The sequence below is a fragment of the Nuphar pumila genome, chromosome 1 (genome assembly GCF_984573655.1).
Source record: "Nuphar pumila chromosome 1, dmNupPumi1.hap1.1, whole genome shotgun sequence".
NCBI classification, from domain to species: domain Eukaryota; kingdom Viridiplantae; phylum Streptophyta; class Magnoliopsida; order Nymphaeales; family Nymphaeaceae; genus Nuphar; species Nuphar pumila.
In genome coordinates, this window is record NC_143249.1 from 64,046,441 (window position 1) to 64,118,529 (window position 72,089).

The window sequence follows — 72,089 nt, forward strand, 5'->3', positions numbered from 1 at the left end:
ACCAAATGCTTCAAGACGAAGCAGTGCTCAGTATCATGCCCCATGGCTTTATGAAATTTGCAGTACTGCTCTCTGTATTTCCCCATGAATACTGGAGGGTCTGCAATTTGGAGCAACTTCACCATCCCATGGGACAGCAGGTATTCCAGCACTTTCTCCAGAGGCTGGTCCAAAGGAGTGAACTTCCTATCCTTGCTCCAATTGATGTGTTTTGGTTTTTCTTGAAAGTCCCTTTTTTGTTGAGGACCGGTTGGGAGAGACTTGTCATTGTTTTTGAAGAACTTCCCCTTTCTGCCTCTGTTCTGCTCGGGCCTCGTGCCACCGCCGCTGTCATTCTTACTGCTACTGCCCTGATGGTCTTCGGGGATATCAGCTGAGTAGGTAAAATGGGCCTTTTCTTTGGGTCTAGGATGTTCTTGGCCGAAGAAACACCTTCATACATCCCATTTTCTACCCCCATTTCGAGTCATTCTGCTCGCTCCGTTAGTTCGATGAAGGATTTGGAGGGATAAGGAAAAAGGAGACTTTTTAGAGGCTGACAAAAATTGTTAAGGATGACCTGGAGGGCATGCTCCTCAGAAATGGGATTCCTCATCTTATTGCAAATGCTCCTCCACTTATGGATGAAATCCCTGGCCTTCTCATTGGGCTCCTGTTTGAGGTTGCATAAGTGGTTCAGGGTAGGCAGAGCCTCTGTGTTGAACAGGAAGCGTTCAACAAACATATTAACAACTTTGTCGAAATCCCTCAATTCGATGGGATTGACGTGTTCAACGTACCACTTCGCTGCTATCCCGTCCAGGCTGCGGGGAAAACAAAGGAAAAGGGCGCAGTTATCTTCACTGAACCGGGCACATTCTGCGAAAAACATTGCAAGATGGGCTTTTGGATCGCCGGTTCCATCAAAATTGATGAATTTCTGGGGGAGGTTCTCCAGATCCTTGTCTCCTTCTAAGCCGAGATAGAAGTCCTGCCTGGTGTATGACCTCTTTCCTTTGTCACGGATTTGCAGGTCCTTGACTATCTTGGTCAAAGCTTGAATTGAATCCTCTGCGGGGGCCCCATACTTGGGCTTGTTTACTGACACTGGCTCTTCCACTGGCCTCTTCGACTACCGCAGGTGCTTCGGAATGTAGATCAACTACTCTTCTTCTTCAGAGACTTCTCCTGCTGACCCGGAATCCTCAGAAGTATTGTCACGTTGTTTCTTCTGCTTGCTGATCCTAACGGGCTTTTTCATGGGCCTTTTTTTAGCTTTACTTTTAGAAGCTGCCTTCTTGGGAGCAGCTTTGGCCTGCTCAGCCATCATCTTAGTCATCATTTTTTGAAAAACCCGGTACATGGCTGGATCAACATCGCTCTCATCCCCCGAGTCATGCCTTTGGGAATTTCTGGGAGAATTCACCTCCTCTGGTTCGCTGTCACTGTGCTGTTGAGCAGCCTGCTTACCAGTCCTTGTCTGAACCATTTTCAGATGCCAAAGTTTTCCTGTAGAAATATGGGAATGGTTAGAGTATGGAGGAGATTTTTCTGAAAATTATAACTTTTTGAAGAAAAAGAATGAAGGATTTCGGTAGACAATTTCAAGAGATTATCCCCATTACCCGGGATTGGGTCATCACACGCTTTGTGATAATTGTGTTACCATTTGGTGATAACAGAGAAATATGCCTTGTTACCTAGGCGAGGTCGTCAACCATGAGAAAATATTTTTGAAGACAAGGTAGGAGGAATGTCCCATTTACCCGGGATGAGGTCGTCACCAAAAATTTGTGACTATTTGTGCTATAAACAAAAATACAAGAAATAAAATTTTGGCCAAAAAGTAATTTTTATTGATTTTAACATTCAAAGACAAAGAGAGGGTGGGCAGACAGTTTGCCACCACTCTCAATATTCAGATGATACATTTGGTCCAGGAAATACAGACAGAGAAATAAAGGAGTCCCAGGTATATTTAGCGACATGATATGCCCCAGACCACTGATCCGACTGCAGGTTGAATTCTGGCACGTTGCCTGTCGGGAAGCGGGTGTTGGCACGAACCTGCCGCTGCGAAAACTGCCTCAGACATCGTTCTGGTTGATAATCAACACAAAAGAAAGGGCCCATCAACTTGTAGCGCTTGTCACGTGCATAAGTGTATCGAGGAACAGTCTCCCTTCTGTCAAAGAAATCCCAAGTAATCTCCTCCTGATGCAGCTTCTCAATCAGGTCTCGGCATTGGATGACTGTCTTTGGCTGCTTACTGTTGAACCTGAAAGAACTGGCCTTCGAGGGAACGTGTCGCAGGAACCACGACTGCAGGGCGTAAGTGCACCCTTCTACCAAAATGGTCTGTCCGAGGGCAAATCGAGTCAAGCCTTTGTAAAGGAAGGCTAATGCGGCCATGGAAACTGAAAGTTGGCGGGTCTGTTTATTTCTCCATCTTCGAAAGAGCTGGGCAACTCTGATATCTATGAAATTTTGACCATCTTGGAAGAAAGCTAACCCCACAGTGCACAGGATCATGGCATGTTGAATTATATCTTTCGCTGCTCGAGACAGAGTGTCAACCTCTTCGTAGGCCCCGTACTTGCAATATAGTTCAAACAGGTCGATAAATTGATTCCCATCAATCTCCATGAGAGGCCAGGATCTGCTTCCTGTTGCTCTGGCCAAGGCTTCTCAAGCATCTACCCCTTTGATGTTGATCAAAAACTACTGCTCGACAGGATCATCTGGCTGACCGGCTGGTTCGGGCAATCCCATAATATCAATGAACTCATCCATCAATAGAGTCATCTCTCCCCAAGGAAACCAGAATGTGCAGGTACGTGGATTCCATCGTTCGGCCATAGCTTGAATCAGAGCTCCGTTGATGGTTCGCTTGCCTACCGCTGATGCCATCTTCAACCCACAATCATCCAAGTGGTCTGGGAACATACGTGAGAAGGTGGTGAACCAAGAATAATACCACCGAGGGAAGAAAGGACGAGACTGGATGACCCGCTGATTCGGGGATCCATCCTGAATCTGATAGAAGACATGATCTCGGGGAAAGACAACATCGAGAGAATCAGACGCCATTGAAATGATACTGGGGTAAAGAAGAAAATAAGGAGAATTAGATAGAATGCAGGACTTATGGATAGACCCTTGAAGAATCAAACCTGGAGATTTTAAAAGTTTGAGAAAATTTTTTTAAAGAAACTTTCCAGGGTTTTGAAGTAAATTTGATCTAAAAGAGAAAAGAAATGTAGGTAGATAGAAATATACACCTGGGGTTTTTGAAAATAAGGGTAAGTTTTGAATAATACACCCAGGGTTTTTGAAAAAAAGGTTTGATACATATATATGAGAGAATAAGAGCATTATCATACAACTAAAGCTGCACAAACAAGGATGCGCATACAGCACTCTCTAAAGGCCGACTCTAAATGCAATATTTGAAATGGCTTGTAGGACCTTAATCCTAACTCTAGGGTTCAAATCATCTAATTCCAATCAAGATATGCCAATATACCCAAGCCGAAGCTCGAAGTACGTGGCATAGAAGTATTTCTCCGGTTCTAAGGTAATGGCTTCCCAACATCCTTGAGCACCTACCGATATACCTCGGACTATGGCCCTTAGTTACGTGGTAGGGGGGCGCGAACCCAAATAAGTGGTCCAGTTGTGAGGCTCTCTCCCGAACTATGGTTTAGTGAGACAGCCCAGCAACATGAAGACCGGGACAATATAGGTAAGGAATTTTTCAAAAAATGCTCAACATGCAAGAAATCAGATGGCTCTAATGCAAGTCCTAAAGAGATAGATTTAAAGTGAAAAGAAGCATACACTTGCATACATTGTTTGCATTCAATCCCTAAAAATTGAGGAGAGTTGTATTTCAAACCTAAGTCTAATGTGAGCATGGAATAATCTCCTCAATATGGTCCTACCAAACCATACTTAAATCCTATATGCAATGATGTCAGCTTTAGGACAAAATCTAGGCTCCTAAGGTTTGCATGGAAATGAAGCTGACATATATAAAAAAAACTTAGAAAATATCAAAGCAAAGGAAAAAGGCATAATTCGACCGGACGGAGACGGGTCCCATCACGGTCGCCAAATCTGTGATCATCGCAAAAATTTTTCCTCTCTCGTAATATTCTCTCTCTTCCTTCTCTTTTCCTTTCTAACCTCTATTTTCCTCCTTTTTGAAGGGAGAAAAATAAAAGAGAGAAAAGAAGGGAGAAGAGAAAAAGAAAGAAGTGAAGAGAAGAGAAATTCTTTTGCGGGTCTCACTTGACCTTAATTTTGAAAATATTTGAAATAACTCGCCTCCGTTTTTGAAATATTTGCGGGAAAACTGGGAGACGGGATCCGCTCGTCGGTACGAGGTTCGACCGTTCCTGGCGCCTTTACCAGGGGTAATCGAACCAAGGGTCAAATTAATGCCTTTTGCTTTGCTAAGAAATTATCTAAGAAATCATTCTAAGTCTAGATGCACAAAGAATCATGCTTGTGCAAATGCAATGATGTATGCTCTTTTTGAAATGTTTTTGAAGAATTCCCAAGTGTTTCTGAGGTGAATCTGATAAAGTGAAGAAATGATTTTAGAACTTAGGATTAAAGTTCTAAGTTTTTAGAATAATCAAGAGCTTGGGAATATGAATCTGGATTTGAAAAATGATCTTTGAAACTTTGAGATAAAAGGAATTTTCAAAGTCATAAATAAACTTTGAATCAGAATAGAAATGAAAATGGAATTGAATCACGAGAAAAGGTGAAATTTGGGAAATTTGAATAAAATTGAGAAATGGAATTGATTTTTAGAAGTTTGGATTTTCAAGATGAAATCTGAATCTAAGATCTGGACTCTGAATAGAGTTCAAAGCTGAATTTTGAATTTAGGATCTAAAATGGAAGCTTGATTTGAAATCTGGAATGAAAATGGAATTTGGCTTTAAGGATTGGAATTAAAGTGGAATTTGGATTTGGAATTTTGAATGGAATCAGATTCAAGATTTGGAATCCAAGATGGAATTGAGATCTAAAGTCGGAGATCCAAAGTAAAGTTGGTTTTTGGATCCTAAGGTGGATTTGGATCTGAAGTCTGAGATCCAAAGTAAAATGGGGATCTAGATCCTAAGTGGAATTTGGACCTGTAATCTGAGATCCAATGTAGAATGGGGGTCTGGATCCTAGAATGGATTTTGGATCTGAAGTCTGAGATCCAAAGTAGAATTTGGGTTCTGGATCCTAGAAAGGATTTGGATCTGAAGCCTGAGATCCAAAGTGAATTGGGTTCTGGATCCTAGAAAGGATTTGGATCTGAAGCCTGAGATCCAAAGTGAATTGGGTTCTGGATCCTAGAAAGGATTTGGATCTGAAGTTTTAGATCCAAAGTAGAATTTGGACTCTGGATCTTAGAATTGACATTTGGATCTGTAATCTGAGTTCCAAAAGTAGAATTATATTTAGAAAACTGGATCCAAGTTGATCTAACTTTGGATTTGGGTCTATATTTGGATTCTGGAAGCCCAAAGGGGGACCTTTAATGATGGATCTGGGTTTTGAAAACCCAGATTGAATTTAAAATTTTTGAGATTCAAATCCAAACCTTGATTGAAGATAAGAGGATCAGAAGATAACTTCAAAGTTAAATTGAACTTTGAAATTGAATTTTTGAATCTTGAAAATGAGATAGAATAAGATTTGAGCTGAGAAATGAAGAAGAAGAATCACTTGGAACTTTGAAAAGGAAATTTTTGAAAATATGATGCAATTCTATCCTATATGATGAATGGATTTGAATAAGTTTGAAATTGGATTTGAAAATTGTATTTCTTTCTTCAAGTGAATTTAAATAAGATTAATGATATAATACACTCCTGACTATGGTCATTGAATGTATTATATAATAGTCATATCTAAATTCAAATGAAGGATAAAATACCCTTTTGGTGCTTTTATAGAATTTAAAATGAAATTAACCCTCAATATACCCTGACTATGGCCATTGGTATATATTTTGAGTCAATTTTAAGTTAAATTCTGATAAAAGAAGAAAATATTTATGGAAAACATGATGAATTTTGAAAATGGATCCAGTGTTATTTTGTAAAAGATAAAATGCTAAATTTTTGTCCACACCCTGACTATGGCCATTGATGTGGATCATCAACTTAGTATTTATTATCTCTTACGAAATGGTGCATGTGCCATTCGTGTTTCACCATTGTGAGAGTTTTGAAAAATAAAGGCAAAATGAAGGAGAATGCATGAAAAACAAGTAATTCAATGATATTTACAATGTTCATTCATTCTACCTAAAGCAGGAAATGTAAATTCTCATTCAAATCTAGCTATTACAACATGTGAAATTAATTTTACAACTTCAAATGATAACTTTATCCACATATTTCCTGCAAAACAACCTGATTAGTAATGAAAAGAGAAAGAAGATCACATATATCATATGGATGTTAATGGTAGAAAGGCTCATATAGCAAGATGTTTATAATGGGAAGAAAAAAATGACATACATATCAACATGCTTACATATATATATGTATATGTTTGGATAATAAAATATGAGATATATGAAAACCTTGCAGCTAAAACACCTAAAATTTCCTAAATCTGGAATTGTAACAACATTTACAAAATTCTGCAGGTAGGATCAAAGCCTCTCCAACATATTCTACATCATTGAGTGGGATAATCTCAACTCCATTATTGCAACTAAAAGGGGCAGTAGGTGTGCCCTATGCATATAATAAGTGAAGTGGTAAATGTATTATTGAGATGGTAACGTACACAAGTGCTGATAGAATGGATAAAGAGGGCAGGAGTAGGCGATTTGAAAAATACCTGCAGCTATGGCTTAACATTCTGCCACTGGATGTCCAGGAATTCCTATAGGGTTCTTTGCCACCTACAGGAACCATATCATACACAAAATTTTGATAGGAAATTGATTTTCAGTGAGAGGGGTCTTAGATGTTGGTGGAGAGGGCTATGAATTACAGTCAGTGAGACAGTTAGACACAGTCACTGTGGGAGGGGAAATGGTTATAGGCAACACTTGCGACAACAGCAAGGCGTATGGAATGTGACATCACAGAACTTTGCAAGCTCTTGTTGACTGGCTTTCTAATTGTCTTCCACCTAGCTGCTGGTGAGCCGGTAATCTTTGATGTAGGTGACAGAGTCACATTAACTAATTTGGATATCAACTCATTGTTTGCTTGTGATGAAGACTGTGAGAGGGGGGGGGGGTGGAGCATTTGGAACAGTGGGTTCCAAGTGGCACATCTTTATGCCTTGATATACCTCCGATTTCTTTATGCAGAATCTTTTGGTGAAAAGGCTGAAGCCACAGTATTGGCAGCTAAAGCAGTGCCGTTATTTTAACTTCTTCCTTGCTGTAAGTAGGTTAATGAGGTTTCCCAACCACCAGGCTTCAGGAGTTGGAACATTCCTCCCTTATTTGCAGAATTTACTACTTTGGATGTTCAAGAAGATAGCACAACAACTTTAGACTCAAAAGGAAAAGACAATTAATTATAATTGGAAGGCCTTTAGATCAATTTGATTAAGACATCATCCATGCCATCAACAATTTTCTCATCCTCCATCGATGAAGACAGGTTCTGTATTGAATCTGATTGATAAGGTCATCATCTAGGGGATGGGTTTAAAAGAGAATTCTGGAGAATATCTACTGGTTATAACCAGGGATAGCTAATGAACTAGACATAACGAGGATATACATGTTAACGAGGGAAACAATGTTTCAGAAATAAACAGCATAGCTAGAAAAAAATGAAATGGTGATAATGTGAAAAATACAGAAAGCTGCTGAAGGCTTAAAACACAGAATGCTCAAAAGCATCTATAGCTAAAAAAAAAAGGTACAGAGGGCTAGGCTTAGTAAGATGTAGTGATGGTCTTAAATGTAGTTTCTAATGGACTAAATGAATGAAACAGAGGTGGGAATTTAAGCAAAACAAGGGTTTAATAAGCCGGATTCACGATGCAAATATAGGAAATAATATGATCAGACGCTATGTACATTTCCCCAAAAGAAATAGAATGGAAAATATCTGAAGAATTAAGGAGTAACCTGACTCTTAATAAACCATTTTTCATTGGCCTGAAATAAAATGATTCCACCACCTCACATGAGTGTGTTGCACTATAGCCACCTGCAGCAGCAGTTGGGGTAGCCTCACGGCACCTAGGCCATAGCGTAAGAAAAGAAAACTAAACCTCTTTACAGAAAAAGTACTCCATCTCCTGCAAAACCTCACTTGCCGTGGTAATGTAACTGTCTTGAAGCAGAGATATTCGAACACCCCACAAATTCCAGCAGAAAATGTACTATTCTTTATCCTTTCCAGATAAGCGTTACACCAACTTGATTGTAATTAGTCATAGAAATAGATACGCTAGACCATATACAATGCCATATATTGGATATCTACACTACTTCTATGCAAGGTGCTTGGCATAAGGTGACCAATGTACACTTTCATAAGAGGAAAAAGAGAAAAAAAAAAAAAAAACGGCTCTAAGGGGGCCTGATAGATTAGTGCTTAACAGTGGATATATCATGCAAACATTGAATAACAGAATTCATAAGATAGTACATAACAGGAATTTGCAAAAAGAGAAGGAAAGCAAGAAAAGGAAAGCAACAGATCATGTGGAAACTTAAAGCAGAGTGCTGGCTTCATAAAGAGGGGAGGAAAGAATATTATGAGAAAAATATAGGCGCTCACAGGATGGGGCTAATGATGGATCACGGTCTGTTGTCATGGCCACTAATCGTTGAACCCATCTTATTATATGAAAATTAGCTGGGTGGGGGTTCAAGTGAAGGGTGATAACAGGAGATCAAAACATAAACATGAAATCCAGCGTAAATAGGCCATTAGAGTAAAAAATCAAGATCGAAGTGAAGGAAGGGGATATTGGAATCCGGAGATTCCTGTCATTATCGCACAATATATGATCCGATCTTGTTGTAAGAAACATCAGGGTCATAGGTGTGCTTTGGTAATAATCAATAAAAGGAATCAAAGTGAATGAAGAACACACAATTTACAACAGGAAATAAGAGGAGCTCTTACCGATTTACTGGAAATTCCTGCACTGAGATATGCCCTCTTCCGTCAGTCAGAGAAAAACCAAAGCAATATGTGCAGAGTGAGGAATGTTTATGAAACGATTGCTGCAGAGGTCCGATAGACTTCCTTCGGTGTGAGGGTGGCTCCACTCCAGAAGGGAAAACTCGATGATTAATGGAAAAATTGGTGGATTGCGATGGATGTCAAGGAGCTCGATGTCTTCCAAAAAAAAACAATGAAACTGATGGATGGTAGGAGAGATGCCGATAAGGGATGCTTGAAGGGAAAAAGCCGATCTCAATGAAAATAATGGGTGAATAGGCGTTCTTGCAGAAAGATCAATCTCCAGGAAAATAAGGGATGCCGAGAAGAAACTAGGAGGCCTCTTCTTAAAGGCGCTGTGGAGGGTTCGCGAATGGAGGTCGTTGTTGATTGAAGGCTGAGAGAGAGGGGAGGCTGTTGGAAGATCAACGGTGGTGCATTAAGAGAGAGCATGCGCGGGAAGGGTTCGTTAGGAATTCTCTGCTTTTTCCAAAAGGAGGCTTCCTTTTTATGGAACTTTTTGAAAAATGGTTATGAAAATGAGGTTTTCAGAAAAATTGTTTTAAAAAGATCTAAAAAAGTTCGAAAGTCAGTCGTTTTCTTGTAACTTTTTCTGATTTTTTTAGGTTTTTGTAAGACCCGCAATTTTTCAGAAAATATCTGAATAAAATTCATGAGGCATTTACCGGTAAAAATAGCATTTCTTCTCAGAATGCAAAACGAATCAATTCCTGCGAGCCAGTTATACTTAGGATATTCGTCGAATCGCGAATATATGCTCAAACACTCGGGAAGCCATAACTTCCTAACTAAACGAAATCAATAGATTCGTACGAGCCAACTTTCTTAGTTACGTCAATACGAAGAAAATGGCGTACTCAGAATTTTTCGGAAAAAATCGCCGGAAACCCGAAATTCTTGCGGGACCCACGGAAATATTGGTGGGACCCACAGAAATATTCCTCAGAAAATATCTGGTGGGACCCACAAAAATATCCCATGGAATATCCAAGTGGGCCCCACACCAAGGAACCTCTTGGAATTAAAAAGAAGCCAAGGGGGTAGTTTGGGCATGGAAAAACCCAAGAGGAGGTGGGCTTGGGCTATAAATAGCCCTCCCCACTCTCTCTCTTCTCATAAAAATCGACCCCCCCTCTCTCTCTTGCCTTCTCTCTCTCTCCTAAACCTCCCCTACCTAGCCTAGCCCACCTGAGCCCACCTGACCTGGTCTGAGCCTGCCTGACTTAGCCTGAGCCTGCCTGACCTGGTCCTAACCCACCTGACCTGGGTCTGAACCCACTTGACCTGGTCCAAACCCAGTTGACTTGACTTGAACCTAGTTGGGTTTAAAGTCAAAGTCAAAGTCCTTTTTAGTCCTAATTCCGGTTTGGGTTTCTGAACCCAGACTTAGCCTACTTGAGCTGAGTTCGAACCTGCTGAACCCAGTTGACTTGGATTGAACCCTGTTAGGTTCAAACCACTTAGGTTGAGTAGCTTGACCTGCTCTACCTCTTTCTCAACTAAGTCAGCTTCATCTGACTTAGTCTGACCTCTCGAAGGAAGGCTCGAAGCCAAAGAAGCAACCCGGAGCCGTTTCTTCCACGATTTGAAGTAAGTTCGCTTCGTTGATCCATCTCTCTCAAGTAGTTGATTGTTTGTATATAGAATATACTTTCTGAAGTAGTATCTTGCTTTAGTTCTTGGTTGAGCCCTCTAGGACGCTTCGGTGTTCACGCGCTCGCCTCGTAACTATCGTCGGATATATATGTTCGAATGCGCAGTATATGCGTTCTTCAAAAATAGTATCTCACCCTAGTTCTTGGTTGAGCCCTCTAGGACACTTCGGTGTTCACTCGCTCGCCTCGTAACTATCGTTGGATACAGATCTAGGTGTATATCTGCTGATTCTGCCGACGCGTCTTATATCGCACAGGCTATGTAATTTACCTTTGCCGTCGCGTCGTATGATGCCAAGGCTCCCTGTTTTCTGCACTTCCGATTACTGCACTTCCGATTATGCATTTACTTACGCCGTCGCGTCGAACGATGCCAAGGCTCCTGCTTTCTGCAATGTCTTTACTTACGCCGTCGCGTCGAACGATGCCAAGGCTTCTGCTTTGTTATATATGTAGAATATTTCGTTCAGTTACACACCCTGAACAATAGTATATGCATTTCTTTACGCCGCCGCTGTATAAAGCACAGGCTTCTGCTTATACTACATATATAGCGCATAAATGAGCGTTCAAATGGAGATCAACTCCAAATCGCCCATGCGATTCCTTGACCGCTCCTCGTTCAAGATTCTGCTTGACGAATGAAGCCCCTATTGGAAAGGCTTCGGTTTTTGGCAAAATGCTCTTTACGTAATGACTAAGTCAATTTCGTATGGCCTGGCTATGGCCAAGGGTTCCTGCAACCTTGATGGATGCAAAGTACGCACAACGGTGCACATCCATTTCCCGAATTAAGCGTGGCGATTTCCTACCAAAGAGGGGAGATGCCGCTGAAATGGATAAAAGAAACGCACGCTTTCTCCGTAAAAGAGAGGAAGTGCTGCTGAAATTTCTGAAGAAGCTATGAATAGCTCAGAAAGAACGTAGCAGGATACTCTGACATATAGCAGAGTGCTACCCAGTTCATGGTTTGCCCTCTACAACGTAGAAGGGTTCGTCGCACCACTGCCGGTAGAGCAGGGGAGGTGCTGACGAAATGGTTGGCAGAAGAGCTGCCGGAACCAATGGAACGGCATAATGATGTCCGTTGATGGAACGATGCCAGATCGGCTCGTATCCTTGTGCCTGCAAGGGCACCTTGCTCGTAAGGGCCGCTGAGCCGGAGTAGAGGTTGCGCCTTGGCTAGGTTGGACTCGTTGCGTAAAAATACGCCGAGTAGCCGATCTATTTAGATCAAGTCATATGCATGCTCATTGAGAACGGTTACACAACCAGACTCGTAAGGGCCGAAGAGCCAGAGTGTGTTGTTTCCACCCAAAGAGGTGTGATGCTCGTGGTGGCCGAAGTGCCAAAGAGCGGTGTTCTGCATGCATATGAATAAGACTTAAGGTCGCACATACCCCGCGGTTGAAAATCGTGTTAGGGGTACCCCCTCAGTAATGACTGTGTTGGGGAAGACTGAATGGGGTCGGGTACATACTCCCGTAGTGCTGAAAGCACGGGCTGCCTAAATTGCATGCAGATTCTGTCCAAGTAATTGTAAGACTGGCAGACCCCTTCAGGAATTATGCCCACTGTGGAATGACAGTGATGGTACAGCCTTGAGTGACATGTATTTTACTTTGGACCTGATAGAGTCCACGATGGCCTCAGTCACTCATGGGTTTTGGGGTCGTGGTTATCCTTAAGATCTAAGGGTTGAACCCAACTACTGCAAGTAGAGGATGCATCCGAATATGGGCCTAGTAGGATTCTCCCAGTTGAAACACACTGCCCTACTATGGATAGGGTCAACAGGCCTCTGGGGTATCTAAAATACATAGAATAATCAACCCCCAGAACGTCGCGTTGATGCCCGGACAATAGCTCTACCTGTGTACCAAAGGCGGGAGCGGTTAATTATCAAACAATGCATTAGTTCTAGGTACAGCGATGCTTTGAATGTATGAGTGGATGACGTGTTGAGTCAGTCCTGCATAACCTTTGTGAAGGTGTCATGTTCGGTATACTACTGGACCGACTGGGCAAAGACCCGTGATGTATCCGCACGACTAAGCGAAGCTCGAGGAGTTGTCCTTAGATGCGTGGGATACGGATGTGCCAAGTATGAAGACTTGAGCTAGACATCACTTTGAGACCCGAAAGAGGTCATGGCTAAGTCGTGGAGACTTATGCGGCTATTCAAATCACAGCCCTGAAAAGGCTTGCTCTAAGTCATGAAGACTCGAGCGGATGTTCAACTCATAGCCCTGAGGAGGCTCTTGCGATATACGCTAAGTCTTGGAGGCTTGAGCGTCGTTATTGCGCATTGCGACCCTGAGTGGTCATTATTGTATTTGAGTTGAATGGATGTATGACTGCATACTTACCAGACCATCAGTGGTTCTGACCCCGTTTTATGGGGATTTCAGGTGTTGGACCTGCGTGGTGATATGCGGAGCAAGGCGGCATCAAGTTCCAGGGTTTCTCTAGACAGAGTTGTACTGCTTCCTTTTTATTGAACCTACACTGCTTTCCTAAGCAGTAGTGTTGTAATAAACATATGTTTTCGATAAAATGGAACACTTTGGTGGTCAACGAGTTGCTTGGCCACATACCTGCAACGTGTTTGGAGTTTTCTAAAACTGACGACTCATTATCGTCTGATTCCGCTGCTAAAAGCTTTTCTAAGTTCCGCTGCAAAGAAAAAAAAAAAAAAAAAGAAATTCATGAAAATTTTAACTTAGCTTTGTTTTGGAAATCCGGGGCGTTACAGAATTGGTATCAGAGCATGAGTCTGAGAAACCTGGTTCAAGATCCGTCATGGTACCGATATCGCACTGTAAGTATATGTTTTTATACTTTTGTTCTGATCTGGGTGCATCTTTGTATAGATGGCAACTCATGACTCGCGTGGATATTGCTATCGTTGCAAGGTCATGCACGATGAGTAGATATGCCCGTATGAAGTCCAAGACTGCCAATATTGTGGCGAAGATGGGCATTCCGCCAACGAATGCCAAAGGAAAAATACCGCCGATATGGGTCGGCGGGCTTCAAAGGGTCTCAGGGATGAGACTTCGCGTGTCAGTGGACCGCATCACTCTAGTGTTGGGAGCAACCATACCCCAACATCTTTTGATGAATTACCAAGGCTGAGGGATTTTGATTTTAACTTCCCTGCGGAGGTCTATCACTCGCCAAGCTACCATCCGGCATCACATACGCCGAGCTTAAATGGCAGGAACAAAAGAGGGGATTCTTTCTGTTCGCCAATCATTATTCCAGACTCCCAGAGTCTTGATCTTGCTGACTGGGAAAGTGGACTGGAGTCTCTCATATATCCCCAGTATTCGCTTGCTAGTGCGGAAGTGCCGCCCAAGCCAAAGCTAGTAGTGCCTGCACCAAGGCCATGTGGCAATAGATGGACCTTTTGGAGTTCGTCTTCATCAAAGAAATCCAAGTCTTAAAGAGACTGGTGATGTTTTGGAGTCAATAGACTCATGTATATAGTTTCTCAACGCCTAAAGTCTGCCAGTGCGGCATGACGTTTTGTTTAAGGCGATGCTTGTGTAAATGTGATGTATATTAAGTAAATAAAGCTTTTACTTCCTCATATACATCGAGAAACTAAAAACAAGTGCTTGTGTGTGCATAGATAAATGGCTCCTACGACGAGGAGAACCATACCAAGCGAGGAGTCTCATACGCAAGGATTCCTGTTGGAGACACTCAACAACCTGGTTACCGCCATCCGTGAAACGAGGCCAGAACCAGTCGCACCACGAAACGAGCACCTGGGAGGAGTGACTTATGAGAAGTTCCTCAAGCTTGACCCGCCAGTTTTCATTGGCAGAGCCGATCCTGAGCTCGCGGAGAGTTGGATCGAAGAGACAGAACGTGCCTTCTCAGTACTGGGAGTACCAGAAGAGAAAAAGACCAACTTTGGCACGTATCGATTAAAAGATAATGCACGGAAGTGGTGGGATACCACTAAACTTATCCACTTCTCACAAGTCGAAGTCATTCCTTGGACTGACTTTCGGAGGACTTTTATGGATAACTACTTCCCGTTGCATTCCAGAAACAAGAAAAAGATGGAGTTTCTGGAGTTGGAACAGGGCGGTATGAGTCTAATGGACTATACCACCAAATTTCAGAATCTAGAGCGCTACTGCTCTCGATTGTTCGAAACAGACCAAGAAAGGGCCGACAAATATGTGAATGGTCTGCGCGAAGGGCTGCGATCTCGAGTGATAACAAGCATGCCTTCGACTTTTCAGGCTGTAGTAGCAGCAGCTTCAAAAATCCAAGAGGACTGGGCACGATCTAAAGTGATCGTAGCAAAGAAGCCCATAGTGAATGGTGGGAATCGTAAAAGGACGTTCCCAAGTGGCCAGGGTTCACGACAACCCTTTCAAAAGAAGAAGTTCCAAGGAGGGAACAACACTCAGCAAGTCATGAGGCCAAGACAGAACCCAACTCCGAATGGTCAGCAATCCAACTTCAGCTGCCCAAGGTGTCGTATGAACCACCCCGGAAAGCCATGTCCTCGTGACATTGGTGGGTGCTTGTATTGTGGCAAGATGGGCCACTTTATAAGGGATTGCGCCATGAAGGTTGCAGATGAACAGAGGGGTAATGCCGGGTCTGCCGGATCCTCTCGACCAGCACCACAACGTTCTCAGTTTCCACGACCTCCACCTAGAATAGAACAAAGGCCTGCTGCAGGTCGTGTATATGCTGTAACGACTGAACAAGTCGAAAATGGCGACCTGATTGAAGGCACCGTACCTGTTAATGGACATGCAGCTTACGTCTTGTTTGATTGTGGTGCTACTCATACGTTTATCTCTGACGATTTCACCGAACAACTCCACGCTTCGGTGCAACCGATTGATAAAATGATCGAAGTATATAACCCGTTGGGTTCACGCACCAAATGTATCCGGTGTGTGAAAAATTTGGATATTGAGATAGCAGGGCAACACTTGCCTACTGACGCCATCCTGATCGATATGATACAGTACGATGTCATTCTGGGAATGAATTGGTTGGCTCAGAATAATGCCAAGATTCTGTGCCGCGAGGGCAGAGTGATTCTATCTCGACCCGGATTGCCTAAGATGGAGTACCGGTTATCCAAACCAGTTCCACAGAAAAGGCTCATATCAGCACTTAAGGTACAAAAATACCTTAGGAAGGGTTGTGTGGCCTTCCTGTTGAGTCTCTCGGTGGAAAAATCCAATGACCAAACCCTTGAGAGTTTGGAAGTGGTGCGGGAGTTTCCCGATGTGTTTCCTGAGGAATTGCCAGGACTTCCGCCACTTCGTGAGGTTGAATTTGGAATTCAATCCTTACCTGGAACAGCGCCGATATCCAAAGCCCCGTATCGAATGGCGCCAGCTGAACTCAGTGAGTTGAAGTGTCAGTTGGAAGAACTGATGGAACAAGGGTTCATCCATCCTAGTGTGTCACCGTGGGGAGCCCCGGTACTGTTTGTAAAGAAGAAGGATGGATCCCTTCGGTTATGCATCGATTATCGGATGCTTAACCAGGCAACTGTTAAAAATAAGTACCCGTTGCCTCGGATTGAGGACTTATTCGATCAACTCAGAACAGCGAGGGTGTTCTCCAAGATCGACCTCAGGTCTGGGTACCATCAGCTCAGAGTAAAGGAAGAGGATATACCCAAGACTGCCTTCAGAACGAGATACGGCCATTATGAGTTCGTAGTAATGCCCTTCGGACTCACTAATGCGCCTGCTGCCTTTATGGATCTAATGAACCGGATATTCAGACCATATTTGGATAGCTTTGTCATCGTCTTTATTGATGACATTCTCGTATATTCTGAGAACAAGGAACAACACGTGGAGCACTTGAAAATCGTCTTGAAAACCCTTCAAGATAACCAACTCTATGCTAAGTTTTCAAAATGTGAATTCTGGCTAGATAAAGTGATGTTCCTTGGTCATGTGATCTCGAAAGATGGAATCGCAGTAGATCCTGCGAAGGTGGAAGCTGTGATGGACTGGAAGCAGCCAGAAAATATCACTGAGGTCCGTAGCTTCCTTGGACTTGCCGGATATTATCGGAAGTTCATACAAGACTTCTCCCGAATCGCCGTACCGATGACGAAATTGCTGAAAAAGGGAGTCAAGTTTGAATGGACTGACCAGTGTAAGGAGTGCTTTGAGGTTCTCAAACAGAGGCTTACCACTGCCCCTGTCCTTACCTTACCTTCTGGTCAGGGAGGCTTCGTGGCATATACCGATGCCTCAGGAACAGGTCTGGGTTGTGTGTTGATGCAGCATGGCAAAGTAATCGCCTATGCATCACGACAGTTGAGGGTCCATGAGAAAAACTATCCAACCCACGACTTGGAGCTTGCCGCGGTAGTGTTCGCGCTTAAAATCTGGCGACACTACCTGTATGGAGAGAAATTTGAGGTCATGTCGGACCATAAAAGCCTAAAATACCTCTTTTCTCAAAAAGAACTCAATATGCGGCAACGGCGATGGCTGGAATTCCTCAAAGACTATGAATTCACGCTTTCCTATCACCCTGGAAAGGCGAATGTTGTAGCAGATGCCCTTAGTCGCAAGACTGTTGGCACTCTGGCCAGCCTAACCGGACAATGGAAGTTGATGGAGGATTTCGTCAAGTGGAAGCCATTTTTGGCTGATTCAGGTAGAATCCAAATGTCATGTTTGACGATCCACATTGAGTTCCTCGATCGCATCGTAGCCGAACAGTTCAAGGATCCCCAGTACTTGGAATTAAAAGCTCGTGCTGAAAAAGATGATACTTTCTTCCATTTGAAAGAAGATAGAGGAATATGGATGGAAGAAAGGATTTGGGTTCCAAATAACCCTGAGCTAAGACAGGAAGTACTCCAGGAGGCCCATAGTAGCAAATATATTATCCACCCTGGGGGTACGAAGATGTTCCGAGATTTGCAGAGAAAGTACTGGTGGAAGGGTATGAAGCGTGATGTGGCTACGTTTGTCTCGAAGTGTTTGATCTGCCAGCAAGTTAAGATCGAACATCAGCGCCCTGGTGGAAAGATGCAACGGATCGAGATTCCAGAATGGAAATGGGAAGGCATTACGATGGATTTCATCGTTGGATTGCCTCGATCCAAGAGACAACATGACTCAATATGGGCGATCGTGGACAGACTCACCAAGTCTGCTCATTTTCTGCCAATCAACACTCGATACTCAACTGAACGATTGGCGGAGATCTACATTCGGGAAATCGTTAGACTCCATGGAGTGCCGATTTCGATCATATCTGATCGTGACCCGAAGTTCACCTCTCACTTTTGGGAGCAGCTTCAGAGAGCCCTGGGGACGAAACTCAAGTTCAGTACAGCATTCCATCCCCAAACAGATGGGCAATCAGAACGAACCATACAGACTCTTGAAGATATGCTCAGAGCCTGTATGCTGGAATGGAAAGGTGATTGGGATTCCCACCTAGCGTTGGCTGAATTTGCTTATAATAATAGCCACCACGCTAGCATTGGGATGGCGCCGTATGAAGCCTTGTATGGACGACCCTGTAGATCACCGATCCATTGGGGTGAAGTGGGTGAGCGAACCTTGGACTCGCCCATTGTGTTGCAGCATTATACTGAGCAAGTCCACATGATCAGAAAGAAGCTACTGACTGCTCAGAGTCGACAGAAGAGCTACGCCGATCAGCGGCGTAGGGAACTCACTTTTGCGGTTGGAGATAAGGTTTTTATCAAGGTCTCTCCAACCAAGAGTGTGTTTCGTTTTGGAAAGAAGGGGAAGCTCAGCCCCAGATTCGTTGGTCCCTTCGAAGTTTTGAGCCGGATCGGAGAGACTGCCTACCGAGTAGCATTGCCACCACAATACGCGCAAATACATGATGTATTTCACGTATCAATGCTTAGAAAGTACGTTCATGATCCTTCTCACGTTATTCAACATGAAGACATTGACATCCGAGAAGATATGACGGTAGAAGAAAGGCCAGTGGAGATCATGGACCGACGGGAGCAAGTGCTAAGAACGAAGGTCATTCCACTTGTTAAAGTGAGGTGGCAGCATCATGGAATCGATGATTGCACTTGGGAGCCCGAATCGGATATGCGGGATAAATATCCTGAACTCTTCACCTTGTACTCTTAGCTGAATTTCGCGGACGAAATTCCTTTAAGGGGGTAATGATGTAAGACCCGCAATTTTTCAGAAAATATCTGAATAAAATTCATGAGGCATTTACCGGTAAAAATAGCATTTCTTCTCAGAATGCAAAACGAATCAATTCCTGCGAGCCAGTTATACTTAGGATATTCGTCGAATCGCGAATATATGCTCAAACACTCGGGAAGCCATAACTTCCTAACTAAACGAAATCAATAGATTCGTACGAGCCAACTTTCTTAGTTACGTCAATACGAAGAAAATGGCGTACTCAGAATTTTTCGGAAAAAATCGCCGGAAACCCGAAATTCTTGCGGGACCCACGGAAATATTGGTGGGACCCACAGAAATATTCCTCAGAAAATATCTGGTGGGACCCACAAAAATATCCCATGGAATATCCAAGTGGGCCCCACACCAAGGAACCTCTTGGAATTAAAAAGAAGCCAAGGGGGTAGTTTGGGCATGGAAAAACCCAAGAGGAGGTGGGCTTGGGCTATAAATAGCCCTCCCCACTCTCTCTCTTCTCATAAAAATCGACCCCCCCTCTCTCTCTTGCCTTCTCTCTCTCTCCTAAACCTCCCCTACCTAGCCTAGCCCACCTGAGCCCACCTGACCTGGTCTGAGCCTGCCTGACTTAGCCTGAGCCTGCCTGACCTGGTCCTAACCCACCTGACCTGGGTCTGAACCCACTTGACCTGGTCCAAACCCAGTTGACTTGACTTGAACCTAGTTGGGTTTAAAGTCAAAGTCAAAGTCCTTTTTAGTCCTAATTCCGGTTTGGGTTTCTGAACCCAGACTTAGCCTACTTGAGCTGAGTTCGAACCTGCTGAACCCAGTTGACTTGGATTGAACCCTGTTAGGTTCAAACCACTTAGGTTGAGTAGCTTGACCTGCTCTACCTCTTTCTCAACTAAGTCAGCTTCATCTGACTTAGTCTGACCTCTCGAAGGAAGGCTCGAAGCCAAAGAAGCAACCCGGAGCCGTTTCTTCCATGATTTGAAGTAAGTTCGCTTCGTTGATCCATCTCTCTCAAGTAGTTGATTGTTTGTATATAGAATATACTTTCTGAAGTAGTATCTTGCTTTAGTTCTTGGTTGAGCCCTCTAGGACGCTTCGGTGTTCACGCGCTCGCCTCGTAACTATCGTCGGATATATATGTTCGAATGCGCAGTATATGCGTTCTTCAAAAATAGTATCTCACCCTAGTTCTTGGTTGAGCCCTCTAGGACACTTCGGTGTTCACTCGCTCGCCTCGTAACTATCGTTGGATACAGATCTAGGTGTATATCTGCTGATTCTGCCGACGCGTCTTATATCGCACAGGCTATGTAATTTACCTTTGCCGTCGCGTCGTATGATGCCAAGGCTCCCTGTTTTCTGCACTTCCGATTACTGCACTTCCGATTATGCATTTACTTACGCCGTCGCGTCGAACGATGCCAAGGCTCCTGCTTTCTGCAATGTCTTTACTTACGCCGTCGCGTCGAACGATGCCAAGGCTTCTGCTTTGTTATATATGTAGAATATTTCGTTCAGTTACACACCCTGAACAATAGTATATGCATTTCTTTACGCCGCCGCTGTATAAAGCACAGGCTTCTGCTTATACTACATATATAGCGCATAAATGAGCGTTCAAATGGAGATCAACTCCAAATCGCCCATGCGATTCCTTGACCGCTCCTCGTTCAAGATTCTGCTTGACGAATGAAGCCCCTATTGGAAAGGCTTCGGTTTTTGGCAAAATGCTCTTTACGTAATGACTAAGTCAATTTCGTATGGCCTGGCTATGGCCAAGGGTTCCTGCAACCTTGATGGATGCAAAGTACGCACAACGGTGCACATCCATTTCCCGAATTAAGCGTGGCGATTTCCTACCAAAGAGGGGAGATGCCGCTGAAATGGATAAAAGAAACGCACGCTTTCTCCGTAAAAGAGAGGAAGTGCTGCTGAAATTTCTGAAGAAGCTATGAATAGCTCAGAAAGAACGTAGCAGGATACTCTGACATATAGCAGAGTGCTACCCAGTTCATGGTTTGCCCTCTACAACGTAGAAGGGTTCGTCGCACCACTGCCGGTAGAGCAGGGGAGGTGCTGACGAAATGGTTGGCAGAAGAGCTGCCGGAACCAATGGAACGGCATAATGATGTCCGTTGATGGAACGATGCCAGATCGGCTCGTATCCTTGTGCCTGCAAGGGCACCTTGCTCGTAAGGGCCGCTGAGCCGGAGTAGAGGTTGCGCCTTGGCTAGGTTGGACTTGTTGCGTAAAAATACGCCGAGTAGCCGATCTATTTAGATCAAGTCATATGCATGCTCATTGAGAACGGTTACACAACCAGACTCGTAAGGGCCGAAGAGCCAGAGTGTGTTGTTTCCACCCAAAGAGGTGTGATGCTCGTGGTGGCCGAAGTGCCAAAGAGCGGTGTTCTGCATGCATATGAATAAGACTTAAGGTCGCACATACCCCGCGGTTGAAAATCGTGTTAGGGGTACCCCCTCAGTAATGACTGTGTTGGGGAAGACTGAATGGGGTCGGGTACATACTCCCGTAGTGCTGAAAGCACGGGCTGCCTAAATGGCATGCAGATTCTGTCCAAGTAATTGTAAGACTGGCAGACCCCTTCAGGAATTATGCTCACTGTGGAATGACAGTGATGGTACAGCCTTGAGTGACATGTATTTTACTTTGGACCTGATAGAGTCCACGATGGCCTCAGTCACTCATGGGTTTTGGGGTCGTGGTTATCCTTAAGATCTAAGGGTTGAACCCAACTACTGCAAGTAGAGGATGCATCCGAATATGGGCCTAGTAGGATTCTCCCAGTTGAAACACACTGCCCTACTATGGATAGGGTCAACAGGCCTCTGGGGTATCTAAAATACATAGAATAATCAACCCCCAGAACGTCGCGTTGATGCCCGGACAATAGCTCTACCTGCGTACCAAAGGCGGGAGCGGTTAATTATCAAACAATGCATTAGTTCTAGGTACAGCGATGCTTTGAATGTATGAGTGGATGACGTGTTGAGTCAGTCCTGCATAACCTTTGTGAAGGTGTCATGTTCGGTATACTACTGGACCGACTGGGCAAAGACCCGTGATGTATCCTCACGACTAAGCGAAGCTCGAGGAGTTGTCCTTAGATGCGTGGGATACGGATGTGCCAAGTATGAAGACTTGAGCTAGACATCACTTTGAGACCCGAAAGAGGTCATGGCTAAGTCGTGGAGACTTATGCGGCTATTCAAATCACAGCCCTGAAAAGGCTTGCTCTAAGTCATGAAGACTCGAGCGGATGTTCAACTCATAGCCCTGAGGAGGCTCTTGCGATATACGCTAAGTCTTGGAGGCTTGAGCGTCGTTATTGCGCATTGCGACCCTGAGTGGTCATTATTGTATTTGAGTTGAATGGATGTATGACTGCATACTTACCAGACCATTAGTGGTTCTGACCCCGTTTTATGGGGATTTCAGGTGTTGGACCTGCGTGGCGATATGCGGAGCAAGGCGGCATCAAGTTCCAGGGTTTCTCTAGACAGAGTTGTACTGCTTCCTTTTTATTGAACCTACACTGCTTTCCTAAGCAGTAGTGTTGTAATAAACATATGTTTTCGATAAAATGGAACACTTTGGTGGTCAACGAGTTGCTTGGCCACATACCTGCAACGTGCTCGGAGTTTTCTAAAACTGACGACTCATTATCGTCTGATTCCGCTGCTAAAAGCTTTTCTAAGTTCCGCTGCAAAGAAAAAAAAAAAGAAATTCATGAAAATTTTAACTTAGCTTTGTTTTGGAAATCCGGGGCGTTACAGTTTTTGTGTTGTTTCTCAAATTTTTTTTTGTATTTTTAGAATAAAATCCTAAAGTTTGTGAGAAAACAAAGGTTAAAACTAATTTTTTTGTGTTTTTGCAAAACTATTTACAAAAAGGATTTTTTTTTCTGAGAATTAAAAACTATTTTGAGAAAATTTCTTCAGAAATGGGTTTGGATCCGGGTTTTGAGGAAATTTGGATTTAAAACGGTGGATTCGGATCCGGAATTGATTTTGAATACATTAATATGGAATTTAATTCAGAAAATCTGAAGAATGACTGAAATTTAGCTTTGAAATTGTTTGATTTTCTCAGAAAATGGAATCAGGGGCAAAAAGGCCATTTTACAAATATTTGAAAATTTTGGGGTGTTCACAGATGCCCCTCTTTGCTACTAAGCCGGTTGAAAGCCGAGCTTAGTGGCAAAGATAACACTCCAAATTTTGAAAATGCCCCAGTCAGCAAATCTGAACTGGGTGTAGAAGAATTATTTTGGAAATATGGCTCTTCAGGCTTAAGACCTTATCCTGAATGGTTTCGGGGAGACGAAATCCTCAAAATGATATGATTGAGTAAAAGATGAGGAAATCGTGATGGGACTTTAGATGAAAATTCTGAAATGGTGGGAAATGAGAATTTTGATCAGGTCTCATGGGTGAGACCAGATACTCTTATCGGAATGATTCAGGTTTAGCCCTTAACCTGGATGGGACGAAAATATATCAAGATGAATTTAGAAATGAGGAAAGGAATACATGAGTACCTTGATGGGACATTTTGGAAAAGGCCTTGTGAAATGAAGCTCGAGTATGATCCTTTCTTGGAGGAATATATGAAGCATGGGTTCCTTGAGGGGAAGAACCATGGTGGGACTGGAAGAAAACATCTCGTAAAAAACGAGGAATCTCATTGGAATGTGACTCAGGTTTAACCCAAACCTGCAAGGAAGATACCTCGCGAAGCGAGGTTCCGGGTTAACTCTTTAATCTGGATAAGAAATCTACCATATGGGTTTCCCAAAAATGGAGAACGCACGATGGGACCTTCGGAATTTGGACAAACAAATCCGAGAAGGGTTTTTGCGAAAGGAGGAAATATAGAGTCCCTAAAGTTTTGAAAAGGGGGAGAAATAAGGCGTCTCATTGTTTAGACTGAAATAGCTTTTAAAATTTAATGATCTTTCGCAAATGGTTCAGGTTTAACCCTTAACCTGAGTGGGAACACCATACGGAATCCTTGACTGAAGAAACCGCGATGGGACAGGAAGAGATACTTCCTTCAGAGGCAGCTCTTTTTGGGAAATATAAACAATGCTAGGTTGCATCAAAAATGGATATTGAATGTTTATTTCATTCTTGGAATATCTAGAAAATTTTGCCAATAAGATAAAATCATAGTAGATTCAAATGCTTGAAAATGTGCACGTATGTGCGAAGATATTCCCTCTTTTACCTAGAGTATTTCCTCTAATGAGGTTAACTCCTCGGTTTTAAGAGTCAAATTCAAAAATTTAGCACTGATGATTTTCTTCAAGGAAGCTATCTATTTCCTTGATATGAGAATAAAAGAAATATTCTTAATTTCATAAAAGCAAGAAATGAAGAGATATTGATAAAAGAATTTTGCATGAGAAAAGATAATTTCTGGCAATTTAGGCAGTTTGATATCTGGGTATTTTTCCCTACGATGATCTTTTTGCACTCTTTCTGAGTCATTTGGCTTCCTCGGTTTTTCACATCATCCTTCATTTGGATGTCCTCACTTTTCTCTCTTTTTCAGGGAAGGGTACGTCACAAACTCCTTCATCTTGGAGATGTTCCGATCCTTCTTTTATCGCAGGGATTCTATATGATATTGGCTCAAAAAGGTTCTTAGATGATAGCTGGAATCAAATATCTTTTAGGGTTTGTCAGTAGGCTCATCACATCTGCCTTCATCTCGACAATGATCCGAACTTTCCCTGGAAGGATCTGTCACAAACTCCGTCATCTTGGAGATGTTTCGAATCTTTTTTGGCCCCGGGGGTCTACTCGCTTAATTCGTCTTCATCTTGACGACAATTGAGATATCCCTTTTGCAGATATTTGATTGCAACTTTTAAACGAAAATGAGAAGACATGGGTCGAGTGGATTCTTTTTATGGCTTAAGATATTTCCACTGCCTGATTGCCAGAAAGTTATTTTAAAACACGCGCCATAGCCAAGATCAATATCAATTCACTTTCGGCTTTTCAACATCATTGAAGATTTCTTTCATTGATCATATCGAGGACATTTCTCACATCCTTTTGGTTGATCAACAGGAAAGTTTTTAAATCTTACCTCTTTTCGCAGAAAGTTTTACCTTTTTGGAAAGAAATACTAGAGGTAATCTGAGAAAATTCTTTTGGTGGAGTAAGAATATTTAGAATCAACAAATTCTTTTAGCAAATTTGGCAAAGTTTTCATGAATTCTTTTGTGAAATAATCACTCGATATAGATTTTGATGCAATCTTTGATTTTGGAAATACATGACCAGCAAAAAGCTGGGACTTTTGAAATACATGACCAGCGAAAGCTGGAACTTTTGAAATACGTGACCAGCGGAAGTTGGAACCTTTTCGAGATACATGACCAGCGAAAGCTGAAACCTTTTGGAATACGTGAAAATAGATGTTGAGATCTTTTTGAAATACCTGTCCAGCGAAAGCTGGAACTTTTGAAATACGCGACCAGCGAGAAGCTGGAACCTTTTGAAATACCTGACCAGTAAAACTGGAACGTTTAAAATACATGACCAACAATAATGCTGGAACATTTTGGAAATACATGACCAACGAGTGTTGGGCCTTTTGGGAAATACACGAATGGTTATGAAAAACTAGGTTTTAATAAAAAGATTGAGAATGATCAAAATTGGGAGATTATAACCCGAGGGTTGAGAAAATGGTGAATTTTTGAAAATATTGTACCCAGAGGTTGGAGAATTGATAATCTTGAGAGATTTGAAGATTAGGAAATGACATATTTGAGAGATTAAAACCTGAAGGTTTGGTAATGAGAGAATGGGGAAATCGCAACCTGAAAGTTTGATTTATGGAAAATAGGTTGATTTGGGAGCTCGAAAATTGTGAGCTGGGACCTTTTGAAATATATGACCAGCGAGAGCTGGGTCTTTTGAAAATACACGACCAAAAGCTGAGTTCTTTTTTTGGGAATACATGACCAGCAAAGCTGGAACGTTTGAAATGCGTGACCAGCGAAAAGCTGGAACGTTTGAAATACCTGACCAGCGAAAAAGCTGGAACGTTTGAAATACATGACCAACGAGTGTTGGATCTTTTTTGGAAATACCTGACCAGTGAAAGCTAGAACGTTTGAAATACCTGACCAGCGAGAAGCTGGAACGTTTGAAATACATGCCCAACGAGTGTTGGATCTTTTGAAATACCTGACCAGCAAAAGCTGGGATGTTTGAAATACCTGACCAACGAGAAGCTGGAACGTTTGAAATACATAACCAACGAGTGTTGGATCTGACCAGCAAAAAGCTGGAACGTTTGAAATACCTGACCAGCAAGAAGCTGGATCGTTTGAAATACATGCCCAACGAGTGTTGGATCTTTTGAAATACCTGACCAGCAAAAGCCAGGACGTTTTAAATACCTGACCAGCGAGAAGCTGAAACGTTTGAAATACATGACCAACGAGTGTTGGATCTTTTGGAAATACCTAACCAGTAAAAAGCTGGAACGTTTGAAATACCTGACCAGCAAGAAGCTGGAACGTTTGAGATACATGTCCAACGAGTGTTGGATCTTTTGAAATACCTAACCAGCAAAAGCTGGGACGTTTGAAATACCTGACCAGCGGGAAGCTGGAACGTTTGAAATATATAACCAACAAGTTGTTGGATCTTTTGCGGAAATGCCTGACCAGTAAAAAATGGGACGTTTGAAATACCTGACCAGTAAAAACTGGGACGTTTGAAATACATCAGCTTTTGGGAGTTTTTAAATCAGAACTTGAATTTTGGTAGAAGAAAGGATTTTGATCAAAAGATTGAAATGCAGAAAGTTATTGGTGCGAGGATCGGGTCCTCCAAAAGAGCTCAATATATGTTTGAATATTTTGGGAAATACCCTAGTGCGAGGACTGGGTTTGTAAAGATGAGCTAAACAAAGTGAATTTTTCAGAGAATAAAGATTCTTTGGTAAAAGTTAATGGACCATCATAGTTTATTTGCATGTGGTCGACTTTTAGGATTTTGTCCCCTTGTCCTGAACGGGGGGAAATAAAGAGAGAATACCTCATTGACAGGAGGCATCAGGTTTATCCCTTAACCTGAAGGGGTAATCTTTAAAGATAAAAGTGGATGAAATTTTAATAAGATTAAAAAATTTGTTGAAACTTGATGTAAATGAGCAATATCTTGACAAAAATTTGATCATAACAAGAAGTGAACCAAATGAAATAAAGATCATGAGATCAAATTGAGAATTAACCAAATTTGAGGAAAAGAGCTTTCGTCTAATCCTGCCTGCATGTAATGAAAGAAGATGATTATAGATCAAAATAAAATGCCCCAGTATCATGGAGAGGAATGTAAGAATTGATGGAAGGTCATTATTTTATTGAAGCGGCTCTTTGAATGAGTACAAAAGGTTTTAGAATGAACATTTCATGTGTAAAACTTCTTCAAATGCAGAGCATTGATGGGATCTGGCATTTCCACTCCATCTGCGTTGATTAAACGATATGAATTGCGAGGCAGTGCTTCCTTAACCACATAAGGGCCTTCCCAATTGGGTGACCACTTGCCCCGTGGTCGATGCTTGAGATGAGCTGTCAATCTGCGTACCAAATCGTTAACTCGAAATTTTCTCTCAATGACAGTCTTGGCATAATGTCGAGCTATCATCTGCCGATAAGCTTGAGCGTGCTCTGCTGCTTTGAGCCTCTTTTCATCTAGTAAATCTAGCTGCACCAATCTCTGCTGCTGATATTGATCAAGTGGCAATTCTATAAAAGAAGCGAATTTGAGAGCGGGCTTCTAGATATGGAGAGGTAACACTACTTCAGTTCCGTAAACAAGTTTTGAAGGAGTGGTATTAGTCGGAGTCCGAATGGTGGTCCGATATGCCCAAAGTGCGTCATGAATTTTCTCATGCCAGTCTCGTCCTGTTTTCACAGTCCTTTCCAAAATACGGATTAAGATTTTATTGGTGGCCTCTGCTTGGCCATTCTCTTGAGGATAATAAGGAGCTGAGAAATGATGGGAAATTCTGAATTTAGAACAGAAGGTTTTCATCCTCTCATTTTTAAAATGGGTTCCATTGTCTGAAACAATGTCATATGGTATGTCGAAGCGGCAAAGAATGTTCTTGTGAATGAAAGAAACCACATGGCGGCCTTCCACTATGCGTAGAGTAACAACTTCGACCCATTTTGTGAAATACTCTGTCGCAGCCAGGAAGTATTTGTGGTTGTTGGAGGCAGAAGGGGTAATCGGGCCGACGACGTCGAATGCCCACATAGAAAATGGCCAAGGAGAAACAACTGATTGTAGATATGTGGCCGGAGCATGAATGTAAGGCGCGTGTAATTGGCACTTGACGCATTTCTTCACAAACCTATGACAGTCCTGCTGCATGGTATTCCAATAGTATCCTGCTCGGATGATCTGCTTGACAAGAGTTTGATAGCCGACATGGCCACCACAAATCCCTTCATGTGCCTCTTGGATAACTTCCATAGCTTCTTCTTTGTCTAAGCATCTTGCATACTCAGAACTGAAACCACGGCGGTAGAGGACATTGGCAAGAATGAAATAACGGGTAGACATACGCTGAATCGCGCGTTGCTCCCTTTTTGGCATTTCTGGTGGAAATTGACCAGTTTCAATGAAATTTTTGATGCTTTGGTACCAAGGCTTCTCCTTCTGATCGACCTGGTTTACTTGCATAATTGAATCGTAAGCAGGTTGCTCAAATCTGCCAACTTCGAAAGAACGACATGATTCACCACCTTTGAAGGATAGAATGGAGCCCAGACTGGCTAAACCATCAGCTATCTGATTATGCTCTCTTCTGATGTGATTGAGCTGAAATTCTTCGAAGCTGTCCACAAGAGCTAGGACGATCTTCTGATATGGAACCAATTTGGAATCTTTCACTTGCCATTCAGTGTTAACTTGACTGACAACAAGTAGGGAATCACCAAAGGCATGCACTCTCTTGACATCGAAACTTTGTAAAATTTTGAGGCCTTGTATTAGAGCTTCATACTCGGCCATGTTATGAGTGCATTAGAAACCAAGCTTAAGAGAATAAGGGATCATTTCTTTTTCGGGAGTGATCAGCAAGACTCCGATCTCTATGCCAGACATATTCTTAGAGCCATCGAAGAACATATTCCAAACTTGGGGCTGTTGGATATTACAGATGTGCTCATCAGGAAAATCATCCTCTGCCTTAATCTCTTCAGTCAGGGGGAAGTCTGCCAACTGATCTGCGATCGCTTGGCCTTTAATCGACTTTTGAGAAACATACTCCAAGTCATATTGCATCAGAAGGACTTGCCATTTCCAAATCCGTCCGGTAAGAAACGGTTGTTCAAGAATATATCTGAGAGGATTAAGCTTTGACAGAAATTTGATTTCAGAAGCCAACAAGTAATGTCTTAGCTTCTGGCACATCCAGACCAAAGCTTGACAGGTTTTCTCCATCTGAGAATACTTCTTTTCATAATCAATGAAAGTTTTGCTCACATAGTAGATGGCGTGTTCTATCAGGCTGCCTTCTTCATATTGCGCGAGAAATCCGCCACAGGCATTCTGATTGACAGAAATATATAGTAGGAGAGGCTTTCCCAACTTAAGCGACTTCAAAACTGGTGGATTAAGGAGATATTGCTTGATGCGCTCAAACGAGAGCTGACATTCTGATCCCCATTCAAATTTAACTCTTTTTCTTAGCAAATGGTTGAAAGGCTCGCATCTCATGGCCAGATTAGAGATGAATCTGCGAATAGACTGAATACGCCCTTGAAGGCTTCGCAGTTCTCTGAGGTTAGTTGGAGGCGGCATATCAATGATGGCTTTTGCCTTGGCCGGATCCACCTCAATTCCTTTCTTGCTGATAATGAAGCCGAGTAATTTGCCCGACTCCACTCCAAAAACACATTTCTGAGGGTTAAGTCTTAATTTGTAAAGAATAAGTCTTTCAAAAACTTGACTAAGAGCATCGAGATGATCCTCTTCTTCTTTAGACTTAACCAAAATGTCATCCACATATGCATCCATATTCTTATGCATTTGATCGTGGAAAATAACGGCCATTGCCCTTTGATAGGTTGCTCCGGCATTTTTGAGCCCAAATGGCATGACTGTATAGCAAAAGGTACCCCATGGTGTAGTAAATGAAGTCTTGGACTGATCACGAACGGCCAGCTTGATCTGATTATAGCCTGAATATCCGTCCATAAAAGAAAACATGGCATGACCTGCAGTGCTATCGATCAATAGGTCAATATTAGGAAGTGGATAATCATCTTTCGGGGTGGCCTTATTGAGATCCCTGAAATCGATGCAAATCCGAACCTTTCCGTTCTTTTTAGGGACAGCCACGATGTTTGCCAACCAATCTGGATAATCAATGGCTCGGATGAAGCCTGCTTTCAATAATTCTTCAAGTCCTTCCTTGACTTGCTGCTCAATTCGAGGGTCTAACTTCCTCAGTTTCTGCTTGCATATCTTCATAAGTCCAGGCAAATACTTCTTGATGCTTCTTAAGGAATTGGATGAGTCTTGCTTTTTCAATTTCGCTTAGACTCGACCCGATTTTGAGAATTTTTGGATCATCTTCCGACCCAATGTTGATATCCTCAGTTGGATCTTGAACCAACAACGAGGGTTCATCTTGCTTCTGAATGTGAGCAAATTCTGGCAATTCCTGAATGGTGGAATCAAATTCGGCTGGCTCTTCAGTCTGTTCTGCTGCCTGACTGACTTCTGCTCTGTCTTTCATCTCAGGAAACCTTGCCAATTTTAGATACTTGGGATTGATAACAAATCTTGTCATTGATTCAGGAGTTAATAGTCCTGAAAATGTAAGAAAGGTTGTTTAAGAGAAAGTACGAGCCAAATCAAATTTTTGTATAAAGAAAAGAACAATGACATAGACAAAGCATAAGAAGGAATGATAAATGCCTGAATATGAGGAAAAAGATTGATCTTTCATTGATTGAAGCACAGTATTTACAAGACATTGACAAAAGATGGGACTGTATTGTCCCTACAAGATGTAAACAAAGAAATGAGAGCAGAAAAGCAGGAAAACTGAGGCATCATCTTTTTATTGGCTTCCTCTAACAAAAATGGTCTTCTTACTGGAATCCTGGCCAGTGAACCCCAACCCTGAACTGTCTGAGTGCTGAACTGGAATGATGGGCTCTATCATGCCGTCTTCATCCTTCCCCATGCCTCGGAATGGCTGATATCCATGTTTGATCAACAGATCAAATCCCTTTCTTGCTTTGGAGAACTGAGGGAATAAAGGATGATCTTTGAAGGAGGCGTAATCAATGCGTCCTCCTAACTTGAAGAAACAAGGTCCCTGCCATTGGACCGTAGCTGCAACATTCTCCTCTTCCATGACATCTTTCAGTTTCAGCATCTCTAGACTGTCACTGAGATTGATCTCATCCGCTTCTCGGATGCTTGGAATATCAGCTGTGAATGTTGGACGAGGAATCATAGGCTGTGGCAGCCTTTCTTCAGGATCTTCACCCAAAATGGTAGTGATCATTCCACCCTTGGACCACTTGATGCACTGGTGGAGAGTTGATGGAACGACATTTGCATTGTGGATCCATGTTCGTCCCAACAACAGATTGTAAGTTGGCGGTACGTTGATGACATGGAATAGCACCGTGTGTACTGAGTAGTTAATAAAAATTTCCAGGAAGATCTTGCCCTTGGCAGTCTGCCCGTGATTATCAAAGCCGTAGATGGTGATGGGATCAGGCACATACTCCTTTTCCTTAAATCCCAAGGCTTTTGCTGTAATTTCTGGGCAAATATTTAAACTGCAGCCCCCGTCAACAAGTACCTGCGGGACAGTCATGCCCCTGGTCCTGACTACGATGTACAATGCATTGTTGTGAAATGAATGAGGCTTAGGCAAATCCTCATCAGAGAAGGTAATAGGCGCGTTGGTCATTGCCGGATTTACTATTTGTGCCAAATCTTCGGGCATGGTGTTCGGCTTTACCTTGATCTTTCTTAATAGATCATCCAACTTTTCCTGATGCTTGGGAGAATCATGAGTTAATTCGAAGATGGAAATATTGGAGAGTGCCGTAATTGGCTTCTGGAAATCATCAGCCTGTTCCTCTGCTGCTTTAGAGGTTTCTGCCTTCTCTGTGCAGGCTTCTTTCTTAAGAAAGCTCTTTGGGAAGATTAGAATTCTTTCATCCTTGACTAGTACACTTACTTGGTCAAGAAGTGAGAAGATATCCATTTTCTGAGAGATAGGCTGATCCTGATGTAGAACCATTACCTGATGCTGGAGTTTTAGCTCTTCACTAGAGCACGGATGTATATGACTCTGTGGAAGGAAAGAGTATTCTGAGATGGTTGATGCTGAATGCTTTGGGAACGGAGCAGATAAAATTTCCATTTTGCCCTCATCTTCATCTTCTACGAGGATGCTTTTGTCGATACAGTCCTGGACCAAATGCTTCAAGACGAAGCAGTGCTCTGTATCATGCCCCATGGCTCTATGAAATTTGCAGTACTGCTCTCTGTATTTCCCCATGAATACTGGAGGGTCTGCAATTTTGGGCAACTTCACCATCCCATGGGACAGCAGGTATTCCAGCACTTTCTCCAGAGGCTGGTCCAAAGGAGTGAACTTCCTATCCTTGCTCTAATTGATGTGTTTTGGTTTTTCTTGAAAGTCCCCTTTTTGTTGAGGACCGGTTGGGAGAGACTTGTCATTGTTTTTGAAGAACTTCCCCTTTCTGCCTCTGTTCTGCTCGGGCCTCGTGCCACCGCCGCTGTCATTCTTACTACTACTGCCCTGATGGTCTTCGGGGATATCAGCTGAGTAGGTAAAATGGGCCTTTTCTTTGGGTCCAGGATGTTCTTGGCCGAAGAAACACCTTCATACATCCCATTTTCTACCCCCATTTCAATCCATTCTGCTCGCTCCGTTAGTTCGATGAAGGATTTGGTGGGATAAGGAAAAAGGAGACTTTTTAGAGGCTGACAAAAATTGTTAAGGATGACCTGGAGGGCATGCTCCTCAGAAATGGGATTCCTCATCTTATTGCAAATGCTCCTCCACTTATGGATGAAATCCCTGGTCTTCTCATTGGGGTCCTGTTTGAGGTTGCATAAGTGGTTCAGGGTAGGCAGAGCCTCTGTGTTGAACAGGAAGCGTTCAACAAACATATTAACAACTTTGTCGAAATCCCTCAATTCGATGGGATTGACGTGTTCAGCGTACCACTTCGCTGCTATCCCGTCCAGGCTGCGGGGAAAACAAAGGAAAAGGGCGCGGTTATCTTCACTGAACCGGGCACATTCTGCGAAAAACATTGCAAGATGGGCTTTTGGATCGCCGGTTCCATCAAACTTGATGAATTTCCGGGGAAGGTTCTCCAGATCCTTGTCTCCTTCTAAGCCGAGATAGAAGTCTTGCCTGGTGTATGACCTCTTTCCTTTGTCACGGATTTGCAGGTCCTTGACTATCTTGGTCAAAGCTTGAATTGAATCCTCTGCGGGGGCCCCATACTTGGGCTTGTTTACTGACACTGGCTCTTCCACTGGCCTCTTCGACTACCGCAGGTGCTTCGGAATGTAAATCAACTGCTCTTCTTCTTCAGAGACTTCTCCTGCTGACCCGGAATCCTCAGAAGTACTGTCACGTTGTTTCTTCTGCTTGCTGATCCTGACGGGCTTTTTCATGGGCCTTTTTTTAGCTTTACTTTTAGAAGCTGCCTTCTTGGGAGCAGCTTTAGCCTGCTCAACCATCATCTTAGTCATCATTTTTTGAAAAACCCGGTACATGGCTGGATCAACATCGCTCTCATCCCCCGAGTCATGCCTTTTGGAATTTCTGGGAGAATTCACCTCCTCTGGTTCGCTGTCACTGTGTTGTTGAGCAGCCTGCTTACCAGCCCTTGTCTGAACCATTTTCAGATGCCAAAGTTTTCCTGTAGAAATATGAGAATGGTTAGAGTATGGAGGAGATTTTTCCGAAAATTATAACTTTTTGAAGAAAAAGAATGAAGGATTTCGGTAAACAATTTCAAGAGATTATCCCCATTACCCGGGATTGGGTCATCACACGCTTTGTGATAATTGTGTTACCATTTGGTGATAACAGAGAAATTTGCCTTGTTACCTAGGCGAGGTCGTCAACCATGAGAAAATATTTTTGAAGACAAGGTAGGAGGAATGTCCCATTTACCTGCGATGAGGTCGTCACCAAAAATTTGTGACTATTTGTGCTATAAACAAAAATACAAGAAATAAAATTTTGGCCAAAAAGTAATTTTTATTGATTTTAACATTCAAAGACAAAGAGAGGGTGGGCAGACAGTTTGCCACCACTCTCGATATTCAGATGATACATTTGGTCCAGGAAATACAGACAGAGAAATAAAGGAGTCCCAGGTATATTTAGCGACATGATATGCCCCAGACCACTGATCCGACTGCAGGTTGAATTCTGGCACGTTGCCTGTCGGGAAGCGGGTGTTGGCACGAACCTGCCGCTGCAAAAACTGCCTCAGACATCGTTCTGGTTGATAATCAACACAAAAGAAAGGGCCCATCAACTTGTAGCGCTTGTCACGTGCATAAGTGTATCGAGGAACAGTCTCCCTTCTGTCAAAGAAATCCCAAGTAATCTCCTTCTGATGCAGCTTCTCAATCAGGGCTCGGCATTGGATGACTGTCTTTGGCTGCTTAATGTTGAACCTGAAAGAACTGGCCTTCGAGGGAACGTGTAGCAGGAACCACGACTGCAGGGCGTAAGTGCACCTTTCTACCAAAATGGTCTGTCCGAGGGCAAATCGAGCCAAGCCTTTGTAAAGGAAGGCTAATGCGGCCATGGAAACTGAAAGTTGGCGGGTCTGTTTATTTCCCCATCTTCGAAAGAGCTGGGCGACTCTGATATCTATGAAATTTTGACCATCTTGGAAGAAAGCTAACCCCACAGTGCACAGGATCATGGCATGTTGAATTCTGTCTTTCGCTGCTCGAGACAGAGTGTCAACCTCTTCGTAGGCCCCGTACTTGCAATATAGTTCAAACAGGTCGATAAATTGATTCCCATCAATCTCCATGAGAGGCCAGGATCTGCTTCCTGTTGCTTTGGCCAAGGCTTCTCGAGCATCTACCCCTTTGATGTTGATCAAAAACTGCTGCTCGACAGGATCATCTGGCTGACCGGCTGGTTCGGGCAATCCCATAATATCATTGAACTCATCCATCAATAGAGTCATCTCTCCCCAAGGAAACTAGAATGTGCAGGTACGTGGATTCCATCGTTCGGCCATAGCTTGAATCAGAGCTCCGTTGATGGTTCACTTGCCTACCGCTGATGCCATCTCCAACCCACAATCATCCAAGTGGTCTGGGAACATACGTGAGAAGGTGGTGAACCAAGAATAATACCACCGAGGGAAGTAAGGACGAGACTGGATGACCCGCTGATCCGGGGATCCATCCTGAATCTGATAGAAGACATGATCTCGGGGAAAGACAACATCGAGAGAATCGGACGCCATTGAAATGATACTGGGGTAAAGAAGAAAATAAGGAGAATTAGATAGAATACAGGACTTATGGATAGACCCTTGAAGAATCAAACCTGGAGATTTTAAAAGTTTGAGAAATTTTTTTTAAAGAAACTTTCCAGAGTTTTGAAGTAAATTTGATCTAAAAGAGAAAAGAAATGTAGGTAGATAGAAATATACACCTGGGGTTTTTGAAAATAAGGGTAAGTTTTGAATAATACACCCAGGGTTTTTGAAAAAAAGGTTTGATACATATATATGAGAGAATAAGAGCATTATCATACAACTAAAGCTGCACAAACAAGGATGCGCATACAACACTCTCTAAAGGCCGACTCTAAATGCAATATTTAAAATGGCTTGTAGGACCTTAATCCTAACTCTAGGGTTCAAATCATCTGATTCCAATCAAGATATGCCGATATACCCAAGCTGAAGCTCGAAGTACGTGGCATAGAAGTATTTCTCCGGTTCTAAGGTAATGGCTTCCCAACATCCTTGAGCACCTATCGATATACCTCAGACTATGGCCCTTAGGTACGTGGTAGGGGGGCGCGAACCCAAATAAGTGGTCCAGTTGTGAGGCTCTCTCCCGAACTATGGTTCAGTGAGACAGCCCAGCAACGTGAAGACCGGGACAATATAGGTAAGGAGTTTTTCAAAAAATGCTCAACATGCAAGAAATCAGATGGCTCTAATGCAAGTCCTAAAGAGATAGATTTAAAGTGAAAAGAAGCATACACTTGCATACATTGTTTGCATTCAATCCCTAAAAATTGAGGAGAGTTGTATTTCAAACCTAAGTCTAATGTGAGCATGGAATAATCTCCTCAATATGGTCCTACCAAACCATACTTAAATCCTATATGCAATGATGTCAGCTTTAGGACAAAATCTAGGCTCCTAAGGTTTGCATGGAAATGAAGCTGACATATATAAAAAAAACTTAGAAAATATCAAAGCAAAGGAAAAAGGCATAATTCAACCGGACGGAGACGGGTCCCATCACGGTCGCCAAATCTGTGATCATCGCAAAAATTTTTCCTCTCTCGTAATATTCTCTCTCTTCCTTCTCTTTTCCTTTCTAACCTCTTGTTATCGTCGCGAAATTTTTCCCCGTCTTCCCTTCCTTGCGGAAGAGAGAGAGAGGGAAACGCTTCCGCGCTTCAAACTTGACCGGGTTTTGGAAATTGTTTTGAAATACTCGCCTCCGTTTTGAAAATTACGGGAAAATCCATGGGATGGGGCTCGACCTGTCGGTACGAGGTTCGACCGTTCCTGCCGCCTTTAACAGGGGTAATCGAACCAAGGACCAAAATTGTGCTTGACTTAGTTAAATCATCAAAATCATGTTCTATCCTAAATGCACAGAGAATTCAGACATGTGTTATGAAGTTTTGCAAAATGTAACTTGGAAAGACATGATGTATGCTCAGAAAAAGGTTTTGGAGTTGGAAATAGTTCTAAGGCAAATGATGGAAATCAATTTCTCAGAAAACTCATGTAAAAGAGGTTTTGAAATCACGAGAAAGTTCATAAAGATGTGGGAACATCATGAATGGATGAAAATTCTGAGAAAATGGAAAGAATTCTTGAGAAAAAGGTGAACATTTAAAGGGAAAATGCCTGTCAGAAAAACTCTGACTTTGAAGATTTTCTTAGGAAAATGATAGGAAAACTCATTGGAGAAGAAAATTCGTACTTAGGAAATTGAAATCCTGGGAATCTTAGCCTTCAAATACTTGGAAATCGATTTTGATCTTGGGGAAAGATTGGAAAACTCTTTTGAATCTCTTAAGAAAATATCATTTTCTAGGAAAAACTGTAGAAAAACTTGTCTTTGGAAAACCGATTTTGAAAAATCCTTAGAGTTTCTTGAGAAATCGATTTCTTGAGAATGAAGTTTTCTTGAGAAAATCTTGAGAAAATCAATGATTTCATGATGCAAATGACATGAGTAAATGAATGCCCTTTGAAAAGATTTTCCGAGGAATTGGTTGGAAAATGTGCATTAAGTCCAAATAAATCCTTCACATATTCTGACTGTGGCCATGAATATGTTCAGAACTTAGTTGATTTGATGCACATGATTTTGAAAACTTTGGAAATATGATGTGCATTTTAAGATAGCCTAAGAGTGTAGGCTCAATGTGACTAGTAGAAAGATGATGGATCTGGGTCTTGTCCATATTCCGACTAGGGCCGTAAATATGGATCCCACCGAGTCCATCAACTCCCTAAGAGTTGGTGCACGTGCCATTCGTGAACATCCATAGTGCTTTTGAAATAAGGTGTATGCATCACATAAGCAGGATATTTGCATAAATTCAAACTATATGATATGCATCCTAGTCTAAGCAGGAAATTAACTCTCTTATTCCAAAATTTACATTATTACATCACTAAATAAATGAAATAAAAGAAATTTTCAGACTTCAGCTCCTTCTTTTGAATGTCCCTGCCAAACTTGAAATAAGGTTAGCTCAAATATGTGGGTTTTTCCAAGATTTTCCAATAATATTATGAAATTATTGGATTTAATTGGATATAAACCCTATTCTCATGCTTCCTTGATATTTGAAATGATGAAAATGCAAGAAATTCAGTGTAAAATAGTTTGAAATTCGAAATGGTGGTCAAAATGACCAAAATACCCCTAAAATCAAAGTGATACCTTTAAAATCAGGGTTTTTGAAGGAAATTTTGATAAAATTGAGATTTTGAAATTCAAATTGAATCAAATGATGATAAAATGTAGTAAGAGACATGATGACACGCTGCTAAACACATTAAGACTGTAAAATCAGAATTTGACTTTTTGCAATTTATCCAAAATAACGAATTTCGCTTGTTTTTCGCTTGGATCTGGGTCCTGCGGGACCCTGTTTTGGTATTATGGATGATCCGAACCTCAAATGGATTCCAAATTGCACCAAATTCGGTATGAAGCATTTTCTTACTCTTATAAACAACCTAGAATGCTAAAAATCACGAAATGATATGATTTAAATACTAAAATTCAAAGAAAGTCCTAAAATGGTGGATTTTGCCTATGGATCCGAACCAAATGCAATGCCTAATATGATAATGCAAGATTTACACCATGGAAACTTCTGATATTTTTCAGAATGCTAAAAGACCCGAAATGGAACATTTTTGGTTTTTATAGCCTCGGGATTTGAGCCATGGTGAGTTCAATAACAGAGATTTAATTCTGACAGAGGTAAAAATCACACTAATCTGATGAAAAATGCTAACTAAATATAAAACGGCCATGGAAATTTATGAAATTAATCAGAGTTATGCACGACACCTACATGAACAACTTTCATGTTTATGACTTCGGCATTTGATCAACGGAAACACAGATACAAATATAACTATTTCTGCCTAAACTAACAGAATAGACAAATGTAGCAAAACAGGGGGCTGACAAGACAAATCCTAAGCATGGGTCAAAACTGTTTTAAAAATTACAGGCTTTCAGATTCAAACAGAGGACATCTCGGACACCACTTTCACTTTTTACAGTTTTGGATTTGGAGCAACACACAAATAGAAACCATAGCCCTAAGTCGATCCAAGATCTCAGAGGCCCAAATTAGGCTCTGACACGTGTCCCGAACTCTCGGATTTTTTTCAGATATTAAAAAAATCATAAAAATCTGAAAAAATCATATTAAAAACGAGACATTCTCTCGAGTTCAGAACATCTTTCGGATCTAAAATCGGATCTCCCATGAGGGATATCTCGATTTTACAAGTCGGAAAATGATTTTTAAAACGTATCCCGGGTAACAAAACCCGACTTGCAATTTTGAATGTTTACTGCAGTAAACAAATTCAAATGGCTCCGAATTTTTGGCAAACTTTTAGGGACACCTAAGGGCGTATTCCGTGATTTTTTTGGAATTTTTAATAAAAAACAAATGCATAAAATGACGTGTGGACTGACTGATAAAAATAGAGACCTACTGAAAATAAGCAGAATTGAAATAAATGCTAAATTAATCCTAATTAATTCATGAAATGTACTAAATGAATGAAATAAAATGCAAATTAAACCTAGCTAACTATATGAATGTTAAAAATCATCAAGGAAGCATAACAAAATATTTTTATATATGTCGTTTTATGAGAATAGCTCAATCCATCCCTCGGATGAGCTCTTTCTTCAAACGACTCCCGATTCGAATTATAGAATCACATCAAGGGGAAAAGAAGTGCACCTTTCTTTGTTACGCAGCGTAGGAGCTCTTGAAAGGGGCAGCTATCACGAGCTTCCTTCGTCCTTCGCTCCGAGCTTCGGATGGTCCACCAAAATCGAGCTCTGTTGGAATCGGATTGGCCACGGCACGAACTTTACTCCACCTTCTTCAATGCGCCAAAGGGGGCACGATTTCCAAGGTTCAAAATCAGATGTTAGGAAGGCTAGGTCGGATTTTCTAAGTTCACAAGAGCTAAAAAAAAATGATCTCCTTAGGCTGGGCGTGAACCCTTGTTTTTATAACTTTTCTGAAAAAATTTGAAATTCAAACAGGCTGGATCTGAGCCCTCCATGTGGCGCCATCTCAGGGGGTGTCATCTGAGGGGTTTGAAATTCGAATTTGTCTTTTGCAGGGAACCCTCAGGTGGCGCCACCTCATGGTGGGCTACCTTTATTAAAAATAAAATAAAAAATGAAAATGGAGCCAAGTGGAGTCCTGGAATGGTGCCACCTCAAAGGTGTTTGACACATGTCAGAAGGTCAGAGCAGTGGGCTCAGAAGCCGCCACCTCAGAGGAATTTGAATTTTGCTTTTTCTGATGAAAGGAGATCTGGACATGTGGCAGTCCAGGATGGTTCCAAGTGTCAGCCTGCTGGAGTGGTTCTTCAGATGGCGCCACCTCAGAGGAGAATTCGAATTTCAAATGGAGGTTGGCCCTGGAGGAATGGAGGATGGACATGTGGCGCCACCTCAGGGTGGCTCCTACAATGCCATGTGGCAAGAGGGAGGAAAAAGAGGGCAGTGACATGTGTCTCCTACTTTTCTGAAAAAAGTAGGGAGAGGACATGTGTCCTCTACTTTTTCTAAAGGAGTGAGAAGGAGACATGTGTCACCTTCTTTTTCTGAAAGAAGCAGAAGATGACACATGGCAGAGGGATGAGAAGGAGGGAAGGGACATGTGGCGCTCTCATAGGCCATCTGGGAAATCAGAGCTCCGGATTTTCGCCACCTAGTGCCTTGTTTGAATTTTAAATGGTTTGCTTTTTCTGAAGAAGGCCAGGAGTGACATGTGTCTCCTACTTTTCTGAAAGAGGTAGGGAGAAGACATGTGTCCTCTACTTTTTCTGAAAGAAGCAGAGAATGACACGTGGCAGAGGGGAGAGAAGGTGGGCCAAGCCATGTGGCGCCATCTCAGACAAGATGAAAAAGGTAGAAGTTCAGGATTTGCGCCACCTATGAGGAGTTTTAAACTTTTGAATTCTAGTTTTTCTGAAGAAAGCAGGAAACGACACATGGCACTTGCTTTTTCTGAGGAAATGAGAGCTTGCCATGTGTCCTCTGCAGGAGACACACTCCAGATGGCGCCACCTCAGAGGAGACAAGCCTACCTTTTCTGTAGGAATTTAGGAGTGACACATGTCTCCTACTTTTCTGAGAAAAGTAGGAAGAGACATGTGTCAGGCTACTTTTCTAGAAGGAGGGAGAGGTTGACACGTGTCCTCTGCAGGAGACACACCTCAAGTGGCGCCACCTCAGAGGAGACAAGCTCCACTTTTTCTAGACAGGACAACCTATGACACTTGGCATCTCCTGGTAGTCTTTGAAATGACACATGGCGCAGGATGGATAGGGTGACACATGGCAGATAACTGGGATGACATGTGGCGGCTTCTGAAGGTAGCCCCACACTGACACGTGGTAGAAGAAGGAAGGTGACATGTGGCACCAACTTTAGGTGAACCCTATGCTGACACATGGCATGTAAATGGGAGGAGAGAGAAAGGACAAGTGGCACCAATCCAGGGGACAAGGCTCCTATATTTTTGGGTTTTTTCAAAATTCAAATTTTCAAAAGAAAATCTTGTGTGACACCACCTCAGTGTGGGTCCCACATTGCTTATTTACTGAAATAAGGATAAAACAACAACTTCTTTTTGGAATTTTTATAAAATCTGGACTAATTGGTAAAACAGAAATTTTTGGAAAGAGTTGACCCCTGTAGGGCAATTTTGTAAAAGGAGGATATTTGAAATTGTCAAAAGGGCAAAATCTGAGGTGAAGTGACTGAAATCCATGTTAAAACTATCCAGATCGTCTTCCTGAGAAAATATTTTGACATTCAGAGCCCTGGGGGTAAAATGGGAAGAATTGATAATTTTGAAGACCCAGGGTTTTGGAGTCAATTTTGAAAAGAGTTAAAATTCTAATCTGGATTGAAAATTTTGAAATCAAGAGTTCTGGACCTCGAAATGACATGCTGTGCAGTGCAGTGATTTGAAATACTCATGCAATGATATGCAATGTCATGTCTTATGCAATATAATCTTGAGCCAAGACTCGGAGATGTCTGTCTCCTGTCAAGAGTAAAATTTTGAACATCTGAGCTAAAAATAGAGAAATTTTGAGAGTTTCAGATGAAATTTAGACTTTTGCAAGGTTTGGGCTCAGAAAATGACCATTTTGCCCTCCGACGATTTCAGAGGTTGAATGATGATATTTGGTGGAGATGTAGGGGAGGTGAGTGAAAATTTGGGGTGTTTACAGATGCCCCTCTTTGCTACTAAGCCGGCTCCTGGCCGAGCTTAGTGGCAAAGAAAAACACATCAAATTTGGGCTATACAAAAAAATGCCCCAGTTAGAAGGATCTGACTGGGTGTGAAGAAACTAGCCCGAGGAAGATGGTAGATATGGAACGAAGAATGAAGAGGAAAGATTTGCTCTATGAGAGCGAAGTTCAGGTTTATGCCCTTAACCTGGATGGGACAGAAATACCTCGTATGGAACGAAGCTCAGGTTTGACCCTTGACCTGATTGGGGAATGGAATATCTCATAAAATGAGACTCAGATTTGTACCCTTAACCTGATCGAGCGGAAAATGAAATACCTCTTTGGATGAGGCTCAGGTTTGTATCCTTATCCTGATCGGGCGGAAAATGAAATACCTCTTTGGATGAGGCTCAGGTTTGTACCCTTATCCTGATCGGGCGGAAAATGAAATACCTCTTTGATTGAGGCTCAGGTTTGTACCCTTATCCTGATCGGGCGGAAAATGAAATACCTCTTTGGATGAGGCTCAGGTTTGTACCCTTATCCTGATCCGGCGAAAAATGAAATACCTCTTTGATTGAGGCTCAGGTTTGTACCCTTAACCTGATCGGGCGGAAAATGAAATACCTCTTTGAGTGAGGCTCAGGTTTATACCCTTAACCTGATCGGGCGGAAAATGGAATGCCTCTTTGATTGAGGTTCAGGTTTGTACCCTTATCCTGATCGGGCAGAAAATGGAATACCTCTTTGAATGAGGCTCAGGTTTGTACCCTTATCCTGATCGGGCGGAAAATGGAATACCTCTTTGATTGAGGTTCAGGTTTGTACCCTTATCCTGATCGGGCGGAAAATGAAATACCTCTTTGAATGAGGCTCAGGTTTGTACCCTTATCCTGATCGGGCGGAAAATGAAATACCTCTTTGAGTGAGGCTCAGGTTTATACCCTTAACCTGATCGGGCGGAAAATGGAATACCTCTTTGATTGAGGTTCAGGTTTGTACCCTTATTCTGATCGGGCAGAAAATGGAATACCTCTTTGAATGAGGCTCAGGTTTGTACTCTTATCCTGATCGGGCGAAAAATGGAATACCTCTTTGATTGAGGTTCAGGTTTGTACCCTTATCCTGATCGGGCGGAAAATGAAATACCTCTTTGAATGAGGCTCAGGTTTGTACCCTTATCCTGATCGGGCGGAAAATGGATGGGATCCTCGAAAGAAGAGACCATGATGGAACCTTCGGATTTTGCACAATAAATCCGACAGGATTTATGCAAAAGGAAGGAAACTGGGGTCCCTAAAGCTTGAAAAGAATTGGTTTTGGGCGTCTTAATGCTGAGACTAAAATCAGCTTTTGAAATTGCCTTTTGCGAGAAATGATTGGTGGTTCGACCTTGAACCGAAATGGGACTGTCTATGGTTGGACAGTGGGGACACAGGGAAGTGTGCAAATCTGAGAGTTCATGCTCTCAAAGAAGGGAAGGAATCAAGTCCTTAGGAGGGATTTAAAATTGGTGTCAGGATGTATCAAGAACGGACATCAAGCTCTCACTTCATGACAGGATAGCTAGAAAATATTGTCAAAATGTTAAGAATTTTGTTGTTGATGCAAAGTATTTGAAAAATGATACACATTGTTGCAAAGATATTCTTTCTTTTCTACCCAAAGCTTTACCTCCAAACAAGGTTCACTTCGTAGAATCGAGATTGGAAACCCAAATTGTTTGCAATTGACCTTCTTCAAGGAAGCTATCAATTTCCTTGATATGAGCAGGAAAGAGAATTTGATATTATGAAAGCGATTGATGAAAGGATATTGATAATAGAACTTCACAAATTTAAAGAGGATTCTTGATAAATTTGGCAGTTTGATATCCTGAGAGCTTCTCTCATGGTAATCTTTCTGCACTCTTTTGGCCCTCTGGTGTTTTTGCTACATTCTCCTTCATTTTGGAGATGTTCTGACTTTTTTTTTCTCTCTCTTTTTCCTCTCTTGCTCTCTTTTGGGAAGGGTACGTCACAAACTCCTTCATCTTGGAGATGTTTTGATCCGTCTTGGACGATATTGGCTCATGGGCTGGGAGATCTTTGGATCATAGCTGAAATTAAATATCTTTTAGGGATTGTCGAGAGGTTCATCGCATCTGCCTTCATCTCGACAGTGCTTTGGACTTTCCCTGGAAGGATCTGTCACAAACTCCGTCATCTTGGAGATATTTCGAATCTTCTTTGGCCCCGGGGGTCTACTCGCCTAATTCGCCTTCATCTTGACGACAAGTGAGAGATCCCTTTTGCGGATATTTAATTGCAGCTTAGGTGATTCTGAGGAGACAGGGCTTGGGTAAATGCTCTCTTTTCTAGCGCTCAGGATATTTCCACTGCCTCATTTTTACAAGAATGGTCTTTAAAGATGCGCCATTGACTGCGATCAATATCGATCATCTACGGCTTTTCAATAACATTGAATCTTCTTTTCTGGCCATATCGAGGATTTATCTTTCATCCTTTTGGTTGGCCAATAGAAAGAATTCAAATTTTGAATCTCTTTTCGCAAAAGCTTCACTCTTTTGGAAGTAATGCTGAAGGTAAACTGAAATAAAGATTGGTGCAATAAAGGTTCTGAAATCAACAATTAATTGATAGATTGACAAAATTTTCTTGAAATCCTTGGTGAAAGTGAGTATTTGAGGTCCGGCTCAACACATCCATGACGAAAATTCTCCTCTCTTTTTCCCCAAAAAAAGAGAGACTCAGGCTTAGCCCTTACCTGAATGGGAAATGGGAAATACTCCTCTCTTCCCTGAAGAGGAGGTGTTTGCAAAACGAACTTTCGAAGAGAAATTGAGCTTTCGTCAAAGCTTCCTAATATTAGGCTTCTCTTATGGAAAGGGGGCCGATAATAGTGAGGTCTGAAAATTGGGACATGAGAGGAACGAGTCCATCACACTCTCCCTGCAAAGAGGGTCCTTCATGACGAAAATGGCCTAGTATGAAATTGGGGGGTCACAAGAAAAGCGAGTCTCCGTCGAGCCTCTCCCTTTAAAAGGGTTCCTTGTGTGAAATTGGAAATTGTTTTGCAAACGGTTCACAAAGACGTGAGTCCCTTCAAACTCTCCTTGAAAAGGGGCTAAGTGAACGAATTGGATAGCATGCGAAAAGAACGAGCTCCCTCGAACTCTCCCTAAAAGGGTCTCTCGCAAGAGAAAATGATTGGAATTGGATATTGAGATTGATTGACCCAAAGGTCGAAATGGGAAATTGGAAAATTGGTTGTTGAGAATTGAATGACCCGAAGGTCGAAATTTGATGACCTGACGGTCGAAATTGAGAATTGGTTGACCAAAAGGTCGAAATTGTGTGACTCGAAAGTCGAAATTGAGAATTGAGTGACCTAAAGGTCAAAATTGGAAATTGAGTGACCCGAAGGTCGAAATTGAGAATTGAGTGACTCGAAGGTCGAAATTTGGAAATTGAGTGACCCGAAGGTCAAAATTTTGGAAATTGAGTGACCCGAAGGTCGAAATTGAGAATTAAGTGACCCGAAGGTCGAAATTTGGAAATTGAGTGACCCGAAGGTCAAAATTTTGGAAATTGAGTGACTCGAAGGTCGAAATTGAGAATTGAGTGACCCGAAGGTTGAAATTGGAGAATTGCATGATTCAAAGATTTAAATTGAAATTTGGAGGGCAAAATATCAAATTTGAGCAATTGACAGACCCTGATGATTGAAATGACTTGGATTAACAAAGGAGAATAATGAGTTCGAGTCAGAGCTCGAATAAAATACAGAGATCACGAGTCGGAACCCGGATCAACAGAAGAAAATGATGAGCTCGAATCAGAGCTCGAATGATGTAGAGAGATCACAAGTCGGAACTCGGGTCAATAAAGAAAAATGGAAGGCTCGAATCAGAGCTCAAATAAGATAATGAGATCACGAGTCGGAACCCAGATCAACAAAGGAAAATGAAGTGCTTGAATTAGAGCTTGGATAAGATAAAGAGATCTCGAGTCGGAACCCGGATCAACAAAAGGAAATGAAGAACTCGATTCAGGGTTCGAGTAAGGTAATGAGATCACGAGTCGGAACCCGGATCAACAAAAGAGAATGACAAGCTCGAAGAGATCTCGAGTCGGAACCCGGATCATCAAAGGAAAATAAAAGCTCGAATTTGGGCTTGAATGAATAAAGAGATCTCGAGTCGGAACCCGGATGAACAAAAGAGAATGAAGAGCTCGCATCTGAGCTCAAATAAATAGAGAGATCTCGAGTCGGAACCCGGATCAACAAAAGAAAATGATTTGCATAAAAAGCCCGAGTCGGGACTTGGTTTTCTGAAAAATTGGGATTTTAAAAATGTGCCAGTTTGAGTACTGGATTTTGAAATAATACCAGTTCGAGCGCTGGGTTTTGGTTCAGTATTGGTGATGACCTTTCGATTTTGAATTATTTAGGAATCGTGATGGGACTGTTTGTCGAAATCCCAATACTGACCGGATTGTTGTTAATGCAGTTGAATGCAAATGAATATGAATTGATGCATATGAATGCACAAGTGCATGAAATGAAGAATTTGTTTATCCTGCCTGCATACAGAACAAAATTTTAAAAATGCCCCAGTGTAACTGGGAAAGACAGTTGGATCATTGAAAGAAAATAGGAAGGATTACAAGAGGAGAATAAATGTTTTAAGTATAAAACTTTTTCAAGTGACGAGCATTAATAGGATCTGGCAATTCTACCCCATCGGCATTGATGAGCCGATATGAGTTGCGGGGTAATGCTTCTTTGACAACATAGGGACCTTCCCAATTTGGCGACCATTTGCCGCCAGGACGATGCTTGAGATAAGTTGTGGATCGAAGTACTAAATCATTGACTTTGAATCTTCTTTCGATGATAGATTTCGCATATTGCCTGGCTACTCTCTGGCGATAGGATTGAGCATGCTCTGCTGCTTTTAGCCTTCTCTTGTCGAGTAAGTCTAGCTGCACTAGTCGCTGCTGCTGGTATTGATCAAGAGGTAATTGCAGAAGTGAAGCGAATTTCAAAGCGGGCTTCTGAACATGTAGCGGCAATACTACTTCTGTCCCATAGACCAGCTCTGATGGGGTAGCATTCGTTGGTGTACGAATGGTGGTCCGGTAGGCCCATAGTGCATCATGGATCTTCTCATGCCAGTCACGGCCTGTTTCCACAGTTCGCTCCAAGATACGAATTAAAATCTTGTTGGTGGCCTCTGCCTGACCATTCCCTTGAGGATAATATGGAGCGGAAAAATGGTGATAGATCTTGAATTTTGAGCAGAATGTCTTCATCTTTTCATTCTTGAAATGACTGTCGTTGTCTGACACAATGTCATGTGGGATGCCGAAACGGCAAAGGATGTTCTTGTGAATAAAAGAGACCACATGTCGGCCTTCTACTGTGCGGAGATTGATGGCTTCTACCCACTTGGTGAAGTATTCTGTTGCGGCAAGGAAATATTTGTGGCCATTTGAAGCTGAAGGAGTGATGGGACCTACGACATCGAAGGCCCACATGGAAAATGGCCATGGAGAAACAACGGACTGTAAATAAGTTGCTGGAGCATGGATGGAAGGTGCATGTATCTGACATTGTACACACTTCTTCACATAATGATAACAGTCTTGTTGCATAGTCTTCCAATAGTACCCTGCTCTTATGATTTGCTTGACAAGGGTTTGGTAGCCGACGTGGCCGCCACAAATGCCTTCATGTGCTTCTCGCACGACTTCTTTGGCTTCGTCTTCATCTAAACATCTGGAATACTCTGAACTGAATCCACGACGATAGAGGATATTGGCCAAAATGAAATATCGAGTAGACATACGCTGGATTGCTCGTTGCTCTTTCTTTGAAAGTTCTGGAGAAAATTCACCAGTTTCTATGAAAGTTTTGATGTTGTAATACCAAGGCTTCTTCCTTTGCTCAGCTTGGTTTACTTGTTCTGTTGGAAGGAAAGCAGGTTGGTCAAGTCTGCCAATTTCAAAAGAGCGACAAGATTCTCCATTTCTGAATGCCATAATGGAGCCTAAACTGGCTAGGCTATCGGCCACTTGATTAAAATCTCTCTTGATGTGGAATAACTGAAATTCTTCGAACTTGCTGACGAGAGCTGAAACAATTTTCTGATAGGGAAATAACTTCTGATCTTTGACCTGCCATTCGGCTCGAACTTGATTGACAACGAGTAATGAGTCACCGTAGGCATGTACTTTCTTGACATTGAAGTCTAATAGAATCTTTAGACCTTGAATCAGGGCTTCATACTCGGCCATATTGTGAGTGCATTGAAAGTCTAGCTTGAGAGAAAATGGAATCATCTCCTTTTCTGGAGTGATTAATAGGATTTCGATGCCTATTCCCGCCATATTCTTAGAACCATCGAAAAATAAATTCCAGACTGGAAATTGCTGGATATTGCAAATTTGCTCATCAGGGAAGTCATCTTCGGCTTTCTCTTCTTCAGCCAGAGGAAAATCCGCCAATTGATCTGCAATTGCTTGACCTTTGATTGATTGCTGCGAGACATATTCTAAGTCATACTGCATCAATAAGACTTGCCATTTTGCGACTCGTCCGCTGAGGAAAGGCTGCTCTAAGATGTATTTGAGGGGGTTGAGTTTAGACAGGATTTTGACCTCTGATGCCAACAGGTAGTGTCTTAGCTTCTGACACATCCATACCAGAGCTAGGCAGGTCTTCTCTATTTGAGAGTATCTCTTTTCATAATCTATGAAGGTCTTACTCACATAATAAATGGCGTGTTCTATCAGGCTGCCTTCTTTGTATTGCGCACAGAATCCACCGCATGCGACTTGATTAACTGAGATGTATAATAAAAGGGGTTTTCCCAATTCTGGAGGTTTTAGGATTGGAGGATTGAGAAGATACTTCTTGATTCGATCGAACGATTGCTGGCATTCTGGCCCCCATTCGAACTTCACTCCTTTTCAGAGCAAGTGGTTGAAAGGTTCGCATCTCATTGCCAAGTTGGAAATAAATCACCGGATTGATTGCATACGTCCTTGAAGGCTACGCAATTCTTTGAGGTTTGTTGGGGGTGGCATATCAATGATAGCCTTTGCTTTGGCTGGGTCAACTTCAATTCCCTTTTTGCTGACCAGAAAACCCAACAATTTGCCTGATTCGACTCCAAAGACACACTTTTGCGGGTTAAGCCTTAATTTGTAAAGGATGAGTCTTTTAAAGACTTGATCAAGTGCTTCGAGGTGATCTTCTCCCTCTTTAGATTTCACGAGGATATCATCAACATACGCATCCATGATTTTGCGCATCTGATCGTGAAAGATGACAGCCATTGCCCGTTGATACGTTGCTCCAGCATTCTTGAGCCCAAAAGGCATAACCGTATAGCAGAAAGTGCCCCAAGGCGTAGTAAAAGAAGTTTTTGATTGGTCGCGGGCGGCCAACTTAATCTGATTGTAGCCGGAATATCCGTCCATGAAAGAGAACATGGCGTGTCCTGCCGTGCTATCGACTAGAAGATCGATGCTTGGAAGTGGATAGTCATCCTTCGGAGTTGCCTTATTGAGGTCTCTGAAGTCTATGCAGATCCTTACTTTGCCGCTTTTCTTTGGGACAACGACGATATTGGCTAACCAATCTGGGTAGTCAATAGCTCGAATAAATCCTGCTTTGAGCAGATCTTCAAGTCCTTTCTTGACTTGCTATTCTATTCTGGGATCCATTTTTCCCAGCTTCTGCTTGACTGGCTTAGCATCCGGCTTTAAGACAAGACGGTGTTCGACTAATTTGGGGTCTAGGCCCGACATGTCTTCATACGTCCATGCGAACACTTCTTCATGCTGCTTGAGAAAATCTGTGAGCCTTTTCTTTTCTTCAGGACTCAGACTGGTTCCGATCTGGAGAATTTTGGGATCTTCCTCTGAACCGATATTGACACCTTTAGTTGGATCTTGTACTAGAGGAGATGGTTCATCCTGCTTCTGAACTGCGGCGAACTCCGGTAATTCTTGAAGAGACTGATCATATTCTGCACAATCATCAGACTGCTTTGCACTCTTATCATTTCCGGTGTTTGCTTTGATTCTGTGAATTGCTGTCGACTTCTGAAGGGCCTTGGGATTGAGAACGAGCTTCTTGATCGTCCGAGAAGTCATTCTGAAATTTTGGAGAAGAAATCTGGTTCAGATAAATCGTCCTATAGTAAGACAAGCAATCATTTGAAGAGAACCATGCATAAAATGACATTGAATTATAAAATGATGAGATAGACAGAAAGGGAGTAGATGGCATCCGGATAGACAAAGAAACTTGGAATTTTATTGATTGAATTGATCAGCGACATTGGTAAAATGAGACATTTATTTGGAAAAGAATAGAAAGAGAATAACAAATGGTCTTCATTGTGCTCCTTTGACAAAAACAGTCTTTTTTGACGAGCTTCCTCCGGCAAATCCTAGTCCCGCTCTGGGGGGACGATGTTTCTGGATCATTGGCTCGATGCGGCCATCTTCGTTCTTGCCGAGTCCCTTGAAGGGTTGATAACCATGTTTCAGGAGCAAATCGAATCCCTTTCTTGACTTCATGAATTGAGGAAACAAGGGATGATCCTTAATGGTGCTGTAGTCGATTCGGCCTCCAACCTTGAAGAAATGAGGAACATATTATAGTTGATTTTCATATCATTTTTTTGCATTTGAATTTCAAAACTTGCATTTTTACAAAGAATTATTTCAGAAAACCCTGATTTCAAGGCCATAGTCTTGTTATCAAAGGCATTTTGGTCATTTGACCTCAATTTCAAAATTCCAAACTTTGATTTTCATATTTTTAATCATATCATATCATATTATGTTTGATTTATTTTTATTTGGATTTCAAAATCTCATTTTTACGAAATATCTTTCTGAAAAACCCTGATTTCAAGGCCATAGTCTTGCTATCAGGGGCATTTTGGTCATTTTGACCCCAATTTCGATTTTTCAAATATTTTTTTCATATTTTCAATCCAATTTCATCATTTATGTTTATATCAGAGAGGTATGAATTGGGTTTATATCAGAATAATATCCAATAATTTCTAATATTTTCTGATAAATCCAGATAAACCTACATTTCTGTGCTAACATGTTTTCTAGTTTTGCAGGAATATTCAAGAAGAATACTTTTATTTATTTACTTTATTCAATTCAATGTAATATCAAAATTGTTATATTTGGAATAAGATTTACATTTTTTGCTTAGAATAGGATTGCATTGCATGTAGTTTAATTCTGTAAATTTGAATATCTGATGTATCATTCATGCACATTTTTCCAAATCCACTATGGTTGAAACGAATGGCACGTGCACAAGTTCTTAGGGAGTTGACAAACTTGGTGGAATTCGTATTTATGGCAATAGTCAGAATACGAATGAAACCCAGATTTATGATCTTTGTATTAGCCACATTCATCCTACACTCTTAGGCTAACTTAAAAAATGCACTGCATTTCTCAAAAACTCAAAAGGATTTTCCCAATTCCTCAAAGAAATATCTTTCAAACTCATATTCATTCATTCAATTTGCATCATTTTCAAACTCATTTCCCAATTCAATTTTAGAGAAATCGATTTTCTCAGAATTTTCTAAGTCTTTCTCAGGATTTGATTTTCTCAAAAACTTTGAGTTTTCAAATGGTATTTCAAGTATTTCTCAAGTTCAAACTATGATTTTCTAATGTTTTAACATTATCAATTTCATTTTCAAAGTTCACAAATCGATTTTCTCAAAATCTTTGAATTATCTCTGAAACTGATTTTCCCAGAATTCTCAAATCTTCTTTAGAAATCGATTTTCTTAGAAAAAGCAATCTGAATCTCAAAATCGATTTTCTCAAAGTTCAAGTTTTCCTGAGAATCCATTTTTCATTCAAGATTCATTTTCCAATGCAATTCCTGATTTTTAATGAAATCCAATGATTTTCCCAAGTATTTCTCAATCATTTTTCAAGTACATCTCAATTTTTCAAAGCAAACATCATATTTCTCAAACTTGCATCTTTTCAAAATTCCATAGCACATGCTTGATTTTTTGTGCATTTTAGGAAAATAGAGCATAATTTAGAAAATTGAACTTAGTCAAAGAACACATTTGATCCTTGGTTCAATTACCCCTGGTAAAGGTGCCAGGAACAGTTGAACCTCATACCGACAGGCGGATTCCATTCAACAAAATTTTCTCACAAATTTTCAAAATGGAGGCGAGTATTTTTCAAAACTTTGGTTGAGTTTGATTCGCAGAATCATTTCTCTCTCTCGCAGAGGGAGGAAAATTGTTTTTCAATGATAACAAATAGGTGGCCCAATTGTGAGGCTTTGTCTCGAACTATGGTTCTGGAAGAAAGCCCAGCAATGTGGTGGCCAGGTAAAAGTAGGTGAGGTTGTTTTTGATATATGATTAACACGCAAGAAAACGAAAGTCTCTAACGACCTAAAGAAGTAGGGTTTTAAAAAATTTATGAGAAGTAAACATTGTTTTCAATCAATTCCTATATTGAGGAGGATTGTATTTGACCTAAGTCTAAGTGTGCATGAATAATGCCTCTTCAATCGGTCCTACCAAACCATGCCTAAGTCTACATGCTTTCATGTCAGCTGGGTTTGATTCTAGGCTCCTAGGTTCACATGAAATTGAGCTGACATTGTAGAACACAATTTGATAATTTGAATAGAGCAAAGCATTAGATTAATCAGACGAAGACAGGTCCCATCCTATTTAAAGTTTCAAAAAGTTAAAAACAAAAAACAATAACTTGAAATTCAATTTAAAAACAAAGTTACCAAAACAAGGCTAAAAGGGGAAAAAAGTCAAATTTACTTAAAAACTTAAAAAGAGTCTCATAGGAGGGGCGTGGATTCTTGGAAGACCATAGAAGGTCCAGCAAGGGATGGACCTCCTTTAAGAGATTAGGAAAGTGAGAAAAAATAAAGGAAGAAAAAAAAAAGAGTTAGAAAAGTCAACTTGCTTGCCAAGCAAGCAAGTTGATTTTTCTTGGAAAGGGGAGGCCAAGAGGGGATCGACCTACCCCCTTCCACATTAATACATGTAATAATACTAAGTTATAATAATACTAAGTATATGAATATCATATGCTCTGCTTTAAAAAAAATGGACATGGAAACAAAGAAATAAAGGAATACAAGATTTTATCAGAAATGGTGAAACGAGTCAGAAAATACAGTCAGAGTTAGACTCCTAACTCAATCAGAACTCTGAAATAGAGTCCTGGATCAACTGGAGTCTACAAACGGACTTCAAAACAGACTCCTGATTGGGCTAGGACTCCAGGATAGAGTCCTGATCAGACTGAAACTCTAGATTTTTTTGGTATTTTTCTGAACAGATGAAAGAACTTGTGAAAACAGTTAAAAACAATAACAAATATTGAAATAAAACAGAGTTCTAATTCAACTGAGACTCTGGGGACAGAGTTCTAATTGAACTAGGACTCTCAAATTTTTGGATTTTTTGAGAAAACAAATGAGAGAATTTTGAAAAACAGTTAAAAACAGGATAAAACTGAAGTTTTGGTTCAGAGTCCTGATCTGATTAGGACTCTAAGAAAGAGTCCTGATTCGATCAGAACTCTAAGAAATTTTGGTTTTCTGATAAGTAAATGATGAAATTTAAGCAAAGCTTTTGAAAACTAGTGAAAATGAAGTATGAAAACCAATTTTGGATAGAGTCCTGATTCGATCAGGACTCTGGGGTAGAGTCCTGATTTGATCAGGACTTTGGGATAAAACCTCTGGATTTTGAAATTCTTTGATAAAAGTGTAACAGTTTTGATAGATGAAAAGAATTTTGAAAGATTCTCTCAAAATTGAAATCAGGATCAGAGTCCTGATCCAACTAGGACTCTCTGAACAGAGTCCTGTTTTGACTAAAACTCTGAGTTTCTGACTCATTTTGAAAGATTTTGAAAGATTTGATTGAAAATGGATAAAATAGCTGTAAAAGATTAGAGTTCTAATCTGATTAAAACTCTAAAGAAAAGTCCTAATCCGACTGGACTCTTGAAGAAGAGTCCTGATCCAACTAGGACTCTAAAATTTTGGCCAAAACGGAGGAAATGGACAAGGGATATGACCATAACTGGTTTAAAATCAACTTCAGGGAACCAATTGGTTGACATCTGAGCTAGGGCTATTCACATCCCGAATTTTCAGAATCGATTTTCCTAAGTTTTAAATTCAAATCTAGAGTTCCACAATCCAGATTCATCAACAAGTCCCATTCGGATTTTCAAAATCCAATTCTCCCTTGGATTCTGGATTTAGAATCCAATTCCACCTCGGATTTAGATTTTCAAAGATTCAACTCCATCTTGGATTCCAGACTTCAGATCCAATTCCATTTAGGATTCAGACTTCGGATTCAAATTCCACTCTCGATTTAGATTTTCAAATCCAATTCCATTTTGGATTCCAGACTTCGGATCCAACCCCATTTAGGATTCAGATTTTGAATTCAACTCCATTTTGGATTCCAGACTTCAGATCTAATTCCATTTAGGATTCCTGATTTCGGATCCAACTCCATCTTGAATTCCAGACTTCGGATCCAATTCCATTTAGGATTCCAGATTTTGAATTCAACTCCATTTTGAATTCTAGACTTCGGATCCAAAATTCCATTTCGAATTCCAGATTCTGGATTCAGTTCCATCTTGGATGCCAGATTTCAGATCAAAAATCCATTTCAGACTTAAGATAAAAAATCCATTCAAGATTTCAGATCAAATTCTATTCCAGATTTACAATTCAGTTCCATTTCCAATTCACATTTTCAAGTTCAATTTCAAATCTATTTCTCAAGTCTAAATTCAAATTCAATTCCTGTTTTAGGTCTTGAATTCAAAATCTCCTTCTCAAAATCGATTCTTGAAAATCGATCCAAATTCAAAGTCCATTATGACTTTGAAAATTCATTCATATTTCAAAATTCCGATTTTAAATTCCTTTTCTCTTCATCTAAAGGCTTATCTTTCCAAAATTCTGATCATTCCGAGACTTGGGAATTTCAAGTCTCTTCTTCCAGATCTATTTTAAAATTCTAAATTAAATTCAAAATCTAACTTTTTCAAATCAATTTCAACCCTTGAAATCATTTCTTCACTATATTATCAAATTCATCTCAGAATCACTTGGAAAATCCTAAATTTCCAAACTATTTTCTCAAAAGCATACATTTTTGCATTTGCATTACACAAGCATGATTCTTTGTGAATTTAGACTTATAATAAATTCTTAGATGATATTTTAGCAAAGAAAAAAGTCATAAATTTGACCCTTGGTTCGATTACCCCTGGTAAAGGCACCAGGAACGGTCGAACCTCATACCGACGAGCGAATCCTGTCTCTTCATTTTCCCGTAAATATTTCAAAACGGAGGTGAGTAAATTTCAAAATCTCTTTTAAATTACGGTCAAGTGAGACCTTCGCAAAAGAGTTCCTCTCTCTCTTCTTTTCTTTTCTTTTCTCTTCTCTCTTCTTTTCTGTCTTTTATTTTCCCTTCAAAAAGGAAAATAGAGGTTAGAAAGGAAAAGAGAAGGAAGAGAGAGAAACCAAGAGAAAAAAAAATTGCAATGATCACAAGGGCTGATGCGAGAGAGCCATCGATCGACTGGTGATCGTGAGAGATGATCGAGAGAGGGAGGAGGGAGAACGCAACGAAAATCCGTTGCAGGGTTTTCAAATTTTCAAAAACAGGGCTCTTTTTAAAAAAATTCTCAAAAATGGGGTTTTTACAAACATTTTTTTTGTATTTTTCTTTTTTAATTCAATTTTTGTTTCTTTTTCTTTGTATTTTTTATATATTTTTTGTATTTTTGACATAAAAAAAAACTATGAAACTAAGGAAAAATAAGGGATTAAAAACCATTTTGTAATTTTTGAGAAATATTTACAAAAGAAGGGTTTTCTGAGGATTCGGGTTTAAACCTTAGAAATTTTCTCAAAAAATGGGTTCGGATCTGGATTTTAAGGAAATATTCGAGTTTTTAACCTCGAATCAAGAAATACAGAGCATCGAATTCAAATGGACACCGGATCGACTGTCTGAGCCTTTCAAAAATTCTTTTTGGTATTTTTGCAAATACAATTTTGAAATTTGGATAACGAGGCTCAGATTTGGATTTTAACATTGGTTCCGGATCCAAAATTGAGTCAGATATAGAAAATGGATTTGATTCCAGTAAATCCGAGGAATAAACTGAAGTTTTGAGTAAAAATGACTCAATTTACTCAGAAAATGGGGGTCAGGGGCAAAAAGGGAATATTTATAAAATTTTGAAAATTTTGTTCACATCACCTTAGTAGAATTAATGAAAATAAATAAATTAAATGTTTAAATCTTTGTAAATAAACTAATAAAAATTATTTAGGTGTGAATTTACTTAAATAACATTCATTGGAATTTATGTGAATTTCAAATTAATTTACAAGGCATTTTAATTTAATTTAGAAAGAATTTAACTTGAATTTCATGGAATGGATTTCAAATTTTAATTAGAGTTTATAAAAGGGTAAAAAAGAGAGAAAAAGGCAAGAGGGAGGCATTGAGATTTGGATTTTTTTTTTAGAATTAGATCAAGGGCCAGGAATCAACCCATTTATTGACATAATTCAAGGCCTTATAAAACTATAGGTGGGGTTCACGCCCCCCCCCCCCTATTTTGCTTTTTTGAAATTTCTCTCTCAAGCTCTCTCTCTCTTCTCTCAAAACTGTAAACCCCCCAAATTTTTCACCTTCGCTCACAAACCCTTTTCTCTTGCCACAAAACTCCTTCATTTGGCCTTTAAAACCCAAAATCTCAGAGTCCTAAAAATCCAGGACTCTAACCCAGAGTTTCAGTTCACTTGAGATTCTAGTTTCAAAATTCTGAATTTCAATTATTGATTTTAACCCTTTTTCAAAGCTATTTTCAAAGTTTATTTCAAATCTTTCAAAACCTGATGTGGGTCCACTCAGTTGGCACCATATCCAGAGGAGTTCTGACCCAGTTGCAACTCTATGCCATTTCAAAACTTTTAATTTCAAGTTTACTTTTGAAAATCTTTGAAAATTCTCTCAATTTCAAGTTTTAAAATCGTTTTTGAAAATTCAAGTGGGGCCCACTCAAGGTGGCGCCATATTTGAGAAAGTCAGGGCTAGACTAGGGTTAGTTAGTGACTTGTTTAGTTTTAGAAGTTTAAAAGAGTCAAAATCCATTTTGAGAAACCCATTTGAAAATTTAGTTTTAAATTGTTGTTTTTAAAGGTTTTAGTTAAAACTTTAAAAACCCAATGTGGGAAAATGCCAAGTGGCACCACATTTGAAGATTTTTTAGGTTTAGCTAGGGGCTAATTATGACTTAATTAGGATAATCTAGGCTAGGGGTAGTTAGGTAAACTCACACCAAAATCGCCCCCCTTTGGTAGAGTCCAAAATTTTCAAAAGTGTTAATTTTAACCCTAAATTTTTTATTGTAAAAAGCTCCTATAGGGGGTCGACCTCCCTATTCACCCTCTTTAGAGATTCTTGAAGCTTCTCTATCCTTTCCGGCCCTTCCTCCATTGTTGCAACTCCAATGTAATTATTTCTTCTAATTTCTTTAGTTTGTTTAATGCTTTTATTAATTTAAACATGAGATTTAGCCATTGGCGCTATCCCCTTCATAGATTAAACCATGGATTCAAGTTCAAGAACCTCAAGAGAGGTTCAAGAAGATGATCTAACTCTGTTTTGGTGTTTTTCTAGGGATTCTAATCCGTTGGAATCGATTGTAGCATGGTTTTTCATGTTCTTAACCATTAAAACATGCGATTTACCCGTTAAATGGGTCAAATCCATGCTTTTTAAGGTAAAATCAAATTCCAGCCATGGATTTCCTATATTTTATTTATTTCTTTTCTTATTTGTGTTTATTACACATTTTCCAGCATAGAAATCAATTTTATTTTACTGTTTTGGTATTTTCTTTATTGTTTTCATTGATTAATGCATGCTTTATTAGGTTTTATCAAATTTCTGTGTTTTAAGCTTGAATTAGCAAACATGTTATTTCGTATTGAAGTACTCACTGTAAATTTTTGACTTTTTATTATGTGATATATGGATATGTTAATGAATTACTGTAAAAATTTCGGATGTTTTGGGATTCGGGAACCCTGTCAAAAAATTGAAAGATTAAACCATGATTTTCAGTCATTTAGAATCAATATTGAAATTCATAGATAACTTGCAGTTGTGATATTTATCTCATCTGATATCCGATTCAAGATCCGTAAAGTGCAGTGGATTCCTATTGATGTGAACTATTTACTGTGAAATTTTGATAATTTTTAACCTCTATTTAGTATTTTTCCTCTGTCAGAGAATCAGATTTGAGATTTAAAACTCGTTAGGGTTTACCAAAACCCTAATCTGACTTATGTTGATTATAGATCTAAGAAAAAGATTCAAAAAGATGAAAATACAGAGTCCTGATCCAACTAGGACTCTAAAATTTTTGAGATTTTGATAAATAAAGGAATCAAGAAGTGACACCACCTAAATGGGCCTCATCTGAGAATTGAAATCAATTGAAATTGAGTTTGAAATGAATCCAGATTGTTTTCTGAGAAAATACTTTAAAATATAAGGTCCTGGGGGGTGGCAAATGACAAAATACTGATTAAAAACCCATGTTTTAAAATTGATTTTGAAAGAAAAGTTTTAAAACCCGAATCTGGATTAAATATTTTGAAAACAGGAGTGCTGAATCTCCAAAAAGAGATGTAATGACATGCAATGCTATGCAATGCAATGAAATGGCATGTCAGATGCATGTAATGACCTGTAGTGACACATAAAATGCAAGCACTGGATGAGGGTGAAAATTTGGGGTGTTTACAGATGCCCCTCTTTGCTACTAAGCCGGTATGGAGCCGAGCTTAGTGGCAAAGAAAACACACCAAATTTGGACTATAAAAAAATGCCCCCAGTTAGATAAGTCTGACTGGGTATGAAAGAATTAATTCAGCTGATGGTGGTAGATATGGAATGGAGAATAAAAAGAAAGATTCACTCTGTGAGAATGAAGTTCAGGTTTCGCCCTTATCCTGGATGGGATGGAAATACCTCGTATGGAACGAAACTCAGGTTTTAACCCTTGACCTGATTGGGGAATGAAATACCTCATCAAATGAGGCCTAGGTTTATACCCTTAACCTGATTGGGCGGAAAATGGAATACCTCATCAAAGGAGGCTCAGGTTTGTACCCTTATCCTGATCAGGTGGAAATGGAATACCTCATCAAAGAAGGCTCAGGTTTGTACCCTTATCCTGATCGGGCGAAAATGGAATACCTCATCAAATGAGGCCCAGGTTTGTACCCTTATCCTGATCAGGTGGAAATGGAATACCTCATCAAATGAGGCCCAGGTTTGTACCCTTATCCTGATCGGGCGGAAAATGGAATACCTCATCAAAGGAGGCTCAGGTTTGTACCCTTATTCTGATCAGGCGGAAATGGAACAAAATCCTCGAAAGAAGAGATTGTGATGGAACCTTCGGATTTTGCACAATAAATCCGACAGGGGTTTTGCAAAAGGATGAAATTGGGGTCCCTAAAGCTTAAAAAGGGGTTTGATTTTGAGCGCCTCATTGCTGAGACTAAATAACTTTTGAAATTGATGACCTTTTGCGAGAAAATTATTGGTGGCTTAACCTCAAGCCGAAATTGGACTGTCTATGGTGGGACAGTGGGGACACAGGGAAGTGTACGAATCTGGGAGCCCAGGCGCTCAGATTATACCAAAAAAGGGAAGGAATCTTGAAAACTCTCGTTATCAAGTCCTAAAAGGGATAACAACTGATGTCAGGATACGCCAAAGATGAACCTCAAGCTCTCGCTTCACGCTAGGACAACTAGAAAATATTGTCAAAATGTTGAAAATTATTATTGATTTAAAATGATTGAAAGTGATGTACATTGTTTTGAAGATATTCCCTCTTTTCTACCAGAAGTATTACCTCCGACTGGGCTTAACTCCGTAGAATCAGGATTTGAATTTGAATCGCTTGCGGTTGGCTTTCTTTCAAGGAAGCTATCAATTTCCTTGATATGAATAGAAAAGAGAGTATTCTTGATATTGTGAAAACAATTGGTGAAAGGATATTGATAAAAGAATTTCACAAAATTAAAGAGGATTCTTTGACAAATTCGGCAGTCTCATATCCTGGGATTCTTTTCTCATGATGATCTTTCTGCCCACTTTTTTTTTTTATTGGCAGAATTAGAGCTCTCTTGGGTTTTTGGGGATTACACCATCCTTCATTTTGGAGATGTCCTGACTTTTCTCTCTTTTTTTAGGAAGGGTACGTCACGAACTCCTTCATCTCAGAGATGTTCAGATCCTTCTTTTCACTCAGGGATTATGTTGATGGTTATTGGCTCATGGGTTGGAAATCTCTTGGTGATAGCAGAAATTAAATATCTTTTAGGGTTTGTCGATAGGCTCATCGCAGTCGCCTTCATCTTGACGGTGCTCTGAACTTTCCCTGGAAGGATCCGTCACAAACTCCGTCATCTTGGAGATGATTCAAATCTTCTTTGGCCCCGGAGGTCTACTCGCCTAATTCGTCTTCATCTTGACGACAATTGAGAGATCTCTTTTGCAGATATTTAATTGCAGCTTAGGTGATTGAGGAGATATGAAGATTGTATGGATTTTTCTGTGTCACACAGGATATTTTGACTGCTTTTATTTTCCAAGAGTGATCTTTAAAAATGTGTCGTTGACTGCGATCAATATCGATCACTTATGGCTTCGCGACAATATTGAATTTCCTTTGTTGGCCATATCGAGGATTTATTCTGCTTCCTTTTGGTTGGCCAATAGAAAGATTTTGAATTTTGAATCCTTTTTCGTGAAAGCTTTGTCCTTTCGGAAGTAATACTGGAGGTATTCCGAAGTAATAATTTTTTTGTAATAAAGATTTTGAAATCAACAAATATTTAACGACAAATTGATAAAATGTTCTTGAAATCCTTTGTGAATGCGAGCATTTGAAGCACAGCGCAACTCATCCATGACAGAAATTTTCTTCTTCTTTCCCCAAAGGAGAAGATTCAGAAATTGAAAATAGAAATTACTCCTCTCTTCCCTGAAGAGGAGGTGTTTGCAAAACGAACTTTCGAAGAGAAATTAAGCTTTCGTCAAAACTTCCTAACATTAGGCTTCTCTTATGGAAAGGGGGCCGGTAATGGTGAGGTATGTGAATTGGTCATGAAGGAACGAGTCCATCACACTCTCCCTGAAAGGAGGGTCCTTCATGATGAAATGGCCTAGTATGAAATTGTGATCACAAGGAAAGTGAACTTCCGTCGAAGCTCTCCCTGAATTAAGGGTTCCTTGTATGAAATTGGAATTTTGTTTTGCAAACGGTTCACAAAGACACGAGTCCCTTCAAACTCTCCCTAAAAAGGGGCTAAGTGAACAAAGGATAGCATGCGAAAAGAACGAGCTCCCTCGAACTCTCCATGTGGAAAGGGTCTCTCGCAAGAGAAATGATTGAAATGGGTATTGAGTGACCAAAAGGGTCGAAATTAGAAATTGGAAATTGGAAATTGGAAATTGGAAAATTGAAAATTGGAAATTGGAAATTGGAAATTGGAATTTTCAATTTAGAAATTGGAAATTGGAAATTGGAAATTGGAAATTGGAAATTTGAAATTTGAAATTTGAAATCTGAATTTTGAAATTTGAAATTGGAAATTGGAAATTGATTGACCCGAAGATCGCAATTGGAAATTGGATGGCCCAAAGGCCGAAATTGGTAATTGGAACTTTGAATTTTGATGGATGATCAGTATGAAAACTGAACCCAAGAGGTCGACTGACACGGCCAACCAGTGAGACATTAACACAAGTGCTCAATTTTGAAAGAATACCAGTATGAATACTGGGTTTTTTTTTTTAAAATGTGTAAACATTGGATTTTGAAAAAATACTGGTTCGAGCACTGGGTTTTGAAAGATATACCAGCTCGAGCTCTGGATTTTGAAAACATACCTTGTTTTTAAATTGATGCTTGAAATTTTGAAAGAGACCTATGCTCTTAAAGTATTTGAGAATTATAATGATAATGCTGGTCAGGGCCTCAGGATTATCCCTTATCCTGAATGGGTAATGAACTTAATGAAGATGTATGCCAATGAATACCGATGCCAGTGAATGCGGCTGTATGCAAATATGAAAATGATATAAATGAGTGCACATGCGTGCGAAGTAGGAAATTTGTTTATCCTGCTTGCATACAAGGTATTTGTATATAAAACAAAATTTTAAAATGCCCCAGTATAACTGAGAAAAGCGAATTTGATCATTATTCGAAGAAAATTTTGGAGGAATTACAAAGGATAAGACATGATTTAAGTATAGAATTTTTTCAAATGTCGGGCATTGATGGGATCTGATAATTCCACTCTGTCGGCATTGATGAGCCGATATGAGTTACGAGGTAATGCCTCTTTGACAACATAGGGACCTTTCCAATTGGGTGACCACTTGCCACCCGGGCGGTGTTTGAGATAAGTCATTGATCTGAGCACTAGATTATTGACTCGAAACTTTCTTTCAATGATAGATTTTGCATATTGTCTGGCTATCCTTTGACGATATGATTGAGCGTGCTCTGCTGCTTTGAGTCTTCTTTCATCTAGCAAATCAAGTTGTACTAGCCGCTGTTGCTGATACTGATCAAGAGGTAATTCTAGAAGTGATACAAATTTCAGAGCATGTTTCTGAACATGTAGAGGCAGTACTACTTCAGTTTCGTAGACAAGTTCTGACGGAGTTGCATTAGTTGGAGTTTGAATGGTGGTTCTATACGCCCACAATGCATCATGAATCTTTTCATGCCAGACACGGCCTGTCTCCAGAGTTCGCTCCAGGATTCGGATCAGAATCTTATTGGTGGCCTCTACTTGACCATTTTCTTGAGGATAATAAGGAGCGGAGAAATGATGATGAATTCTGAACTTTGAGCAGAACGTCTTCATCCTCTCATTCTTGAAGTGACTGCCATTGTCTGACACAATATCATGCGGTATGCCGAAACGACATAGGATATTCTTGTGGATGAATGAGACTACATGTCGACCTTCTACTGTGCGTAGAGTGACAGCGTCTACCCATTTAGTAAAATATTCTGTTGCGGCAAGAAAATATTTGTGACCATTTGAGGCAGACAGAGTAATGGGGCCTACGACATCAAAAGCCCACATGGAAAATGGCCATGGTGAGACAACAGATTGCAAGTATGTCGGCGGCGCATGAATAGAAGGTGCATGCAGCTGGCATTGAACGCATTTCTTCACAAAACGATAGCAATCTTGTTGCATGATCCTCTAGTAATACCATGTTCGGATGATTTATTTGACAAGAGTTTGGTAGCCAACATGACCACCGCAAATGCCTTCATGTGCTTCTTGCATAACTTCTTTGGCTTCTTATTCATCCAAACATCTGGAATATTCAGAACTGAATCCACGATGATAGAGGACGTCGGCAAGAATAAAATACCGAGCAGACATGCGCTGAATTGCTCGCTGCTCTTTTTTGAGAGTTCTGGAGGAAATTCGCCAGTTTTAATGAAATTTTTGATGTCATGATACTAGGGCTTCTTCTTTTGCTCATCCTGGTTTATCTGCTCTACTGGGACGAAAGCAGGTTGATCAAGTCTACCAATTTCAAAGGAGCGACAAGATTCTTCGCACTTGAAAGACATAATGGATCCCAGATTAGCTAAACTGTCTGCAACTTGATTGAAGTCTCTCTTTTGATATGGAAAAGTTGGAATTCTTCGAATTTGTCGGCAAGAGCTGAGACAATCTTCTGATAAGAAAGTAATTTCTAATCCTTCACTTGCTATTAGGCTAGGACTTGATTTACAACGAGCAAAGAATCGTCATAAGTATGCACTCTTTTGACATTAAAGTCCTGTAGAATTCTCAGACCTTGTATCAAAGCTTCATATTCGGCCATATTGTGAGTGCACTGAAAATCCAGTTTAAGAGAAAAGGGGATCATCTCCTTCTCTGGTGTGATTAGCAGAATCCCGATTCCTATGCCTGTCATATTCTTGGAACCGTCGAAGAATAAATTCCAAACTGGGGATTGTTGAATATTGTAGATCCGCTCATCGGGGAAATCATCCTCTGCTTTAACATCCTCTGTTAGAGGAAAATCTGTAATTGCTTGGCCTTTGATAGATTGCTGAGAGACATATTCCAAGTCATATTGCATTAATAGGACTTGCCATTTGGCAATTCGTCCGCGAAAAAATGGTTGCTCAAGAATGTATTTGAGAGGATTTAATTTGGATAGAAGCTTGACTTCAGATGCCAGCAGATAGTGTCTCAACTTCTAACACATCCAGACCAGTGCTAGACATGTCTTCTCTATCTGAGAGTACTTCTTCTCGTAGTCAATAAAAGTCTTGCTTACATAATAGATGGCATGCTCAATCAGACTGCCTTCCTCATATTGTGCCAAGAATCCACCACAAGTGACCTGGTTAACTGAAACATACAATAAAAGAGGCTTTCCCAATTCTGGTGGCTTCAGAATGGGTGGGTTAAGAAGATATTTCTTGATACGATCAAACAATTGTTGGCATTCTGGTCCCCATTCAAACTTCACTCCTTTTCTGAGTAAATGATTGAAAGGCTCACATCTCATGGCGAGATTGGATATGAATCTCTGAATTGATTGCATACGTCCCTGAAGGCTACACAATTCTTTGAGATTAGTCGGGGGCGGCATGTCAATGATGGCCTTGGCTTTAGCGGGATCCACTTCTATCCCCTTTTTGCTGACTAGAAAGCCTAACAACTTGCCATATTCGACTCCAAAAACACATTTTTGTGGATTGAGTCTTAGCTTGTAAAGAATGAGCCGCTTGAAAACTTGATTGAGAGCTTCGATGTGATCTTCCTCTTCTTTGGACTTTACCAGAATATCATCGACATATGTGTCCATGATTTTGTGCATCTAATCATGGAAAATAACAGCCATAGCACGCTGATAGGTTGCTCCGGCATTTTTGAGCCCAAACGGCATGATTGTATAACAAAAAGTGCCCCAAGGGGTAGTGAAAGAGGTCTTGGACTGATCACGAGCGGCCAACTTGATCTGATTATATCCGGAATATCCATCCATAAAAGAGAACATAGCGTGACCCGTTGTGCTATCAATCAAAAGATCAATATTAGGAAGTGGATAATCATCCTTAGGAGTCGCTTTATTGAGATCTCTGAAGTCGATGCAAATTCGAACTTTGTCATTCTTCTTGGGAACAACGACAATATTTGCTAACCAATCTGGATAGTCAATGGTTCGAATGAACCCTGCTTTGAGTAGGTCTTCCAGACCTTCCTTAACTTGTTGTTCCACTCGGGGATCCATCTTTCTCAGCTTCTGCTTAACTGGCTTGACATCTGGTTTTAGAACAAGGCGATGTTCAACCAATTTGGTATCCAGACCTGGCATATCTTCATATGTCCATGCAAACACTTCTTTATGTTGCTTGAGGAAATTGATGAGTCTTTTTTTCTCTTCCGGACTCAAGCTGCTACCAATCTTGAGAATTTTAGGATCATCTTCTGATCCGATATTGATATCCTTAGTCGAATCTTGAACTAAGGATGATAGCTCATCTTGTTTCTGAATTGCTGCAAATTCTTATAGTTCTTGAAGAGCTGAATCGAACTCTATGGGTTCTTCTGACTGCTTTCTGCTCTTATTTTAATCTGACGAATCATTGCTGGCTTCGAAAAGGCATTTGGGTTAAGCACGAGCTTTTTAATAGATCGAAAAGACATTCTGAAAATTAAAGAATAAATTGATTCAGGGAAATCGCCCATCATAAAACAAATTGTTTTTATTGAGAAAATAATTGGAAAGATAAAAGAGCAAAATAATGATAATTTTGCAAAGATTTGATAATAAGAAGTATAGAGACAAAAGGCATCCAGACAGATGAAGGAAATTTGCAACTTTATTGAAAGATTAAATTGATCAAGTGACAATGATGAAAATAAAATGGGATATCATCCCAACAAAAGAATAGAAATAAAAAGATAAGCAGATTCTTTTAATGTGTCCCCTTGACAAAAATAGTGCCCTTCTTAGATCTTCTGCCAGTGAAACCCAATCCGGTTCCCTTAGGGTAGTGCTGAGGAACTACAGGCTCGAGACGACCATCTCCATTCTTGCCTAGGTTTTGAAAAGGCTGATAACCATGCTTCATTAATAGATCAAATCCTCTTTTGTCCTTCATAAACTAAGAGAACAAAGGATGATCTTTGAATGTACTGTAGTCAATTCGCCCTCCAATTTTGAAGAACTGTGGGCCTCTCTATCGAGTCATAGCCACTGTATGCTCTGGATATTCCGCTGTCTGCAGTATTCCTGAATCTTCTTCGATGCTGACCTCATCAATGCCCCTAATGCTAGGGATATCAGTAGTAGAAGTGGGTCTAGGAACCATAGGCTGTGCTAGCCTCTGCTCTGAATCTTCGCCCAAGACTGTTGTGATCATTCCACCTTTTGACCACTTGACACACTGATGAAGAGTAGACGGCACAATGTTCGTATTATGAATCCACGGTCTCCCGAGAAGCAGATTATAGGTAGGCGGCACATTGACCACATGAAAGAGAACTGAATGGACCGAGTAATCAATGAAAATCCCTAGGAAGATTTTTGCTTTCGCTGTTTGGCCATGATTATCGAACCCGTAGATGGTGATCGAGTTTGGGATGTATTCCTCTCCTTTGATGCCCAAAGCTTTGGCTGTCATTTCCGTGCATATATTAAGGCTGCTACCTCCATCTATCAGCACATGAGGAACTGTCATCCCTCTGGTTCGAATCACAACATACAGAGCATTGTTGTGAAATACATGAGGCTTTGGGAGATCCTCATCTGAAAAAGTAATTGGAGCATTTGTCATGGCCTGATTGACTATCTAGGCCATGTCCTCAGGAGTTGTGCTCGGTTTCACTTTGATTTTCTGCAATAGATCATCCAATACTTGCTGATGCTTGGCAGAAGCTTGGGCTAAATAAAAAATTGAGACATTGGATAATGCTGTAATCGGCTTTTGTGCAGATGTCTCGTTTTCCTCTGGGGCGGGCTTAATAAAGTGTTTGGGGAACCATGGCATTATTTTAGCCACATCAGGAGATACCCCAGCGGGCTTGGTAGATACCTTCATTTTGCCAAAGGCTGAAATAAGATCCGTCTTCTGAGCTTTGGACCGAGCCTGCTGCAGTACAAGGACCTGATGTTGAGCTTGCATATCCTTTTTAGAGCATGGCCTGATATGCTCCTGTGGTTGAAAAGCTTGTTCAGAGATGACTGTTGTAGAATGATGGAGAAATGGTTTCTTCAAAATATCCATATTTTCATCTTCAGCACCCTCTACCAGAAGATTCTTGTCGATGAGATCCTAAACGATATTCTTGAGAACGAAGCAGTTCTTAGTATTATGCCCCACTGTTTTGTGAAATTTGCAAAATTGATCCTTGAATTTTCCCATGGGCACAGGGGGATCGACCAGTCTATGCAATTTGACTATTTCTTTGGTCAACATGTACTCGAGCACAGTCTCGAGTGATTGGTTCAGTGGAGTGAACTTTCTGTCATAGCTCCATCCTTCATGTTTTACTTTCTCCCAGGGTTTCGGTCCCTGTTCTAACTAAAGTGGCTTGTTGAATTGCGGGATCAACTTCCCTTTCTGATCATTCTTGTTTGAACTTCCGGCCCCATAACAAAAATCTCCGTTATGCCCATTGCGATGATTCTATTTATCATTTCTGGCAGAGTGGGTGAAATGAGTCTTCTTCTTTAATTCATTCTGACTGTTGTTCTTAGCAAAAGTGAAGCCTTCATAGAAACCGTTTTCCATACTTAACTTGAGCATTTGACTCGCTCTGTTAACTCAATAAATGTTCTGGATGGTGTGGTGGAGATGAGGCCTTTCAAAGGCTGTAAGAAATTACTTAGAATCAATGACAAAGCATGCCCCTCTGATATGGGGTCTCTCATCTTATTGCAAGCTGACCTCCAGCGATGAATGAAATCTCTAGCCTTTTCATTTTCTCTCTGCTTGAGGCCGTAGAGATGACTGAGGGTGGGAAGCGCCTCAACATTAAAGAGAAAATGCTTAATGAACATGTTTACCACCTTGTCAAATTCTTTCAGTTCAATTGGATTAACATGCTCCGAGTACAATTTAGCTGTTGTTCCCTCCAGACTGCGAGGGAAACAAAGAAAAAGCGCCCGATTGTCTCACTTGAATCTAGAGCATTCAGCGAAGAACATGGCGAGGTATGCCTTGGGATCACCAGAACCATCGAATTTGATAAACTTCTTAGGGAGATTATCCAGATTGTCGTCTCCCTCCAAACCGTTATAGAAGTCTTCGCTGGTGAAGACCTTTCCCTTGTCGCGGGCCTGCAGATCTCAAACTATTCTGACCACATCTTTGAATTGTGGCTGGTCAGATTCACTGATAGACTGATCTTTGAATTTATGGACTGACCTCAGCCCTTGAGTTGACTTTCGAAATGCCTGATGAGTCTCAAACTCTTCATCTGAATCTTTCACGAATTCTTCTTCATCGGTCGAATCAGCATACTGAATGGACTTCTTGGCTGCCTTTGAGACCTCCTTCATTGCCCGGCCTTTTGCCTTTTGCTTAACTTGGATCTGCTCTGCACTGGCTTCAGCTTGCTCTGCCAGCATTTTGGTCATCATTTTCTTAAACATGACATACATTTGAGGATCAATGTCGTCCTCAACCTGCTGCTTTTTGATTTCTGCCAGAATGCGGGGAGCCCATCTCTTCTTCTGAAGCTGTTGAGTGTGCCATGCCTTCGACTGGTGTGGTTTTCTTTCCGGACCTTGTCTGGACCATTGAATGTCACGAAAGCTCTCTGGAGGTTGCTAACGCTCTCTTGGATGTCACTAACGCTCTCTGCAGGGCAAAATTGATGGTTAGGCTTTTGAAAGAAATTTTGATTGGAGGAAAATATTTACTGAGAATTTTGGTAGACAATTGAAAGAGTATCCCAATACTAAGGATTGAGTCGTTGCTGGGATTATGACAATTGCGTTGTCATTCCTTTGCAAAAATAAACAACTGAAAAATATGCCTTGTTACCTAGGTGAGGTCGTCAAACCAAGATAGGATGAAATTTAAAGAAATTTTATTGAAGGAAGAAAGAAAAAAAAACATGATTTTATTAATAGTACACTTGACAAAGGGGAGGGGGTCGAACAATTTTCCACCACTCCTGATAATGAGAGGACACTCGAGGACCAGGAAAAATAGTGAGAGTAACAAAAGAATCCCAGCCATGTCTGGCAGAATGGTATGCTCCGGACCACTGATCTGATATGAGATTGAACTCTGGCAAGATCCCTAATAATAGACGAATTTCTATGCGCTTCTGTCTCTGAGAGAACTGCCTGACACACTGCTCCGAATGGTAGTATGCGCAGAGGAATGAGCCAAGTAGCCTGAATCGCTTGCCATATGCATAAGTATATCTGGGAGGTGATTCCTGACGATCAAAGTAGTCCCACACGACTTCTTCCTCCTGAAGGTTGTCGATCAAGAACCGGTATCGTGCAATTGGAAGGAGATTTTCACCATTGTATCTGAATGAACTGGCTCGGGCTGGCACATGCCGGAGGAACCAAGATTGCAATGCATAGGTGCACCCTTCGACTAGAATTGATTCTCCGAGTGTGAAACGGGTCAACCCTCGGTATAGAAAAGCAAGTGCAGCCATGGCTATGGAGAGGCGGTTGGTCTGTCGACTTCCCCATCTTCGCAGAAGTTGAACTATCCTGATATCTATGTAATTCCGTCCATCGGGAAAGTGAGTTAATTCCACAGTGCATAGGACCATCGCGTGCTGGATTCTCTCTTGAGTTGTTCGAGATAAGGAACTGACTTCCACAAATGCTCCATACTGTCTATAAATTTCGAGCAGATCCACATATTCATTTTCATTCTCCTCGATCAAGGGCCAAGACTTGCGTCCTGTCATGCGGGCTAAAGCGTCTCGGGGGTCCAGACCCTTGACATTAATCAAAAATTGTTTCTTCAATGGGTCTCCAGGCTGACCAACTGGTTCAGGTAATCCCATAATCTCTGAGAATTCATCCATCAATAAAGTCATTTCCCCCCATGGGAACCAGAAGGTACTAGTGCTCGGATTCCATCGCTCTGCTAGTGCATGGATCAAATTGTCGTTAACTGTCTGCTTTCCCACTGCGGATGCTAGTTCCAATCCACAATCGTCCAAATGGTCCAGAAACATACGAGAGAAGTTCTTGAGCCATGAATAATACTACCGAGGAAGGAAGGATCCGGTGCTAAGGACTCGATGTTCAGGAAGACCTTGTCGCACCTCGTAGGAAATGTGACCCTCAAGGAAGATTGAATCAAGTTGACTGGATGCCATCAGACTGGAAAACATGGAAAATTGGAATAAGACTTAGAAAAATACAGGAATTTTGAAAAGAATGCAGGCAGGATAAAAATGAAGCAGAAAATTCGAGATCCAGAAGAACGAAAGGATGGAAAATCATCTGGAGTTTTGAAGAAAATAAAGGAGATTTTGAAAAATCGTCCAGGGTTTGAATAAAACAGGATTTTTAGATAGTATATGGAAACAGATGGAGAAATTGGAGATTTTTTAAAATCGTCTAGTATTTTAGAAAACTTATGAAAAAATGTAATAAAAGAAATAGACATTCAATCACATCCTGTACAAACAAGTATGCACATACAGCATTCCCTAAAAGCTGACTCTAGATGCACAAGTTTTGAAATAGCTGTAGGATCTTAATCCTAACTCTAAGGTTCAGATCATCTGTGTCCAATCATGCTATGCTTATATATTCAAGCCAAGGCTCAATGTACGTGGCGTAAAATCAATTTCTCTGGTTCTAGGTTCAAGTTTTCCAACATCCTTGAGCACCTGCCGATATACGTTGGATTATGGCCCTTGGTACGTGGCAGGGGGGTGTTAACCCAAATAGGTGGCCCAGTTGTGAGGCTTTGTCCCGAACTATGGTTCTTGAATAAAGCCCAACAACGTGAAGACCAGGTAAAAGTAGGTGGGGTGGTTTTTAAAGACATGAGCACATGCAAGAAAATCAGAAGGCTCTAAGACCTAGACAGATAGATTTTTGAAAATTTTGAAGAAGCAAACATTGTTTTCATACAAACCTAGATTGATGACTGTTGTATTAGACCTAAGTCTATGTGAGCATGAATAATTCTCCTCAATATGGTCCTACCAAACCATGCCTAGTCTACATGCAATCCATGTCAGCTAGGTTCAAGTCTAGGTTCCTAGGTTCACATGATATCATTAAATAAAATCTGACATTCCATAGAATACGATTTTGACAATTTGAACTAAGTTAAGCACATAATTGATCGGGTGAAGACATGTCCCATCACGGTCGCCAAACCTGTTAATCATCGCAAAATTTTTACTTTTGCAAGTCTAACTGACCTTTGAAAAAGATTTTGAAAATAACTCGCCTCTGTTTTAAAATGCGGGATAATTCGGAAGAATGGGGCTTGCCTGTCGGTACGAGGTTCAACCATTCCTGGCGCCTTTACTAGGGGTAA